This window comes from Bufo bufo, chromosome 9, assembly GCF_905171765.1.
Source record: "Bufo bufo chromosome 9, aBufBuf1.1, whole genome shotgun sequence".
Taxonomy (NCBI): domain Eukaryota; kingdom Metazoa; phylum Chordata; class Amphibia; order Anura; family Bufonidae; genus Bufo; species Bufo bufo.
In genome coordinates, this window is record NC_053397.1 from 18,607,837 (window position 1) to 18,679,925 (window position 72,089).

Here is a 72,089-nt window from a genome sequence, read left to right on the forward strand (position 1 = left end):
TAACTTTTTTGACCCAATTTTAGCAGTGTCATGAAGTACAATATGTGACGAAAAAACAATCTCAGAACAGCCTGGGTAAGTCAAAGCGTTTTAAAGTTATGAGCACTTAAAGTGACACTGGTCAGATTTGCAAAAAATGGCCAAGTCCTTAAGGTGAAATAGGGCCGAGTCCTTAAGGGGTTAAAGGCCGAGTGCCCAAACTGCAACCCAAAACCCACTTATTTATTGCAAAGTGCCAACAAAGCAATTTAACCTGAATACTATAGTCCAATATACACTGCTCAAAAAATAAAGGGAACACAAAAATAACACATCCTAGATCTGAATTAATTAAATATTCTTCTGAAATACTTTGTTCTTTACATAGTTGAATGTGCTGACAACAAAATCACACAAAAATAAAAAAATGGAAATCAAATTTTTCAACCCATGGAGGTCTGGATTTGGAGTCACACTCAAAATTAAAGTGGAAAAACACACTACAGGCTGATCCAACTTTGATGTAATGTCCTTAAAACAAGTCAAAATGAGGCTCAGTAATGTGTGTGGCCTCCACGTGCCTGTATGACCTCCCTACAACGCCTGTGCATGCTCCTGATAAGGTGGCGGACGGTCTCCTGAGGGATCTCCTCCCAGACCTGGACTAAAGCATCTGCCAACTCCTGGACAGTCTGTGGTGCAACGTGACGTTGGTGGATAGAGCGAGACATTATGTCCTCAATTGGATTCAGGTCTGGGGAACGGGCGGGCCAGTCCATAGCATCAATGCCTTCGTCTTGCAGGAACTGCTGACACACTCCAGCCACATGAGGTCTAGCATTGTCTTGCATTAGGAGGAACCCAGGGCCAACCGCACCAGCATATGGTCTCACAAGGGGTCTGAGGATCTCATCTCGGTACCTAATGGCAGTCAGGCTACCTCTGGCGAGCACATGGAGGGCTGTGCGGCCCTCCAAAGAAATGCCACTCCACACCATTACTGACCCAATCCCAAATCGGTCATGCTGGTGGATGTTGCAGGCAGCAGAACGTTCTCCACGGCGTCTCCAGACTCTGTCACGTCTGTCACATGTGCTCAGTGTGAACCTGCTTTCATCTGTGAAGAGCACAGGGCGCCAGTGGCGAATTTGCCAATCTTGGTGTTCTCTGGCAAATGCCAAACGTCCTGCACAGTGTTGGGCTGTAAGCACAACCCCCACCTGTGGATATCGGGCCCTCATATCACCCTCATGGAGTCTGTTTCTGACCGTTTGAGCAGACACATGCACATTTGTGGCCTGCTGGAGGTCATTTTGCAGGGCTCTGTCAGTGCTCCTCCTGTTCCTCCTTGCACAAAGGCGGAGGTAGCGGTCCTGCTGCTGGGTTGTTGCCCTCCTACGGCCTCCTCCACGTCTCCTGATGTACTGGCCTGTCTCCTGGTAGCGCCTCCATGCTCTGGACACTACGCTGACAGACAAAGCAAACCTTCTTGCCACAGCTCGCATTGATGTGCCATCCTGGATAAGTTGCACTACCTGAGCCACTTGTGTGGGTTGTAGACTCAGTCTCATGCTACCACTAGAGTGAAAGCACCGCCAGCATTCAAAAGTGACCAAAACATCAGCCAGGAAGCATAGGAACTGAGAAGTGGTCTGTGGTCACCACCTGCAGAACCACTCCTTTATTGGGGGTGTCTTGCTAATTGCCTATAATTTCCACTTGTTGTCTATCCCATTTGCACAACAGCATGTGAAATTGATTGTCACTCAGTGTTGCTTCCTAAGTGGACAGTTTGATTTCACAGAAGTGTGATTGACTTGGAGTTACATTGTGTTGTTTAAGTGTTCCCTTTATTTTTTTGAGCAGTGTATATCCTCTATGTACTTTATTATTTAGCTACAATAGCCTGGCTACATTCAGTGCGCTGCCTGTGCTGTTCATAGTGCGCCTGCGCTGATGAATGGCAGGAAAAGTCTAAGGCATATTGTACACCATAGACTTTTTCCAGGGTGCGGGTGCCCACACAGAGGGCTCTGAGTGCCTCCTCTGGCACCCGTGCCATAGGTTCGCCATCACTGCTCTAGGACATAGGGTCCGACCACTTTTTGTACCTATTCGTATTCCATGTAGAAAAGCCATTTGTGGTGATCCATCTCCACCATTCATTGTTTTATTTTATTATTATTATTTATTTATTTTATGCCCTTATATAGCGCTACTATATACACTGCGCTTTACAGACATTAGCATCAAGCTGTCCCCAATGGGGCTCACAAGTAGGTTTGCAATTGGACCAACTTGATCTGGATGTTCCCTCTCCATGGGGTTGGTAGTCGTTACACCAGCTTCCTTAGAAAGGTACTGTATGTCCTTTTAAAAAATATGCAATTTCCATTTAAAACGGTTTTCATTCCCAGCAGTGTATTAGAGATGTTCTGTATTGCCTTGAAGTATATATAAGGTCAGAGGAAGACTGAGGAGCTGTACGGCCGCCAAGTTTGACAAGAGGAAGCGATTAAAAAGCAAACCTTAAAACATCCCCGAGGGATCTCATTCGGCTGTGCATAAAGGCTCCTCTGCTCCGCGGGATTTCTGAAGTCGAGCTGAGTGTTTCGAATGTCACTAATGTTCTTGATCAAGAAGTCAGATGGAGGGGGAAAGGTAAGGAAGATCTGCCTCTTACAGATGGTCTCCACAAACACTGGCTGTGGAAGCATTTCTGTCAGAGCAGCAGGCATTATATAATCCTAACAATGGAGGTGTTTCTCCTCCTTCTATGAGAATTAAAGAGGACCCCTCCCCGCTCCTGACATGCCTGCTTTAATAGCTTCATGCATTCCCAATGTAATAACAATTCTGGAGCATCTACTGTGTGGGGGGCAGTGTGGGGTACACTACTGTGTGGGGGACACTACTGTGTGGGGGGCAGTGTGGGGGACACTACTGTGTGGGGGACACTACTGTGTGGGAGGCAGTGTGGGGGACACTACTGTGTGGGGGACACGGCAGTGTGGGGGACACGGCAGTGTGGGGGACACTGCAGTGTGGGGGACACTACTGTGTGGGGGACACTACTGTGTGGGGGGCAGTGTGGGGGACACTACTGTGTGGGGGACACTACTGTGTGGGGGGCAGTGTGGGGGACACTGCAGTGTGGGGGACACTACTGTGTGGGGGGCAGCGTGGGGGACACTACTGTGTGAGGGGCTGTGTGGGGGACACTACTGTATGGGGGGGCAGTGTGGGGGACACTACTGTGTGGGGGGCAGCGTGGGGGACACTATTGTGTGGGGGGCAGTGTGGGGGACACTGCAGTGTGGGGGACACTACTGTGTGGGGGGCAGCGTGGGGGACACTACTGTGTGGGAGGCAGTGTGGGGGACACTACTGTGTGGGGGACACGGCAGTGTGGGGGACACTGCAGTGTGGGGGACACTACTGTGTGGGGGGCAGCGTGGGGGACACTACTGTGTGGGGGGGCAGTGTGGGGTACACTACTGTGTGGGGGACACTACTGTGTGGGGGGCAGTGTGGGGGACACTACTGTGTGGGGGACACTACTGTGTGGGGGGCAGTGTGGGGGACACTACTGTGTGGGGGGCAGCGTGGGGGACACTACTGTGTGGGGGGCAGTGTGGGGGACACTGCAGTGTGGGGGGCAGCGTGGGGGACACTACTGTGTGAGGGGCTGTGTGGGGGACACTACTGTATGGGGGGCAGTGTGGGGGACACTACTGTCTGGGGGGCAGCGTGGGGGACACTACTGTGTGAGGGGCAGTGTGGGGTACACTACTGTGTGGGGGACACTACTGTGTGGGGGGCAGTGTGGGGGACACTACTGTGTGGGGGACACTACTGTGTGGGGGGCAGTGTGAGGGACACTACTGTGTGGGGGACACTACTGTGTGGGGGGCAGTGTGGGGGACACTGCAGCGTGGGGGACACTACTGTGTGGGGGGGCAGTGTGGGGTACACTACTGTGTGGGGGACACTACTGTGTGGGGGGCAGTGTGGGGGACACTACTGTGTGGGGGACACTACTGTGTGGGGGACACTACTGTGTGGGGGGCAGCGTGGGGGACACTACTGTGTGGGGGACACTACTGTATGGGGGGCAGTGTGGGGGACACTACTGTGTGGGGGGCAGCGTGGGGGACACTACTGTGTGAGGGGCAGTGTGGGGTACACTACTGTGTGGGGGACACTACTGTGTGGGGGGCAGTGTGGGGGACACTACTGTGTGGGGGACACTACTGTGTGGGGGGCAGTGTGAGGGACACTACTGTGTGGGGGACACTACTGTGTGGGGGGCAGTGTGGGGGACACTGCAGCGTGGGGGACACTACTGTGTGGGGGGGCAGTGTGGGGTACACTACTGTGTGGGGGACACTACTGTGTGGGGGGCAGTGTGGGGGACACTACTGTGTGGGGGACACTACTGTGTGGGGGGCAGCGTGGGGGACACTACTGTGTGGGGGACACTACTGTGTGAGGGGCTGTGTGGGGGACACTACTGTATGGGGGCAGTGGAGGGGACACTACTGTGGGGGGCAGTGTGGGGGAAATTACTGTGTGGGGGCAGCATGGGGGCCTTTCTATTGGGGAGGCACTGTAGGGACCATTCTATTATTTCTCGGGACACTCTACAGGGATTATTACCTGGAGCACAATATAGGGTGTTATTATTACTGGGGGTCTCTAGGGGACATTATAGCTGCTGTGGACACTATAGGGACCTTTGGGGTAATTTCTCAAACTGGTGTAAAGCAGAACTGGCTTAGTTGCCCATAGCAACCAATCAGATTCCACCTTTCATATTTGACAGCTCCTTTGGAAATCCAGTTCTACTTTACACCAGTTTGATAAATGACCCCCAATTATGTCTATTAGGGTCACTATTTTTTCAGCAGTATAGTACCTGGGGCATTGGGGGGCACAACGGGCACAGTATTGGGGGTGACAGCAGGATGACACTGTGGGGACACCAGGATGGGGAGGTTGATGGAAAAATTTAGAAATCTAACGTGTCTGTGTTACAAACTCTGTAGAGACGAGATGCGGCTGAAAGAATTTCTCATGGCGGTCTAACGGAGGAGAAGAGGAAAGAGAAGGTCTACATGACAGGAGATGTCCCTGGATGTAAGAGGTATGTGGTCAAGTATTGGGGGGGGTGCCAGAGAAATGACCCGCCCGGGGTGCCAAACACCCTGGGCACGCCACTGGACAGATGCCCTTTAAGTTTATTACTCCTGAATAAGGGGATCTGTTTGTATCCCGAAAAGCATTGAGTGAATAAATTTACACCCACATCAGTGGAGTCTGCAGTGTCCAGACGGATGAGGGTTTTCCATCAGATGGCCTTCCTTGGCACGAGAAGAGAGGGAAAAAAGTATCAAGTTTATTTTGTATTCCCCCTTCATAATAAGGTGAATATAAATAATAATAATAATGATGAAACGGTAAATAATAATATGTCTGATTTCTATAGATCCATTATGAGAATACAGCTATAGGCTGAGCGCCTCTGCTCACACTGTGCTGCCCTTTCCGTTTGCCTGATCTCCTTTATACCGTGATGTTGGTTGAGTGTTCACATTGTGTTTATGTACAGAATGGAGAAGGTGATGAGACAACTGCAGCGAGTGCATCACCGGTGCGTACGAGCGGGCGAGCAGGTGCCGGATATTTTTAGTGCTTTTGACAGTAATGAAAAATGCTTTTCAGTTTTCCATTTGCGACATACAATAGGCCCCTCACGGTGACTGGCTTCCTGCGTGTTTTGCGCCTGATGAGCCATAGCTTCCATCATGTAATATTATACCAAGGATCAGATCTTGATAAAAATAACAATTGGCTCCATTCATGCGAACTTTATATGTGACGCATACGTCAAAAATGTCAGTGGAAATTTTTTTATGTACATTAAAAGAAAAACTGCAGAAGCTAAAAAAAAAATCCATTGATCCAATCAACAAACAAGAAAATAACCTTCCTCAATCAGCATTTGGGTCCAAGAGTCCAGGGGTCCTTCGGCTTCTCATCAGAGCACCGGAGCTGTCATTTGTAGTATCTTAGTAGTATATGTGACCCATACAGACAAGTGGATAGGGCAACCACTGCTGGCATTAGGGACTATGCAGAGCTGGGTTTTGGAGGGAAAAGCTAGACACAGTGAACTTTTGACCATCTGGTTTAGCTCTATCAGACTGTTGTTTACAACTTAAAACTGCTTGGTCATTCCCATTGACTTGTTTTGAGGCCCAATACAAGTCTATGGCTGTTGTGAACTGCAACATTGTTTCTATTAGGCTGTGCTTCTCCAGCTTCATGCCTCCCACTAGAAGGTTTTGAATCAGTTAGAACCTGTATAAAAGGAGAGCAGTCAGAGACCCTAGTCTCTAATTTTGTAGAAAAGACTCTGCCAGACTGCACAAGTGACCAGGGGAAGATGGTGAAATGGTGATACTCTACCTAAGACCCTTGGTCACCTGTACTTTGACCAGGATGCCAGCCAGATGACTGAGCCGCAGACCCTGAGTTACCAGCTCTTTGGTTAGGATACCAGCCTTTTAAGAAAGAGATGGATAGCTAGCTCAGCCCTTTCCTCAGCACAGAACCTTCTGCTACCAGAGTAGAGACTGGAGAAGCCACTCTGACTCTCTGAACTTATTTCACATTGTGGTGCACCACACCTTACCATCCCCTCTGAGAGCAGCAACATGTGGTGACACATTGACGGTGCCCGGGGGTCACGGCGTAGTATTGGGGGTCACCTTAAACCCGGCCACTGTACTATCCCTTAAACAAAAGAAAAGCAGTGTGATGCTTGGGCCAGCAGAGGGCGCCCATAAGGATGATTAGTGATGCTTCATGAGCTACTAGCAGGTGGGGCATAGTTTTATCCCTGTTCCTCATGGGTGGTGTCTTGCCTTAAAAGGGGAGATGCTAGGTTGGAAACAAGCACAGATATCTAGAAACATATTTATACTCTTTCTGAACATTTCATAAAGTTCTAGAAAAACTGTCACAGTGAAGATAAAGACAAAGCAAATGCATGTCATCCTGTGGGGGAAAAAAAAGCACATTTTATTTTAATAGTTTTGCATTTCCATCTTAAAAAAACATGATTTTTTTATGACTTATAAAAATGAGCATAATAACATTGTAATATATTGTATAGCTGTATATCGTATAAATAAGACCCAGGTCCGGTTCAGTACATATGCAGAGTATAAATTCATTATAAAAAGATCACTGAATAGAAAATATAGACATTTACATTATTTTGCATAGATTTTTATCATGAAATTCAGTTGCTGAACTAAAATAATTTCCAATGGCATCACTGCTGTATACATGAGCCTGTAAATCGCCTGCCTTAGATTTAATCCATGAACATCTGCTCATCTAATTACATTATGAACACCTACCGGTAATACTTGCAATGGGTATTGATATACGTATCAATGTGCAAATCACCCCACTGACAACGGGACACTGTTATTATGTACTGAACAAGAAAAACAGATCCGTCAATGGCTGCCTGCTGATCGATTTGAGTAAATAATTGTAGATTTTCTACTCATTGCAAAAAAAAAATTGAAAACAACAACAAAAATTGAACAAGCTGTTTTACAAATGTGGATTTTATGTTTGGTGGCCCTTAGTTGTTGGAGTTTTACTCTAAAATCTAGCTGTGATAGACTCCCTAAAAGGAATCTTTCCTTCCAAGACATTTTTTACATATTGATTGGTTATGCTATAAAAATCTATTCCATGAAATTTAAATTTCAATAACAAGGGTGCTGTGGTCCTAAGAGTTGGAGAGGTGACCAAAGAACCCCTGTTTGTGGGATGGGTGGAGGTCCCAGAGAGCAAACCTGCCACAGATATGCCATAAATGTCAGTGATTGGAAAAAATGTATTGCTTGGGTATTTCTTTGATGCTGCTGTGGTATTGTTTTTGAATGTGCTTGTGCTTACAGTATGTGACTGTTCACTTTTTTGGCCAGGTTTTTTGGCTGCCTTCTTCAGGTCTTAGAACCTGTTAGTGGCAATTATAAAGTTTTGGAGATGAAAACTCTTCTTTGCCTCCCCCGTGATATTCTGGAGCCAGCTCCCCCCACCTTTCTTTCACATCACCTATAGGGGAGAAGAATGGAGAAAACTTGGAACTAGGTCCCTTTGTCCCAATGGACCCAAAGCAGCCGTAGTGAACTCTTGCACCTTACCTCTTCCTCAGTCATTGTACCCCAGTTATACTATTAGGATATTATCCAAGTTCCTACCTCTTAAGCTGGCCAAGCACATTAGATTCATGTTGGTCGAACCCACAGATTTCAGCAGGACGGGCCAACAATAAAATGTTTTTGGAGGCCTCTAGACAAGAAGGATCAGGAAGTTTAAAGAGGTTGTGCCATGAAAAACATTCTAGATTTTTTTTTTCAAACCAACACATGGCTATAAATACTTTTGGAGTGGCATGTGAATTTAAATTTAGAATAGCCACTGAGCTATCCAATAAAATGCATCTATATAGCGCCACCTGCTGTTTGTTTTTTTTTCCTTATTTCTCCGTCCACCTTACTGAGGTGGTCGCACACGCTCAGTTTAAATCTTCAATTGTCACCAGCCATATATTTTGTTAGGAGCTGTGGCAGTTACAGGGAAAGATCTACAGCAAAAAGGACACGCTCCCTGAGCTGCTCGCCTAAAATAAATCTAGCAGAGCAATTGGAGCCATGAATGTGGAGATCTCTGGATCCATGTGAGGTGCAGGGCTGGTTCTAGCTTTGTTAAAAAGAGATTGTCATGTACTATATGATGTCTGACTTTTTATCAATCATGGTATAACCCCTTTAAGTTTTTAACATGCATGATCCTCTAGTTCTCAGGGAGGTAATCATCCTTCAGAGGTGTCTGGCATGGTCTCTCCCCATTCGGAGTACTTGCATGCTCGGCTTGAAGGTATAGGGGAGTATTTGGAAAATATTGCTTTGGCCAGCTTGGTTCTATCCCTCCAGCTGCTATGGGGTCATGAAGGGACCTAGTTTAGGTTTGTTCCATCCTCCTTCCCCATAAGTTTTGTGAAGATCAGGAAGTTAATGCACGCTTCTTTACACTCATTGGATTTTATGAATAAATGTATATGGTGGGGGTTTCAGAGAGGGATATACACTGCTAAGGCGCCTCGATAGTTTGGTTGCTTTCTTTTTTTACACTGTCTGGAGTATGCCAAATGAGGCAGTCAGACACGGTCAGGCTCTTATACGGAGCAGACTTCGCCCTCTGCAGTGATAGTCCCGCTGCCCCTGTTCTGCCGCTGTTAGAAATCAGGGTAATGTCTGTTGTGATTACATTCTGTGAGGCCGGTAGATTACCATGGCTTCCCAACATGTGTCTGTAGGTCGTTGTCAACCCGGAACACGAAGCTGAGGTTGCTCTGTTGAACCTGGGAACCAGGATCTGAGGCGCTACTTTTCCGGTCTCCTCATCCTTTCTCCAGAAGTCCGTTCGGTAGGTGCTGGTGAGCGGTCTTTGCCTCTTCAGTTCCTCCTCCAGAGGGGTCCAGTGTGTAAAGTTATAGGACTCTCTGTATCTGAGAAGTTTCTTCTTCCCCAATCCCTTGACAAAAGAAAAGTTGGATGTGTAAATCTGTTAAGATTGTCATAATAGAACAACTTATTTAGTATAAGGTCACTGCCTCCAACAAAATCAACACACTCATATCCTAAGCATCCTTTGTTCCGCTGGGGTAATCTTGCTTGTTCCACTAGCTAACTATCTATGTCCTCACACTGACTCCAATCTACTCAACTTCTTCCCTAACACGTCATTCACATGAAAGGAGAGGTCACTGCCTCCCACAGGATCAACACATTCACCTTCTGCTGCTGTGAATATCATAATCTGATTGGCCATGGTTCACCCACAAATAATACTGTTCCACCTTCCTCACTCACAAATAATATTGCTCCTCCATAAACTCCCAGAATGCAGACACCCCACTCCATATACCCGTTATCTCTGTATACATCCCTTAAAAAGTAACAACACTGAGGATGAAAAGAAATGGTCTTTATAATTGCGCTTTCTCTAACTTAAAGGGTATGTAGACTTTCTTTGCTCCAAAGTCTCTAAAATCAAAAGCAAAACCATTTAGCAAAACTGTTTTGATGAAAAATATACATATCTATATGTCTCTATGGTAACAGACTATAAACAAACCCAGTGTCTGATCTGATCATAGGTTAGGCTAGGGCTACATGGCGACTTGTGGCTGTCCTACATAGGTTACAGCTAATCATAGTGAAAGCTACTGCACAGAAATCCAACAGGTTTGGATTTCTGCTGATCTTCTGGTTGTGGTCATGGCAAACGTGACTACATTGAAGACCTATGACGCACGAGTTACCATGCAGCCATAGTCTAAAGCTGAAATGTAGGGGATACAGTCAGCACAACCCTATATGCAGGTGCACATCGCTATGGCGAAATACATATACAAAGTTGTAAAGCTGGCCATACATTGAGATAATGATCGGCCACATTGTGTATGAATGATCCAACCAACTAACTGGCTGACCAGAGAGTCCGTTTTTTTCCATAAAAGCTAACTCCATGATGATTGAGCAGAACGGCATCGATTTGCTGAATTCAGCTGGTCATGCCATCAACATGCAGTTTCGGCCGATGAACGACTAAAGCTTTCCAGCACGGCAGATTACCGGCACATTTTTGAAGAGTCTGCCGTTGCCGATCGCGAAAGATTGTTCGCACTAGTTTTTCAAACGACAGTCGGCCGGAATGGCCAAAATCTGCCATTCTAGCCGACTTTAATCTTATGTGTATGGCCACATTTACTCCACTCTCAACATCTTCCTAATTTACACTCAGCAGTAACATACAGTGTTACTGTAGGATCAGACTACATAGGGTTTCTTTGTAGTCTGTAACCATGGAGACACATGGATCTGCCTAGGAGCTGGATACACAAAACTTTATAATATATTTTAATCAGGACTAATTGCAAAATTGTTTCATTTTTATTTGAATCGTGATGGTTGGAACAAGCGTTCACACCCCATGTTACCCATTAACCTCATTGAAGTTAACACATCAGTGTTGCCTTTGTAATCGCCATCCATAATTCAATCTCTTGCCGAGGCGTAGAAAAAAAAAAACGAAACAAAGCCACGCACAAAACAAAAACCAAGAGCCGCTCCCTAATCAGTGTGTGTGTATTGTTGTCTCTCGGTGGTTCTTTTATTCTTCCGCGCTGCCTTTGTGGTGAATAGGCTGGAGAATCTTTGTCTTTTTAGCACGTATTTCCGAGTAAAACAAGGCCTGATTACCGGGAAGATAAGGATAATTGGCTTCTCTGTTGCTGCGCGGAGTTTGTACTTCATTCCACAGAGTGAGAAGTCATGACGATGTGTATTTAGAGGAAGCCCGGTGAAAGGCGCGGGCACATTCATTACTGTTTAGACTCTCGAAAGTCGGGAACTGCTGCTTTGTTCCCTAGCATTAAATTTCCAATTTAGAGTTTAAACACACAAGCCTAATTAGGCAACGCCAGGGACGACTACCGGCAAGTGAATAGATTCCGAGAAGGGCACAGATGCTGTGGCAACCCGGTAGTCACTCTTCTGTGGACAGACTGTTCGTTGTGGATGCCAAGGAAGCTTGACAATTAACCAGCAGGAGTATGGCTGCTGCAATCAATCCTAGTATTGCTTTCACTGAAGTAGTCGGAGATTATCAGGGCATTAGGAAAAGGTATCTGCCTTTTGTCCAGTGGCGTAGCTAGAAATGACTGGGCCCCACAGCAAGTTTTTAAATGGGCCCCCTTCCCCCATCACCTTATTTGCAACTCCTGAGGCTCGTCAAGATCGTGCTCTAAGACGAGGCCCGGCAGCCGCTCCGTCAGTTTCCTACAGTGTCACTGTATATCCCAGAGAAGGCCAACCTGCGGCCCTCCAGCTGTTGTAAAACTACAATTCCCTCCATGCCCTGCTGTAGGCTGATAGCTGTAGGCAGTCTGAGCATGCTGGGGGTTGTCGTTTTGCAACAGCTGGGGAGCCACAGGTTGGCCATCCCTGGTATATACTGTCAATGTATAATACTGTTGAGGGGGCCCTGACAATAAAATCTTTTAGTCCTCCTCCTGGCTGGGCCCTTGATGAGTTCGGCCCCCAAAGCAATCGCTTCCCCTATGGCTATGCTCCTGCTTTTGTCCCTAGGGAAAGACCTTGTTTTGTAGGATTATCCCCATGCATTTCAATGGGGATGAGCTGCAATACCAGACACAGCCCATGCACAAGAGGGGCCGTTGGGCTGTTGTGGGTCTCTTCCCTACTGGGTCCTAGAGGCAATGACTACTGTTTAATGCTTATATTATTAGATGGCCATGCTTTTAAAGGGGTTGACTAGTTTAGGAAATATAAATATCCTCTGTTCAAAATCCTCATGTTTTGAGAGTGGCTGAAAAGAGCATCTTTCACTCTGGAGGACCTGTCCTGTCCTGTATTACAAAGACAACCCATTGACTTGGATGGACACTGTGTAATGCTTTATTTCCCCTGTGGCGGCGCTGCAGGGAAATTACTGCCAAGTTTAATCATAAATTACAGCTGGAGATTCCAGAAGAAGGAAACTTTGTGACCAACTAATTCTCAAGTAAGGTTTGTCCGACGCGGAGATCATTTGATTGTGCCCTGTGGCATTGATGACGGTATTTTTAGTACTTACATTTTCAAAAGAGAACACAGAGCTTGGGAATATGTGGCGGTTGTCGTGCCTGGAGAATATATGTTTTGTTGGATGTTCCTGGAGAAAGAAGAAACAACCACTGAGATTAATTATATGGCGGGCATTAGATTACCATCCCGGGCAGGTTATAGCATTAAGATGGAAAGCCAAATATTATCTCGGCATGATAATAACTGTAATGTGATTAGCGCCAAAGCATTCATTATACAAATGACATTAATGAGCAGCATACATCCACCAGCGAGATTTGGAGGGGTCAGAGGGTAATATTGTTATTATCAGCAGCACTAATTTATGCAGGAGAAATTAAAAGTAGAATGAGTTTCATCTTATCTGATGCTAAAAATATTCACAGACACCATAGAGGAATTAATCTTCCCCGTGTATCAAGGTAGATCCAATTACATAACAATTACTAAAGCCTTAAAGTGAATGTCCAACATTTATCATTTTAGATCCCAGATTCTGTGCTGATTAATTTCTTAATAAACCTTTATATAGGTCAGTGGTTTGTTTTTCTTATACAGAGCTCCAAATCCCCTGTATCGCCAGAGACTTGAGTTATAATCTTCTGGCTGCCTGCAGCCACCACTAGGGGGAGCTGAGGAGATTACTGCATACTGTTCTATGAACATTGTATGCAGTGAGCTCTAAAGCTCCCTCTATTGGTGGCTGCAAGCAGGCACACATTAAGCATTTAACAAAGGATTTGGAATTCCTTATCAGCTCTGCTCCCTGGAAAGATATTTGACGCTATCCAATGAGTTATTTTATACAACGCAAGCATGGAAGTTTTCTATGTTCTCTTTTCCATCCTCCTAGTCGATAACTTTAGCTCTTCCTGTTTGATATACATCAGCTGTGACTCCTCCATTATTTGGCTTGCTGGAAGTCTCCATTCACCTCTGATTCTCTTCAATGACAGCCAAAACCCCACCTGCCCTAAACAAGCTTTAATGTAACATGAAGTGGATCTCTTCGCTCACAAAAGGCAAAGGGGGTGACCAAGTATACAGCGGAAGAACTGTGGGAACATCTGTGCCATGGACAATAATACACAGAGCACTATAGGCCATGGCTTACCAGCAAGGGTGCACCTGGCCTTTCTGCTGCCTGAGGTGAAAACTGAAACGGCGCCAACTCCCCAAAGCCAATTTCTTAACCTAACCCCTTTCCTCCAGCCCTACTGTCAAAGACTTGGAAAACATTACATATAGCTCTACAAAACATACAGCGCCACATACTGTTCCCGCTGTGCTTCCCAATACTATACTGCAGAAACAGATAATCGCCCTTCTGCTGCCCCCATCTTGCCTGTACCTGGTGCTCCCTGAGGCAATCGCCTCACCTCGCCTCATTGATGGTGCACCGCTGCTTACCAGTGGAAACTAAAGATGGTGAAGTGACATGTACAGAGCTTGGTCCGGTGGTTGGAACATACCTTTCCATAGGGTAGAATTACCAGATAAACCTGAACATGAAGCAATTAATTTTTTACTTCTTGCTCCTTGGCCCGGCAGTCCAATCTGATCCAGATGCCTTAATTTAGGTCACAGAGCTTCAACAGGTTAGTATTGATGAGAGATTGCAGATGCAGAGGTGTAACTACAGGAGCCTGTTCTCATTATTACTGGAAAGCCGGCACAATCACAGCCTCTTGGAAAAGTGCTACTCTTAATGCTGTCTAATTAATGGAAGGGGGTGAAGGTGAGCGGAGTGGTGCCCCTGCCAACACCTCTGTGTGCGGAGAACCTGCTGGACAGAGACATTGCTTGTTAGTAGGTGCACAGACCGGTTATTAGGGCTTTTATATAGTCGGGGGCTGATCCCCAATAAAAGTCACACTGGATATGCTGCTGTGCTACCTTCTTTGAACCGTCTATATCCATGGGACGGCGTTGGATTGGCTGTCCCTCCATGGCTGGTGCATTCCATACAGGCCAGAAGGTCCATTTTTGTGCTGCTCTACAACCACTTTTATTACTCCTTAAAGGGCCAGAGAGCATACCCAAATCTGCTCCAGCCTGTGACTGGTCACTTATTTTTATTTAAGGCTCTTTCCTCAAGGGGAAGGTAGCTGAGCTTTAGACAGATAGATAATAGATGGATGGTTAGACAGACAGATAGATTCCTTAATAATTGTGGCTAACTAATCAAATTGTAGTTTGTTTTCCAGCAGGTGGTGGTCCAGGCCGACTTAGAGGACTAGGCCGATGAATGCACTGTATGAGGGCTACAAAACTGATCACACAAGCATCAGTACGATGCCATGTAAAATGTTTTTCTATTAGAACTAAATAGTGATGGACGAACATCGCGTGTTCGCGATCAAATGTTCACGAACCGTGCGTTCGCCGCGGGCTCCATTTACTTTAATGGCAGGCGAACCTGAAAAACCTTCAGGTCATATTTTCAGCCACCAAATACTTACTAGAAGTGCACACATAGTCCCACAACATGGGCAGTGATATACCAGAGGGGGATCAATGGAAAAAATTCCCACCAAAAATATGTATTTTAATCAGGGGCAATTTTTATGCGTATTAAAGGGAAACTCTCAAAAATGTACCCTGCTGGAGCCTAGAAAATTTTTATTTTAGGCCACGGGAGTACGGGCCCAAAAATTAGGCATTCACCTGAAAGAATAGAACAAGTGATTATGTGGCTGGAGGTACATTAGATGGTCAGTGGATAACAATTTTACTGTAGGCCACTGGAGTACAGGCCCCAAAAATTAGGCATTCACCTGACAGAAAAGAACTTGTGATTATGTAGCTGGAGGTATATTAGGCAGTCACTGGATAAATTTTTTACTGTAGGCCACTGGAGTAGAGGCCCCAAAAATTAGGCATTCACCTGACAGAAAAGGCCTTATATGCTGTATATACAAAAGACAAGGACCATTCTTTGTTCTGGGTGGTGGTGGATATGTGTGGGCTGGCATGAGGAAATTCAATTACACGTGGTCGTCACAGGTGTTGAATTCCTCCGAGATCCATGTCTCATTCATTTTTAGAAATATGAGGTAGTCCACACTGTCGTGAGCTAGGCGAGTGCGCTTATCGGTCACGATCCCTCCTCCTGCGCTGAACGTCCTTTCGGACAGGACACTCGACGAGGGGCAAGCCAAAAGTGCAATGGCAAATTTTGCCAGCTGTGGCCACAGGTCAAGCCTGCACACCCAGCAGTCCAGGGGTTCCTTGCTTTTCAGAGCGTCTACATCTGCCGTTAACCCGATGTAGTCAGACACCTGTCGGTCTAAGCGTTCCCTGAGGCTGGATCCGGAGGGCGGCTGTCGATGGGTTGGCTGCAAGAATGATCTCATATCCGAAGTGACCAGGATTGGTACCCGCACCTGTTTTGCTGTGGGTGGAAATTCCTCTGCCAGCGCCCGCAACAGCAGATTGCAGCATCTCTCGCAGTAAGGCCTGGAAATGCTGCATTTGGACAGCCCTCTGTGATCCTGGTAACATGTCCGACAATTTTGTGTTTGTATCGGGCGTCTAAGTATGTTACCACCCAATACTGGTCCTTGGCCGTTATTCTTTTTATACGGGGGTCCCTCTTCAAACACTGGAGCATGAAGGCGACCATTTGCACTAAAATGGAAGCAGTGGAGCACCCTGGATCCTGCTCATCGCCCAGGAGAATTGCGTCTTCGGTCTCCTCCCCCCAGCCACGGACAACACCAGGGATTCCCGAAAAGTTTAAAGTCCCCCTCAAAGCCTGCTCTTCTTTCTCCTCCTCCTCCACCCAGCCATCAGCCTCCTCTGACTCCTCTTCCGACTCCTGCTGACTTGTCTCAGATGGAGTAGCCCCCCCCAGGGATTTAATTCAGCATTGCGACTTCCTCATCTTCCAGCTCCTGCTCCTCGACGGCTTGATCAATGACACGACGCAATGCACGCTTCAGAAAGAAGGCGTAAGGTATGATGTCACTGATGGTGCCCTGGGTGAGACTGACCAGTTTGGTGATCTCATCAAATGGCCGAGGAAGTCTGCATGCATCGCGCATGAGCAGCCACTGGCGCGGTGAAAAGAAGCCAAGCTCCCCAGAACCTGTCCTGCCGCAGAGTTCGTACAGGTAGTCGTTAACGGCACGTTTCTGCTGGAGCAGCCTATCAAGCATCTACAAGGTGGCGTTCCAGCACGTCGGGCTGTCACAAATCAGACATCTGGCGGGCAAGTGGTGTCGCCGCTGAACGTCTGCAAGGCGAGCCATGGCCGGGTAAGATCTTCTAAAATGGCCAGAGACTTTCCTGGCCTCTCGCAAGACGTCCTCGACCCCGGGGTATTTGGCAGCGAATCGCTGCACGACTAAGTTCAGGACATGTGCTATGCACGGCACGTGTGTCATTTTGCCCCGTTTCAGCGCGCTTAGCAGATTGGCACCGTTGTCGCACACCACTTTACTAACTGTCATATTGAGCGGGGTTAGCCACTGATCGGCCTGTGACCGCAGAGCTGAAAGCAGTGCAGGACCGGTGTGGCTCTTGGCTTCCTGGCACAGCATGGCAACGTCTCACCTGGCACGTCGAATAGGTTCTGGGGAGCTTGGGGGGTTGCAGCAGAAGAGGCGGTAGCAGTGGAAAAGGAGGAGTCGGCCGAGGAGGAGAGGGAGGATGGAGTAGGAGGAGGAGAGGAAGCGGCAGGCCTGCATGCAATCTGTGGCGGTAACACAAAATCCACACGGGTGCCACCGGTTACATGCTTGACGGCCGTCAGAAGGTTCAGCTAGTCGGCAGTAAAAGTTATGTACCTTCCCTGCCCGTGTTTGCTAGACCATGTGTCTGTGGTCTGATGTATCTTGGCACCGACACTGTGTGCCAGAGATATATTCACTTGCCGCTGAACGTGGCCATATAGCTCTGGGATGCCCTTCTGGGAGAAATATTTCCTTCCGGGGACCTTCCATTGCGGTGTGCCAATGGCCACACATTTTCTAAACGCCTCAGAGTCCACCAGTTTAAATGGCAGTAGTTGGTGGGCTAGTTCAAACAAGCCAGCGGTCAGCCATTGGGCAAGAGGGTTATCCGGCGTCATCAACTTTTTACACTCGATCATTTGGGCCACGGAAGTCTGCCTTCTGCCAGATGAACGCGACGACGGCACGCTGGAAAGTGGAGTGGAGGACAAATGGGAGGAGAAGAGGCAGGACGTGGAGCGCCGGGAGTTTAGCTTTGTGGGTTCTGACGACATTGCTCCCACTGGGCTCGGTGATGGGAGGCCAGGTGCCTTCTTAAGGCGGTCGTCCCTAGGTGAGTGTTGGGCTTACAGCGACTTATGCATTGATAGCACAGGCTGCAGGTGGCAACACTATTGTCAGCAGCTGACACGTAAAAAAAAAGCCCACACTGCGGAGCCATGTGTCAGCGTCCTGGGAGCACCAGATGTGACCGTGCATGGTGCATGGCTCGCTCCAGATACATTTGCAGTCTGCTTTTTGCCTCCTGTGCACTGCGGGTTCTGCCTGCTTCTCCTCCTTCTCCTCCCTATCTGCTGCTCCGTCTCTCCCTCTGAACTCCCCTCCTCTTCCTCTCTTGTGGGCACCCACATGACGTCCATGGACACGTCATCATCGCCACCTTCACCACCACTGACATTAGAGATCTCGGAGTAGGCAGCAACAGTGCCATCCTCCTTGGGCTGATCTGGGTACTGTCGTCAGACTGCTGGGTGGCGGCCATTGCTACCTCCTCTTCCTCATTCGATGCCAAGAATGGCTGCGCATCGGTAAGGTCTAGGAATGGATGGGAAAAAAAATCCTCTGACTCGAGTGGAGGGGCTATGGTGGTGGTGTCTTTGGGGGTGCACACAGCAGAGAGTGAGGAGGGTGCAGATACAGAGGATGAGAAGGGTGCGGAAGGATGAGTGAGCCACTCAACCAACTCTGGTGCGTTATTTGACGTAATGGCACGAACCTTCTCCAACTTCCCACTTAAGGCTCCGGCCTGGTGCACCTGCCCGACCCCTACCACCCCTGCGGAATGGCCTGCCTCTTCCTCTGCCTGTCATTTTTAAAATGACCCTGTGCCAAAGTCCCTAGAGAAGAGCAGTATTTGTGGAAGCAGGTATATCGCAGGCCTCAATCACAGGTATATAGAACACTTGAATCAATATTTTGTGGAAGCAGGTATATCGCACCTCTCAATCAGTATTTTGTGGAAGCAGGTATATCAAATCCCTCAATCAGTATTTTGTGGAAGCAGGTATATTGCACCCCTCAATCAGTATTTTGTGGAAGCAGGTATATAGAACCCATTAATCAGTATTTTGTAGAAGCAGGTATATCGCACCCCTCAATCAGTATTTTCCGGAAGCAGGTATATCGCACCCCTCAAACAGTATTTTGTGGAAGCAGATATATAAAACCCCTTAATCAGTATTTTGTAGAAGCAGGTATATCGCACCCCTCAATCAGTATTTTGTGGAAACAGGTAAATAGAACACCTGAATCAATATTTGGTGGAAGCAGGTATATCACACCCCCTAATCTGTATTTTGTGGAAGCAGGTATATCGAACCCCTGAATCAATATTTGGCTTAAGCAGGTATATCGCACCCCTCAATCAGTATTTTGCGGAAGCCGGTGTATCGCAGGCCTCAATCAATATTTGGTGGAAGCGGGTATATTGCACTCCTCAATCAGTATTTTGTGGAATCAGGTATATAGAACCCCTTAATCAGTATTTTGTAGAAGCAGGTATATCGCACCCCTGAATCAGTATTTTGTGGAAACAGGTATATCGCAGGCCTCAATCACAGGTATATAGAACACTTGAATCAATATTTTGTGGAAGCAGGTATATCGCACCTCTCAATCAGTATTTTGTGGAAGCAGGTATATCAAACCCCTCAATCAGTATTTTGTGGAAGCAGGTATATTGCACCCCTCAATCAGTATTTTGTGGAAGCAGGTATATAGAACCCCTTAATCAGTATTTTGTAGAAGCAGGTATATCGCACTCCTCAATCAGTATTTTGTGGAAGCAGGTATAAAGAACCCCTTAATCAGTATTTTCCGGAAGCAGGTATATCGCACCCCTCAAACAGTATTTTGTGGAAGCAGATATATAAAACCCCTTAATCAGTATTTTGTAGAAGCAGGTATATCGCACCCCTCAATCAGTATTTTGTGGAAACAGGTAAATAGAACACCTGAATCAATATTTGGTGGAAGCAGGTATATCACACCCCCTAATCTGTATTTTGTGGAAGCAGGTATATCGAACCCCTGAATCAATATTTGGCTTAAGCAGGTATATCGCACCCCTCAATCAGTATTTTGCGGAAGCCGGTGTATCGCAGGCCTCAATCAATATTTGGTGGAAGCGGGTATATTGCACTCCTCAATCAGTATTTTGTGGAATCAGGTATATAGAACCCCTTAATCAGTATTTTGTAGAAGCAGGTATATCGCACCCCTGAATCAGTATTTTGTGGAAACAGGTATATCGCAGGCCTCAATCACAGGTATATAGAACACTTGAATCAATATTTTGTGGAAGCAGGTATATCGCACCTCTCAATCAGTATTTTGTGGAAGCAGGTATATCAAACCCCTCAATCAGTATTTTGTGGAAGCAGGTATATTGCACCCCTCAATCAGTATTTTGTGGAAGCAGGTATATAGAACCCCTTAATCAGTATTTTGTAGAAGCAGGTATATCGCACCCCTCAATCAGTATTTTGTGGAAGCAGGTATAAAGAACCCCTTAATCAGTATTTTCCGGAAGCAGGTATATCGCACCCCTCAAACAGTATTTTGTGGAAGCAGATATATAAAACCCCTTAATCAGTATTTTGTAGAAGCAGGTATATCGCACCCCTCAATCAGTATTTTGTGGAAACAGGTAAATAGAACACCTGAATCAATATTTGGTGGAAGCAGGTATATCACACCCCCTAATCTGTATTTTGTGGAAGCAGGTATATCGAACCCCTGAATCAATATTTGGCTTAAGCAGGTATATCGCACCCCTCAATCAGTATTTTGCGGAAGCCGGTGTATCGCAGGCCTCAATCAATATTTGGTGGAAGCGGGTATATTGCACTCCTCAATCAGTATTTTGTGGAATCAGGTATATAGAACCCCTTAATCAGTATTTTGTAGAAGCAGGTATATCGCACCCCTGAATCAGTATTTTGTGGAAACAGGTATATCGCAGGCCTCAATCACAGGTATATAGAACACTTGAATCAATATTTTGTGGAAGCAGGTATATCGCACCTCTCAATCAGTATTTTGTGGAAGCAGGTATATCAAACCCCTCAATCAGTATTTTGTGGAAGCAGGTATATTGCACCCCTCAATCAGTATTTTGTGGAAGCAGGTATATAGAACCCCTTAATCAGTATTTTGTAGAAGCAGGTATATCGCACTCCTCAATCAGTATTTTGTGGAAGCAGGTATAAAGAACCCCTTAATCAGTATTTTCCGGAAGCAGGTATATCGCACCCCTCAAACAGTATTTTGTGGAAGCAGATATATAAAACCCCTTAATCAGTATTTTGTAGAAGCAGGTATATCGCACCCCTCAATCAGTATTTTGTGGAAACAGGTAAATAGAACACCTGAATCAATATTTGGTGGAAGCAGGTATATCACACCCCCTAATCTGTATTTTGTGGAAGCAGGTATATCGAACCCCTGAATCAATATTTGGCTTAAGCAGGTATATCGCACCCCTCAATCAGTATTTTGCGGAAGTCGGTGTATCGCAGGCCTCAATCAATATTTGGTGGAAGCGGGTATATTGCACTCCTCAATCAGTATTTTGTGGAATCAGGTATATAGAACCCCTTAATCAGTATTTTGTAGAAGCAGGTATATCGCACCCCTGAATCAGTATTTTGTGGAAACAGGTATATAGAACCCCTGAATCAATACTTGGTGGAAGCAGGTATATCGCACCCCTCAATCAGTTTTTTGGGGGCAACAGGTATTTCACACCATTTGCAATTAGTTATTCCAATAGTGTTTGTCCCTCTATATAGCTGTGGTATCGCAGCAAAAACCGCACACAACTGCTGCACAATACAATACAAATGCACTATAATATACTTTCTATGTTAGAAAGTATATTATAAGTATATCACACCCCTCAGTATATCACACCTATTGATAGCACACCTATACCAGTCCTTAAAAGGACTTTTCTGGCCCTATTAGCTAGCGTTTGGTGTCCCTAACAGTCTGTTCCTGCTTCCACAAAGCAACCTCTCCCTACACTGGCAAAACACAGAATGTAAAATGGCTGCCAGATCGGGTTCTGTTACAGGGTGGGTGGGGGGGGGTGTCCATGTGCTGAAACATCTCAACTGGCTGTCCTGTCCCACCTGATGGATGTGTCATGGGTCAAAGTTCGGCACAATGCAAAAGAATATGGAGCATGCGAACATCGCCATATGTTTGCATGTTTGGCGAATCGCGAGCTAGCAAAGTTCGCCGTGAAATGACCGCTGGGCGAACCGCAAGGCCATCTCTAGAAATAAATATCAGAAAGTTGTGAACAGTGAGGAGACATCAGGAGGTGTATAATCAAAGCTCACATCTGAGGGGTATGATTTATTATTTAATCCATAGAATGCTACAGGAAAGAAGAAACACTCCGCTCTACAACATGTAATCATATTGTTTAATAATTACAAGGTGCTAATTAACGTTAATCATATGACAACTAATTCTAACAATGCCGCCTAGCAGATGGAGAATTCAGAAAATGCTTCACACAAGAACAAATAGTTGCTGAATCCATAGAGATCATTGCATGTAAAAAAAACACCATAACTAAAGGGGTTTATCCCGTGACTCATTTTCATTTAAAAAGTTGTGCAGAGCTGGTAATAGGCTCTGACAGAATCAGTCTCCTTCTCCTTCTTGCAGCTGACAATATAGTCCCTTCTAACTTTCCCTGAAGAAGGAGTTTCCTCATCTATATTGCAATGTACTGCAGATACTCTGCTCCTCTTCTGACAAGCAGGACAGAAAGCGTTTTATTCTGCCACGATGTACGTGAGAGAAGTCTCTGAGAAGAGTGAGTGTCAATCTCTTGTAGAAGCAACTGGAGATAGTGAACTCGCTATACTCATTCCCCTAGTGACACCAGTTGTATGTAGAATTCCAGTGAGGGAGATGCAATGGACATGCCTTTAGCAAAGTGCAATAAGTATAGACGATAACAGATATAACATAATACAATTATGATAGATTCTGAATTAGAGCTATAGCTGGGACAGTACATCATCTCTCTTGGCTTCTGTGCAGTATACAGATGATCACTATGCAGAGACCTGACTGTAGTGAGTGTCTGAAGATGCGTTTCCACCAACACTCAGCTCAGTAGGTGGACTGTGAAAAAACAGATGGTACCATATTATGTAAGTGAATGAGCTCCAGGTAGTGCCATACTATGTAAGTGAATGAACTCAGGTGGCACCATACTATGTCAGTGAATAAATTCCAAATGGTTCCATACTATGTATGTGAATGAATTCCAGATGGCACCATAATATGTAAGTAAGGAACACGAGGTGGCGCCATGCTATGTAAGTGAATGAATTCCAGGTGGTGCCATACTATGCAAGTGAATGAACTTCAGATGGTGCCAAACTATGTAAGTGAATGAATTTGAGGTGGCACCATACTATGTAACTAAAGGAATACCAGGTGGCACCATATTATGCACGTGAATAAATTCCAGGTGGTGCCATATTATGTAACTGAATGAACTCCAGGTGGCGCCATACTATGTAAGTAAATGTCATAACTTCACCATATTGCTGTTTAATAGAAAATATGCTTTATTTTTATGATCTGAACAATAAATATGAGATTTAAAAGAGTTGGTCCATGGACAGTGTTGATCACCTATTCTATGTAAAAAAAATGATTGTTGGAGGTCCGACGTTCAACGGGTAAAGTGACAGAGATCAAAGGGTCCTTTAGGCCTCTTTCTTACACAGGCGAGAATTCCGTGCTGGTGCAATGCGTGAGGTGAACGCATTGCACCCGCACTGAATCCGGACCCATTCATTTCAATGGGGCTGTTCAGATGAGGGGTGATTTTAACGCATCACTTGTGCGTTGCGTAAAAATTGCAGCATGTTCTATAGTCTGCGGTTTTTTTTACGCAACGCAGGCCCCATAGAAATACATGGGTCTGCGTGAAAATCGCAAGCAAGTGCAGATGCGGTGCAATTTTCTCGCATGGTTTCTAGGAGATGATAATTGATAAAAGTCAATTTACTGTATTATTTTCCCTTATAACATGGTTATAAGGGAAAATAATAGCATTCTTAATACAGAATGCATAGTACAATAGGGCTGGAGGGGTTAAAAATAAAAAACATTAACTCACCTCATCCTGTTGTTCGCGCAGCCGGCATCGTCTTCTTCATGTTATAACCATGTTATAAGGGAAAATAATACAATCTACAGAACACCTAACCCAAACCCGAACTTCAGTGAAGAGGTCGGGGTTCGGGTCTGGGTACCACAGTCAGTTTTTTATCACGCGCGTGCAAAATGCATTGCACCCGCGCGATAAAAACTGACCATCGGAACGCAATCGCAGTCAAAACTGACTGCAATTGGGTACCTACTCGCACGATTTTCCCTGATCGCAGACGCAACGCATCTGGACACACCCGTCTGCAAGGAGCAAGTAAAAAAGAATGCAAACATCAAACAACAAAGCAAAACCATGAAAAAAGAATACAAACCTGCGAATTACCAGCGAGCAGCATGCGCTGTGTCTAGGCCGAGACTGCAGACAGAACAAACAGCATTTTATATAAGGAGCAGCGACTGAAATCTGTCAGGCTCTTCCATTAATGACCTCCCTGAATTGAATTTCTGTGTCTTTTCGGAGGCAGCTAAGCGCCTGAATAGCTGAATAGGAGCCGTTAGATTAAGAGTCAAGTAATTACCAAACTTCCAAGTTATGCAAAAGACTGGAGAGTGCATACAAATGTAAAAGAGAGAGCGCGAGCTGGGGGCCGCGAGCGAGAAAGAGACGTTACATAATTATCTCTGAAATCTTCACCTCGATGTGATGGAAAAAGTGGCCCTAATGGTGTCTGCTAACATGGAATAATCCAAGGAATGTATGGGGGGGGGGAGTTACAGAGTGCAAATCTCGTTCTGTAGGTGCACATGTCCTACAGCTATAGGTGATGTCTGCTGAGACGCTATACGTTTAAGGTTCAGTTTACTTTTTTAAAGGATTTGGCATGATTGTCATAATAATAATTTATTGTAATTTGCACAAACTCATGACAGAAGTCCTCATAGTTTCCAACAGTCCTGAATTTGCAGGGACTGACCCTAATTTTCAGAGACATGCTGCCTAATTTTGATTGTCCTGGGCCAAAAATGGGTGGGAATTTGTATGCTCCACCCAGAAGCGGGGCATACGCAGGGCCGGCGCTTCCATATAGGCAAGGGGGGCGATTGCCCCTGGGCCCCCGTGTCCTTAGGGGACCCCAAGCCCACCACCCGACACCGGCAGGTCACAGGGAGATGAACGCTTCCATTGTGGAAGCGCTTATCTCCATAGTCATCTGTATCGCCGTCCTCAGGACAGTGATACAGATGGAAGTGCTGTGGGGCAGGGAAGGGAGAGGCGTCTCCCTTCCCTGTTCCTCTGATAGGCTGCGGGCCTTGTGCTGGCAGCCTATCAGAGGCCGGTGCAGGCAGCGCTGTGTGATGGAGGTAAGTATAAGTGTTTTTTTTTTTTTATACTGGACTATCTGTTACTGCCACATGGGGGAGCGGGAGGCACTTGATATTGGCACATGGGGGGGTTTTGGCACTTGATACTGGCACATGGGGGGGGGGGTTGGCACTTGATACTGGCACATGGGGGGGGGTTGGCACTTGATACTGGCACATGGGGGGGTTAGGCACTTGATACTGGCACATGGGGGGGTTAGGCACTTGATACTGGCACATGGGGGGTTTGGCACTTGATACTGGCACATGGGGGGTTTGGCACTTGATACTGGCACATGGGGGGGGGTGGAGAGGCACTTGTTACTGGCACATGGGGGGGGGAAGAGAGGCACTTGTTACTGGCACATGGGGGGCATGGAGAGGCACTTGATACTGGCACATTATTATGGGGCACTATGGGGGCTTCTACTGAGGCCACAAAGAAGGGGTATTTTATATGGGGGGCTCTGTGTGGTACTAGTATTTTCTGTTTCTGCAGTAAAGTATTGGGGAGCACCGTGGTACAGTATTGGGGGTAGTAGGATGATTTCTCCAGAAGATGGGAGGATGATGGAAAAGTAGTAAACTAAGATTTTTTTTTTGTTGTCAAACTGCAGAGACGGAAAATGGCGACAAAATGGTGGTCTGGTCTGAAGGTCTGAAAGGAGAAGATGAGGACAGAGAACATCTACATCAACTGAGACATGATTGAATGTAAGAGGTATGGGGCGCTGTATTTCTGTAGTGATGGAGGGGGGACGTTAAAGTCAGCAAGTGTCGTGGGGGGGGGGGGCCTTATTGTTTTTCCCCCCAGGGCCCCATTTCACCTAGAACCGGCCCTGGGCATACGGTTTGGGATTTCCCAGCGGCGGTGCTTAAATGCCCCGAATTTATCAACAATGATGTTGGTAAGTATGGATTGTTAATATCTTAGGGGCCCCTTAATAACCAGACCCCCTTTAAATTATTGTGGACAAGTCTTTTTGCCCATAACACCATTTACAGGTAAAAGGATCCTCCCACTTTGCAGAAAAAGGGGTTTTGGGCCTATGCCGTTAGCCATGTGATTGGGGTACTGTTGCTTCTCCTGTAGGCCCCCCACCCCTTTATAAGTAGCTCCCCACAGACACACAGCCTTTCCTCTCTGGGTATGATAGTGACTGAGAAGTTGTCACATCCCCACCCAATACTAATGTCACTACAAATAGGGGAGAATTGAAAGCCAGATCAGGCAACTGCCTGACAAACTCTTCTGGCAGCTGCCACCAGGGGGAGCTCACATTGACTTCAGTGGAAATTGTATGGTGAGCTCCCCCTTGTGGCAGGTGCAGGCAGCCTGAATGTTTTTTTTTTAAAGTGGATGTGTCTGATTCCTGGGTGTCCTGTGTTCCCCATTCAGGTATGTGCACTGCTGCTCCATTCAGACTCTACTCGGCCTCTCTTTGTCAGTCCCACAGACTTTGAATGGAGGCAGCACTCATGCTCGACCACAATTCAATTTTAACGGAGAAATAAGAACCTTGTTCTTGTGATAAGTAGTAGGATCCCCAACGATCATGAACCTATCATCTATCTTGTGGATATCTGAAAAGTTTCAGTCCTTGGCCAACCCCTTAATTTCTTAGACTGTGTTAAGTATTGTTTTTTGGGGACACTCTGCTGACGCTATTTAAAGGGAACCGCTCATCAGGACGGTTACAGTCCTGGCTTCATTGACGTCTAGTAGGCTGGGTACATCATCATAAGCTCCAGTGCATCTGGCAAATGTGTACTGGTCTGTACATGGTCCTTGGCTTCATCTGCACACTGCGCATGCGCCACATGTCGCTGGAGGACTCAGAGTTCTTTTTCTAACTTATGTTGAGTCGCAAAGAAGATAAAAGGACATCACTGTTACTGTCCTGGATAACAGGTTGGTGGCAGATTTGAGGGTCTAAATCCTGATGACAGGTTTCCTTTAAGAGGTCAATTTGGTACCGCTTTTAACGAAGACACAGGTTGTTATGGGGGCATGACCTTCGCCCATGGCCCCGGTGGGGTTTACGTAGAAAAAAAATCTTGTAAATGATATTTAAAAGTTGAAAAGGAGAGATAACCCCTTCCCAGATTAGTAAGCCATTGTGGCTGCGGGACATATTTCATTTAGTATCTCGGAGGAGCGATCTTTACAGCAGATCCCACAAATCTTCTCAGCGAGGACAGGCTGTTATCCTGTGAGGCTAGAAACATGGATGTTATGATGGAGAGATAAAAAGAGTTTGGCCTGGAAGCCATGACATAAACACATCAGAATCTTTCCTAGTAAGGAGATCTGTGTCTTACTTCCAAACACTAATCTCAAGGTTGGAGAAGGAAGGAATGCGAGGTAAACATCTCCCGAAGAGACGGTAAACAAGCACGTCAACCACGAGACGGCCACGTGTGTGCAAACGGCTCCACGGAGCAGGACTATAAAGAGAAAGATTCCTCTGTAGCATGTGGCTTTAATCAGCAGAGCTGACATGGCTTCTGCGCGGCTGGCAGGTCCTTTACTGTCTTCATCTGCACAGAACGCAGGTGGCAATGTCAAAGCCCACTTCTGTGTCTCTATAATTCATGGCGGTGAGCTGTGATGACACCGGGCCTTTCTGCTTTTATCCTTTCATCTTTTACAGGTGGGATGCGCACCTTTCCCTGTATGCCGGTGCAGCTATATCCTACAAGATGGAGGGTGGATGAGATTGCCTTAGTTGCGTCCCTTAAAGGGGTTGCCCGAGTAAAACAAAAAGAAATCAACACCAGCGGCAAATGTAGTAGAATAATAAAAGTTGTCATAATGTCCACTTTTCTTCCCTATCACTTCCAGATTTTGTCGTCGCAAAATCTACGACACAACTTCTTCTTTTGTGTGGCTCCAAATCAGTTGGAATTATAAGTATGAGCTCATACAGCTTTCTCTAATGAGACCAATGCAGGCTGGTATCATGGAAAATATCTCCTCCTTTATTTCAGTTACATACACTTATATAGGCAACATGAGGTAGACAAATGGGTGGTCCTAGATGCAAGTTTATTGGCTCTGTGACAAAAAGGGAGTAGTTTACTAACTTTATTCCTGAGTTGATTGGCACATTTGAAAAATAGCAACTTAACTCCTCCTTTCTTTCACTAATTGATCTTAGAACAAAGAGAATGTACATGAGGCACCTAATTGACATTTGCCATCTAGTGGAGACAAATGTGTACTACAGGAGAAGGTAAAATCTTGACTCTCACAAGTCATGCTCTGGTCCTGCACCACTGACGTCACCTTCCTGGCTCCAGAGGTGATGTTACGTCCACACCTCGTCACCATGCAGCCAATTGTAGTGTACGGGAACTGTAATACCTGTCACTACCAAAGTGTCCCTTGGTGTGCTGTCGTCCCTCCTAATTATGGGGAAGTTGTTATACGTCAGTTTTATAAAATGTCATGTAATGTATGTATTTTCCTTTTACTGAAACTTGCATGTACAGGCTTGCAGGGGTGTCATTCCAGCTTCTAGTCGCTAGAGGGAGCTAGAGAGCCCTAGTTTATATAAAGCCCAGACAGGGAAGTAGAAGGCAGACGGAGTCTAGTGTCTGTAATCTACAGTTGGAGATTAGACAATGTCTGAGACAAGTCCAGGCCTGAAGCCTGCTGTCCAGGAGAAGATTCCCTCCTGAATTCCCATATGCAGAAACAGGAATATGTTAGATCAAGAACCTGAGGAAGTTTCCAGCAGCTGAGAGAGACAGAGGCAAAGATCAGGAAAGCCAGAGGTACTCAGAAAGACAGAGGAGGTACTTATAGAAGCCATAGCCAAGGATGTAAAGCCAGAATTAGGTTAATGGGCCTTGGTGAAGAATTGCTGTATTCCAGGATCAGACAGAATTAGAGTGCAAGCTCCTGTGCTGCAAGTCCTGTGTTCAACACTCTGTAATTACCCTGCTATAACTGAATTGCCTGCATCGACCGAATTGCAAAATCGATTGTATGCTTAGGAACTGCGATTCCAATATTGTCTCTGCTTGCAAAACTACTAAAGTTGGAGTTCTGTTTTAAGACTACGTTTCCTCAATTTATTCCTGCATCCGCAAACGGCGTGCCACCGTTTACTTGGCACTGGCGTCACGAACTATTTCTACCTATACCTGCCCTTGCAGAGAGTCAGCTGTACCAGGTTAGTGTATATTGCACTACATCACCCAGAAACACCTACTGCACACAACTTGAGTACGCTGCACAATCACTGGCATCAGAGTACGTCTTGTGACTGCTGTGGGCAGTGAATGGCTGCAGCGGTGATGTGGTGTGTGTGGGATATTGCCGCTGCAGCCAGGAAGATGCAATGGGCGGCCTCCCCCCAGGGCACTCTATAGATATATATATATTGCGTCCCAGGTGTAGGAATGCTGAGTGGTATAGTGCGGCCTAAAATGTCTCTTTATGTGTGTCATGGTGCTCCTACCTGGATACCGCTGGACCCCAGGCTTTGGCCCCGAAGCAATAAATAAGGGGAATAATTGAGGGATTTGAAGAAATAACTTGAGATGAGTTCAATGACAGCTTTACTTGAATAAACGTTTCTCCAAACAGTTTCAGGCTTTGTCTTGGTTCCAGCAGGCTTTAGCATTAAACTGGCAGTCAAACTCAACCCTGCTATATCTTTCTCTCTGGCTCTGCTGCACTGACAGGCTGGCTGTATAACTCAGCTTCTTCTGTATGCTGCACTTCTTCTCTGTAGTCTGACTCTAGATTAGGCCAGGGAACTTTCCTCCTGGCTCCTGAGGCTTTAAGCTTCGGCCTCCATGGCCAGCAGAACTTAGGGTTCTCTGGCTGGCGTGGGCACATCCAGCAGAGATGTGTCCCTGCACACCCTTCCCCTAGCTGGAGGTAAACTAGACTGGAACTAACTGGTCCCCACCCTTCCTGCAGGAAGTAGGACTAGCCCACTTCTCTCCAGAGGGGGGTTAGAATGGAATGGTAAGTTCCATTCTATCTAAGTACAGCTCTGCTGTGTTTGCTGCCACCTGCTGGTGAACCAGATACATTACATGAACATAAAAGTTGCAAACAAATTAGGAATGCACAGTGTGGAGGACCTGGAAAAAATACACAGATGGCATTAGTGTTAGCCCAATAAAGACAGTAGCAGGGTGCAGGAGTGGTAACACCACTCTGGGGCGTTAGAAAGACAAACACCAGCAGGGAGGACCAGAGCACAGCGCAAGAAGCGTCTGGGAGAAAAGTGGTAAGATTTACCATGATAAATTCTCGGCACTGTGCAAGACAAAAACAAAATGAATGCATGATATTTAAGGGGTTAATCACCGCTCCAAACAGGGGATACAGGGTGCCCTGATATTGTGATCAGTAGGAGTTCCTATCCTGGGACAACCCCTTTAAGGCTAGTCCTGTATATAACACTGAAAGCTGAGGAGCTGTTAACTCTTAGCACATACTTAAAGGGGTTCTGCACTTTGTTTTAACTGATGATCTATCCTCTGGATAGATCATCAGCTTCTGATCGGCGGGGGTCCGACACCCGGGACCCCCGCCGATCAGCTGTTTGAGAAGGCAGCGGCGCTCCAGCAGCGCCGCTGCCTTCTCACTGTTTACTGCCAGCCCAGTGACGTCACGACTAGTATCAACTAGGGCTAAGCTCCATTCAAGTGAACAGAGCTCGGACCCCCGCCGATCAGATGCTGATGGTCTATCCAGAGGATAGATCATCAGTTAAAACAAAGTGCAGAACCCCTTTAAAGCCCCTGGTCCCTTTTAAGGGGTATTTCCATGTAAGACACGTAGAGTTTATCCATAGGATATGCCATAAATGTCTGATAGATGTGGGACCCTTTTTGGATGATAAAGTGAACACCACCAGCTCCACGTCAAGGTGGAAAATGAATGTATGGCAGACAGAAAATGTATGGCTGCAGCTAAGGGTATGTTCAGAAGGAGTTTTTTCAGGGCGTGAATTCGGTGCTAAAAACCGGACAGAATCTGCGCTGAAACGGCCACCCACTGCTTTCAGTGGGAGTCCGCACTGCAGTTCATGCCAAGGGTTTTTACTGCTGGTTTTCAAGAATGTGCCAAGAGTGTAAAGGTCCATTCTTGGCGCAGTTACCAGGCGGACCTCTCGTAAAGCCACAGAAGGACCCTGCTCACGCTTTAGCTTGAAACCCACTGCAGAACCCACAGCACAGACACAGTGCAGCCGTTTTCTCTGCCGTGGGAAACGCAGGAGATTTTGTCACAGAAAGTACCCTTATGCTTATTTCCAGGCTGTTTAATCCTAAAAGTAATACAATCAATAAAAATCACATAGTCTTCACAAGGGGTTCCCTACTGTACATCTAAGACTTGCACACAAACTCTGTGTTTCGCTATGGGGAAAAAGCTGCAGAGATTTGTACATGAACATACTTTTTTTGGTTTTGTTTTTTTATTATTTTTTTGGTCGTCTTACTTTTATTCGTTGGGTGAAGGATTTCGGAGGTGGTGGCCTTGCTTCCATGCGATATTCCTGACATACATCATTGCGAATATGGCTTCTGAAGTGTCCATGAAAGCCAGAAGGGAACTAAAAAGAGAGCAAGAATAAAAATTAGCTGCGCCACCGTCTCCCTGGAGAATGCTATTTAAAGGGTCACTGAGCAGTCGCAAAACTTTTGATGCGTCGTAAGGACATATGAAAGGTTTATTTGGTGGGGGTCGGAGTGCTGAGAGCTCCACCGATCGTTAGAACAAGGAGAGAGAAGCGCTCTTTCCCTGCAGGAGAGGAAGTGAAACAAAAATCACAGAAAAAGAGAAAAAAACATCCTGCATGATATGATAAATAAATATGCGGATGGGCATGGCTACATTTATAAAAGAAAAATCACAGATAATAATCCACTATCACGATAGATGCAAACATTATATATGGACTGAGCCCTCACTCTGATATGATAAAATTACATGATTTTCCTAGTTTATGACGTAAAGTCATGATTTTATGAACGACACGGAGGCGAGTATTGCATTCTCAATCTTTACTGTAACCATAGCAGCAAAGAGAAAAAACCACAGAAATCATCCCACAAGGGTAACCCCTCCCATAGTCCAGTCCATAAATAGAACCTCCCACAGGAACTCTTCCTCTTTCTTTGTAGCGAAGAATCTTTAACTGTATCACCGGACCGGAAATAAAAACTCGCATCAACACGATCCAACAGGAAAACTCAACCAATCAGGATGGAACAAAAACTGGATCCGTCTGGAAAGTCATCCGAAACGAATACCACTGGAGGGCCTCGACCAGACCAGCCACCAGAATGCCACATGGAAAAACACGGCCGAGTAAGGTCTCAACCTACAGGAAGATATATAAAGGCACATGGTAATCTGCTAGAATATCAATTCTTTTTTGAGTAAATAAATAAATAATGAATACTGAGAGAAAAATACAAGATAGTTCAAAACATATAAATATATTGTAATGACAATAACTATAATTATAAATATAATAATGATATAACCATCAATGGAAGAACCACAGAAAACAAAAAGGGAGGGAACATTAAATTTTTATTAACAAGTAGTAAAAAATAGTAGCAAAGGGAGGGGCAATACTCGCCTCCGTGTCGTTCATAAAATCATGACTTTACGTCATAAACTAGGAAAATCATGTAATTTTATATCACGACCGGAGGCTCCTATTGCAAGTTCAAAGTGTGGAAATAACAGACTCGAAAGCATGTGGAGCCGGCCTAAAATAAAACTCCCGGAAGGTAGAGGATCTAGACCAGTCCGCCAATCTCATGATGTCCTCCAAGCGAGCGCCCGCTAATACCATAGAAGTAGCCGAAGCTCCTCTGACCGAATGGGCGGAAAAAACGGACGTGTTCACTCCGGACAAGGAAAGGATCCATTTCACCCAGCGGGAAAGGGTGACACTCGTAACCGGAGGGAATGGTTTCCGAAAAGAAATGAACAGGTTAGGAGAAGAACTCCGACGGAGGAGAGAAGTACGAGATAAGTATTCCCTAAGACAACCTACCGGACAAAGGGCCGGAGAATTAGGAAATTCCGGATACCAAACCGACTTGATGTTCGTTTTCGTACGGCGGGAGATGTTGAAGGAAACGCCATCCGGGGAAAAAGAGAGAGCATTAAAGTCTAGAGCTCTAACATCCGAAACTCTCTTGCATGAAACAAGGCATAGCAGAGACACTAGTTTCGCCGAAAGCTGCCGTAGAGAGAGATCAGAATTGGAAGGCCACTGAGAAAAGAAATCTAGAACCAATCTGACGTCCCAAGAAGAAGAGAAACGAGGTTGTGGGGGACGAGAGAGACGAGAACCCTTGAGGAGACGACAAACTAGAGGGTGTTGTCCAACTGGAACACCCGCAAACCCTTGGTGTCGTGAGGAGATTGCCGACCGGAAAACATTCATAGTCCTGTAAGCCTTACCTTCATCAAATAGAGATGATAAAAACTGAAGAATCTCGGTCACAGGGGCCGAAACGGGATCCACACCCCGTCCAACGCACCAACGAGACCAGATGCCCCAAGCTGATCCATATGCCCGTCTAGTACCGGGAGCCCAGGCGTTATCCAGGAGGAACCTAGCCGTTCCCGATATTCCAGCGATCTCGTACTGCATCCCGAAACTCTGCAACCTAGGAGTCGGAGGGATCCGTCTAGCAGGAGAGGATGTTGTTGGTCTAGAGGGCCCAGGAGAAGAGTCCGGGAAAACGGGAGGAGACGAGGGTCCTCTATCAGGAGATCCAGGAGTTGGGGAAACCAGACCTGAGTCCGCCAAAATGGGACTATTAGGACCAATTCCGCTGACTGGCGGCGAATTTGAGATAGCACTCGAGGAATCAGCATGAAAGGGGGAAAGGCATATGAAAGGTGTTCTGACCAGTTCTGAAGGAGAGCGTCCACGGCCTCTGACAGAGGGTCCGGCCTCCAGCTGTAGAATCTGGGAAGGTGGGAATTCCAACGTGAAGCAAAGAGGTCCAGGGCAAAAGGACCCCAAAGGGAATCGATAGAGGCAAACACCGCCGGATCCAATCTCCAATCGCTGAAGTCCGAGGTGTACCGAGAACTCCAATCCGCGAAGGTATTGTGAAGACCCGGGATATATTCCGCGATCACCTTGACTCCATTGTCCAGGCAGTAGTTCCAGAACTCTTTCGCTAAATGAGTCAACATAGCCGAGTGAGTCCCCCCCATGGAGTTGACGTATCGGACCGCCGACACGTTGTCCATCCTGAGCTTGATGCATGCCGAAACCCTGCTGTTGGCGAAACTGCGGATGGCAAACGAACCCGCCAGGAGTTCCAGTGCATTTATGTGGAGATGGGATTCGACTGCTGACCACGGACCCCCAGTGGAGACTCCCTCGCAGTGGGCACCCCAGCCCAGAAGACTGGCGTCCGCCTCTATGATGAGATCCGGTTGAGGACCTACAATGGCTCTGCCATTCCATGCATCGAGGTTGGAAATCCACCATGTCAGTTCGTCCCTCGTCTCCTGGTCCAGGATCACCAAATCTGCGTACGCCGCTCCCGTCTGAAGGTGAGCGATCTTCAGTCGTTGAAGAGCTCGATAATGCAATGGGGCAGGAAAAATTGCCTGGATGGAAGAGGATAAGAGGCCTATCACCCGAGCTAAATGACGTAAGGAAACTTGGCGGAGTTTCAGAGTATGGCGCAATTCTTTGCGGATGGATTTCACTTTGGTGCTTGGAAGACAAAGACTCTGAGTGGACGAGTCCACCACGAATCCCAAAAACTCTATGGACCTGGTGGGTTGAAGAAAGGATTTCTCCGTGTTGATAATAAACCCTAGATCCGTGAGAAGAGTAATTGACATCTGTAAGTGAGACAAGAGGATCTTGGGAGACTGCGCCAGGATCAGGATATCGTCTAAGTAAATTATTAAACGAATCCCCTGAAGACGGAGCCAAGCGACCACTGGTTTCATCAGCTTGGTGAAGCACCAAGGAGCTGACGAAAGGCCGAAGGGGAGGCAGGTGAACCGCCAGACCTGACCGTTCCACAGGAATTGAAGAAGATCCCTGGAAGGTGGAGCAATGGGAACCGTAAGGTACGCGTCCTTCAAATCCAACTTCACCATCCAGTCGTATGGAATCAGAAGGTCTCTGAGTAAGTGGATACCCTCCATCTTGAAATGGCGGTATCGTACAAAATGGTTGAGGCGTTTGAGGTTTATGACGGGTCGAAATTGACCCCCCTTTTTCTGTACTAAGAAAATGTCGCTGATGATTCCTCCTTCTGGAATCGGGGCGAGCTCTATGGCTCCTTTCGTATGGAGTGAATGAAGCTCCGTGTTCAAACAAAGGCGGGATTGCCTTGAAAGCACTCTCGGGTGTGGATAGGGGAGGAATAAAGGAGAGACCGTCAGTTCTATATGGAAACCTTGGACCGTGGAAAGGATCCAAGGGTCGGATGAGATGCGGGACCAAGCATCCAAAAAATGTAGGAGTCTGCCTCCTATGCAAAGGTTTGAAGAAGACATTAGATTCTGGCAACTTACCAAAAGGGCGTCTGGAACCAGCGAATCCTCTGAAGGACCGGGATCTTCCGGATGAACCTCTGGATGGAAAGAAAGAGGATTGAGGCCTCTGGTCCTGGAACACCTGTCGTTGGTTGAAGGAGCCTCGACCGCTGCCGCGGGTCTGGAAATGGGCACGGCCGGACAGACGGCCCCTGGAACTGCCGGCCCTGGAAGAGACTCTCCCCTGAAAGACCTTACGCATGGAGCTTTGGGCCTTATCTAATGCTGTGAACGCTCCTACAAATTTGCCTAGGTCTTTGATAAAAGTATCTCCGAATAGGAGCCCCTGCGCCTCCTTGCCCGACTCAGTGAGAGCCATGTTGGACAATTTAGGTTCTATCTTAATGAGGATTGCTTTCCTCCGTTCCATGGAAAGTGAAGCATTCACATTTCCCACCATACAGATGGCGCGCTGAGCCCAGCCACGCAATTCATCTGGGTCAATAGAAGTGCCCTCAGATTTGGCGGATTCTGCCAATTCAAAAATTCTGGTTAAAGGACCTAGGCTATCCAGCAATTTGTCCTGGCAAGCACGAAGTGCTGAATCGAGACCTCTACGGGGATTAAATCCGGACTTGGCCAAAAATTGGATCATTTTCGGATCCACATTGGGGGTATCACAGACTTTGTTTGGGACCAAGGGACGCGGACACTCAGCTTTCAGTTTGCTGCGCGTCTCCTTAGACAGGGGTTTTCTAACCCTATCTTCTAAATATCTGGCCACATGTGGGGATGGTACCCACTCAGCGGACCGTGGATGATGTAAATTATCCGGGTCGAATAATGGTTCACCCGCAGGGTCTAACAGGGTAGTAGATGCTCCGAGGGTCTCAGGGGCCGTACTAGTTGACGGACGAGACCGAGGGATTTCAGGGATAAAATCCTGATCTTCCTCTAGGACCTCTTCTAGGTCTAGGTCAGAGGCACTGTGGCCATCACTATAAGCCTCCTCCTCGGACTCCACATCTGAGTCTGAACTGGGGACGGGCTGAGCCCGAGCCGACTTCCATGGGCGCGCTTTTTCTGCCTGGCGCGTGCAGGCTCGCTTGCGTGAACTAAGCACGCGGTCTTGTGATAGAACTAAGCTATCTGACACATTAATTCTGGAGGCATTAGTAGGAGGAATAGGAGCAGGGTTCTGAACCTTCAGTGCTTGGGCAATGGACTGTGAGATGACAGTGGACATGGATCCCATAGCACTGTTAATGGCCTCAGTGATAGACTGCTGTAAATTTGCCTGGGGCAAAGCAGATGAGGCTGGGATAGGCACTAGAGAGGGGGTAGCTAAATCGGACTGTGCAGGAAGGGACATGGTGAGGAGTTAGTCACTCCTGTGAGAACTGTAACCTGAAGAGATGAAAGATGCAGCGGCGCTGAAGCAGACAGGGAGCTGGAGAGCAAGCTGAGGTAAGACTCCGCCCACCAGAAGCGCGGGACGGAGATAAACACGCCCCCAATCCGGCTCTAGAGAAGAGGGCTGGATGGGGACAGAGCGCGGGAAACTGTGAGGCTCCGCCCACCAGAAGCGCCGGAACACGCCCCCAATCCGGCTCAAGAATCAGCTCAGAGACCTGTGAGGATGAAATCTCGTCTCGCGAGATTACGGAAGTATCGCCGAAATGGAGCCGGTGTCAGGGAGAAAAACAGAGGTAAAAGAGAGGGGAAACGGCGCTGTAGTAACCCGCCGAGGCGGGTAAAGAAAGGAGGACAGTAGCGGTGGCTAAACCGGAGCTAGAGGGAGAAAATAACTCAAAAGGGAAGGAATCTATATATATATATATACGTTATCCAGAAGAAATCCAGTACATGGAGGAGATAACAATTCTAATACAACTAGTAATGACTAATACCATAAGTCAGCAAATACAAGAAAATATATCGCAATTCAGTAAAAAATAATAATATGTCAGTCAAAGGTACACTTATCTTGCCATGGAAGCAGCAAAGAAAGAGGAAGAGTTCCTGTGGGAGGTTCTATTTATGGACTGGACTATGGGAGGGGTTACCCTTGTGGGATGATTTCTGTGGTTTTTTCTCTTTGCTGCTATGGTTACAGTAAAGATTGAGAATGCAATAGGAGCCTCCGGTCGTGATATAAAATCAGAGATTTGTCAGCCTAAATGTTTTGATCAAAACACATCTGTGCCCGCCTACCAACACCAAGGTGGTCTCAGTCAGGCAGGTCCTACTCTAAACCTACCTATGCCATTGGGCATCTACATTCAGGAGAGCAGTCCCTGCACATATAGTGTGCTGCTCCTAGTTACCTCTGTGTGCATCAAGCAACCAATAGGAGGGGGAGCACACACAGCTATATGTACCACCTTCACCATCAAGGTCGCCTGTGGGCTTGGCAGGGCAAAAGTGCACAAAAATACTACTCCCAGGATAAAATAGAAGCGCATCCGGTTGTATTATCCATAACATAGCCAAGACGGATCCGTCATGAACTCCATTGAAAATCAATGGGGGACGGATCCGTTTTCTATTTTGTCAGACTGTCAGAATTAAACGATCCGTCCCCATTGACTTGCATTGTGGGTCATGACGGATCCATTTTGCTCCGCATCCCAGGACGGAAATCAAACCGCAGCATGCTGCAGTTTGCCCTCTGGTATGAGAATGCAACCAAACGGAACTGAATGCATTTTGGAGCGCTCCGTTCTGTTCAATTACGTTTTGTCCCCTATGACAATGAATGGGGAAAAAACGGAAAGCATTTTTTTCTGCTATTGAGACGGTACTAGTGTGAAAGTAGCCTTAGGCTGAGTTCACACGGGCGAGTATTCCGCGCGGGTGCAATGCGGGAGGTGAACGCATTACACCTGCGCTGAATCCGGACCCATTCATTTCTATGGGGCTGTTCACATGAGCGGTGATTTTCACGCGCCACTTCTGCGTTGCGTGTAAATCGCAGCATGCTCTATATTGTGCGTTTTCCACGCAACGCAGGCCCCATAGAAGTGAATGGGCTGCGTGAAAATCGCAAGCATCCGCAAGCAAGTGCGGATGCGGTGCGATTTTCACACACGGTTGCTAGGAGACGATCGGGATGGGGACCCGATCATTATTATTTTCCCTTATAACATGGTTATAAGGGAAAATAATAGCATTCTGAATACAGAATTTTATATATATTTTTTTAATATATTCTTTATATTTTATTCTTTATTTTTCATCCTTATATATTATATGTTTTCTATATTTTTATTGATTCTTTTATAGACAGCAAGGGCCCTGCTGATGTTGATATACCGATAAGTCATATATTTGTAATATTCATTTCTGGTATATGTAAAATAATAAATGCTGCGTACTGACAATATTCCAGGTGGGGAAAGAGTTGGGGTTCACACGGGCGTGGCGGATTTGTTCAGGATGCGTCCCGGGTGTATTGCGTCAAACCCGCGCGAGTAGGTACCCAATTGCAGTCAGTTTTGACTGAGATTGCGTTGCGTTTTTCAGTTTTTATCGCGCGGGTGCAATGTGTTTTGCACGCGCGTGATAAAAAAATGTATGTGGTACCCAGACCCGAACTTCTTCACAGAAGTTCAGGTTTGGGTTAGTTGTAGTGTAGATTGTATTATTTCCCTTTATAACACGGTTATAAGGGAAAATAATAGCATTCTTAATACAGAATGCATAGTACAATAGCGCTGGAGGGGTTAAAAAAAAATAAAAAATAATTTAACTCACCTTAATCCACTTGTTCGCGCAGCCGACATCTCTTCTGTCTTCATTTGTGAGGAAAAGGACCTGTCGTGACGTCACTGCGTTCATCACATGGTCTTTCACACGATCCATCTCCATGGTGATGGATCATGTGATGGACCATGTGATGAGTGCAGTGACGTCATCACAGGTCCTTTACCTCACAGATGAAGACAGAAGAGATGTAAGGTGAGTTAAATTATATATTTTTTTTTTTAACCCCTCCAGCGCTATTGTACTATGCATTCTGTATTAAGAATGCTATTATTTTCCCTTATAACCATGTTATAAGGGAAAATAATAATGATCGGGTCTTCATCCCGATCGTCTCCGAGCGATTTTCACGCAGCCCCTATTCACTTCTATGGGGCCTGCGTTGCGTGTAAAACGCACAATATAGCACATGCGGCGATTTTCACGCAACGCACAAGTGATGAGTGAAAATCACCGCTCATCTGCACAGCCCCGTTGAAGTGAATGGGCCCGGATTCAGTGTGGGTGCAATGCGTTCACCTCACGCATTGCACCCATGCGGAAATTTCGCCCGCGTGAAAGAGGCCTTATAGGCTATTCATGCCCCTCTGAAATTCTGCGAAGAAAGGGATGCAAATGAGCTCTAAACAACCTCTGCCCCTTTGTAACGCAGCTATCCTATAAGTTGATGTTCAGCTCTTTAAATAGGCCTTGAAACATGACTCAATATTAACTAAGCCAGCACCTCATCTGCAGACAGCTGTTTCAGGGTGATTGCCCCTCATAAGTGCAAAGTAGAGTACTCGCTTAACTGAGTGAGAGGCCTGTCAGGATTTGGGAGGTACTATCTCTCCTTGGTGGCAATGGCACACTGAATGGAGTGGCCCTGCCCCACAGTGCACCAAAAACCTTATAAAAAAAAACAAAAAACATTTCTCAGGATTAAGAAAATTAAATTTCACAAAAAAAGGTATGGTTATGTTTTGGGGGCACCTATCCTACATGTCGGTGTGCTTACTTTGATTTAGCAGGTGACAGACTCCTTTTAAGGGTCCATTCACACGTCCGTTGTTTCTTTCCTGATCTGTTCCGTTTTTTGCGGAACAGATCTGGACCAGTTCTGTACCCATTCATTTTCAATGGGTCCTGAAAAAAATCGGACAGCTCAATGTCTGATTTTTTTCAGGACCCATTGAAAATGAATGGGTACAGATCTGGTCCAGATCTGTTCCGCAAAAAACGGAACAGATCAGGAAAGAAACAACGGACGTGTGAATGGACCCTTAGACATATTCCATATATTTATTTATTTATTCATTTATTATTTTATGCACCTTTATAGCTTTACTATATTCCGCAGCGCTTTACAGTCATTAGCATCGAGCTGTCCCTAGGACCCCAGGTGCCAGAGCTAACCACTGAGCCAAAGTTATTGGCATAAATGTGAATATTTTCCAGAAAATTTAATTTTTGGGCAAAAAAAGCAACACTAATAAAATGCATGGCACCGTTACTTTTAATGTGTTCATTTACGTTACGGATGACACACTGGATAAACTGTGTAAACTGCGGATCAGTTATGTAATCTATTCCTTCCGAATCAGAATGACTAAGAATCACACTGGTGCGGAGATTAATTGCATCCATCTAAATCCCGTATTCTTCCTCTTGGCATCAAGACAATGACATAGTTTTGTAACCGCGATGTGAACAGTCCGCTCGTGTCTGCCACCGAAGCAAACAGCTTGAAGCCTTTGGGCAAACGGCGTTTATGAATGTTTTTCAAAATTATTATTAGAAGCTCCGTTATCGCGCAGTTCATTGTTCTAATTCCCAAAGAAGATTACGATTTATAATTCATGGAGTCATTCCGATGGTTCAGGGTTAACTGGAGTGTGATGCATGATGCGTGAAAAATTACCATTTCGGGATGTAGATGCCTGAGGCTTTCTAAACGTTAAATTTATTTAAAAAAGCATTAGGTAAAAGTGTCTGGGGTCTTTGATGAGCGCGTCGCTGTAATATGCGTAATATTTCTTTCTTTCTCTATCAGGGCTCATGCACACGGCTGTCGCTATTTTTTGCGGTCCCCAAATTGCAAATCCGCAAAACATGGATATTGGCCACAGAATGGAGCGCCCTGCCCTCCGTAGAACTGTCCTATACTTTCCCTACAAAATAGACAAGAATAGGACACGTTCTATTTTTTTTGCAGGTGCTGTGGAAAGGACAATACAGATACGGACGGCACACGGTGTGATGTCCTCATCTTTTGCGACCCCATTGAAGTGAATGGGTCCGCATCCGATCCACAAAAAATCAGATGCGGACAAAAAACCACAGTCGTGTACGTGAGTACTAATTCCGTTATTCCACAATCTGATTATCTAGAACTGACTGATTGCAGGAACAAAAAGTTCAATTTCTTGGATTAAAGGGGTTTCACTGGGTTTTAGGATAGGCTATCATTTCATATCTTTGGGATCTGAGGCTTGGCACCCCTGCAGTAGCTGGCGCAGAAGGTAGGTGCTGAGGCTACAGCCGTCTATTGTGCTGGACAATGGACAGAACTGGTGCCAGAGCTACTGCAGAACTGGGCGCGTGCCGTGTTCGAACTGAGCTGATCAGATATTGATGGCCTGTCATGAGCATATAACAGAATCAGAGAGCCCTGTAATGGAATCTTACTGTATGTATTCTGTATGTATGCTCTCTCAGGTCTATAATATGGCGCTCATAGTAGTAATCTATGGGTCCGTGCTGTGCCATATAAATAAGTTTTATTTCATAGATTCATAAAAAATAGGTCCGGTAAGTTTTTTTGGTATATGGTACAGCCCTTTCGGTTATGGTGTTATGTATGGAGGCCCCATATGACAACATACTCTGTGGCTCTGTAATATGGACCGATAGGTCTATTGTTAACTGTAGGTGCCGCAGCGCAGCAAGATCAGCACTGCAGGCCCCTTCATCCTCTGAAGTCAGACCCCCACTGATGATGGCCTAGCCCAGGGATGGCCAACCTGAGGCCCTCCAGCTGTTGCAAAACTACAACTCCCAGAATGCTCAGACTGCCTACAGCTATCAGTCTACAGCAGGGCATGGTGGGAGTTGTAGTTTTACAACAGCTGGAGAGCCGCAGGTTGGCCATGCCTGTGACCTAGCCCTTTAATGAGATCAATAATTTTACTTTTTTTATTTTAATAAAATTGAATTTTCTGATTGTTATATTTCCATCTAGTTTATTCAAATTAGCGCTATTTATTGATCATATGACTTACATGATATTAGTCCGGGATGCGTGTACACAATGCTCGGCTGTATATACCAGCGGGAAATACATAGTGATGTCCCGAACTATTCGCCGGCGAACAGTTCACGGCGAACATAGCTTGTTCGCGTTCGCCGCGGCGGGCGAACATATGCGATGTTTGGTCCGCCCCCTATACATCATCATTGAGCAAACTTTGACCCTGTACCTCACAGTCAGCAGACACATTCCAGCCAATCAGCAGCAGACCCTCCCTCCCAGACCCTCCCACCTCCTGGACAGCATCCATTTTAGATTCATTCGGAAGCTGCATTCTTAGTGAGAGGAGGGACAGTGCTGCTGCTGATTCAATAGGGAAAGCGTTAGCTAGGGCAGTGTTCTGTGTCCACAGACTCATCTGCTGTAAGGACAGCGTCCTGACAGCACCCCAAAAAGCCCTTTTTAGGGCTGGTACATCAGTCTGCTTTTTTTTTAATTATATATATATATATATATATATATATATATATATTGCAGTTGCCTGCCCATGTGTGAGAGGCTGCAGGCCCACAGGCTGTACTGTGTGCACACCACTCATATAGGGTGTCACAGTACCTTGCAGATAAAAAAAAGTAAATTTATTATTATTTTTTAAATATAATCGCAGTTGCCAGACAGTGAGAGGCTGCAGGCTCACAGACTGTACTGTGTGCACACCATGTGTTGCAAGCCAGTGAGTGTCTGGCCCACAGACTGTACTGTGGCCACTGGCCAGGCCACCACTCATACCGTTACAGGGTGTCACAATACCTTGCAGATAAAACTAAAGTCAATTTATTTTTTCTCTGTAATAAATATAATCGCAGTTGCAAGGCAGTGAGTGTCTGGCCCAAACAGACTGTACTGTGGCCACTGGCCAGGCCACCACTCATACCGTGTGGCAGAGTACATTGCACGGCGCACGCGCAGTGCCCCAAATTAGAAGTAACAAGAAGGACGCACACACATAAATCACATTTCTGCAAGGAGTTTGTCAACTTTTGACAACTGTTTGCGGTTGTCTAAAATCCATTCAATACACGTCCTGATAGGGGACGTAACAGGGATTAAACTGATGAGAAGAGAACTACAGAAAATACCACTCATATCGGGTTTGACAGTAAATTGAACGGCGCAGACGCAGTGAACGTGGATTAAAACAAAGGAGAGGGAGCCAGCGTTTTTTTTAACCATCTCCCCGTTTGAAAAATCAATTCAATAAATGGACCCCAGATTGGGGACGTAACAGGGATTAAACTGATGAGAATAGTACTACAGAAAATACCACTCATATCGGGTGTGACAGTAAATTGCACAGCGCAGGCGCAGTGACCGTGGATTCAAACAAAGGGGAGGGAGCCAGCGTTTTTTTAACCATCTCCCCGTTCGAAAAATCAATTCAATTCACCTTTCGGGGACCCTTGGTGTTGTACGTGGTTGGGTGGAGGAAGAAACCTTCAATGACATCAACGGGACATGGCTAGCTTGGTATCTAACCTTGTGCAAATGGGGAGTTTGCAGTTGGGCAAATGGACTGTTTGCGGTTGTTTGCGGTGCATTAAAAGGGGAGTTTGGTCTGTCAATGTCTGTGAAGCGGCCGTAACCCTTACACTACCTGATCGATACATCATACCTGATCGTATACACACATTGGATGTTTTAAACCACGTTGTTCAAAAAAAATTTGGATTGTTAGGTGATTAATGCCCTTTATGGATTAAAACCCAACTCTGCGTCAACTATGTAATTTTCCATGGGAGTTTTGCCATGGATCCCCCTCCGGCATGCCACAGTCCAGGTGTTAGTCCCCTTGAAACAACTTTTCCATCACTACTGTGGCTAGAAAGAGTCCCTGTGGGTTTTAAAATTCGAATGCCTATTGAAGTCTATTGTGGTTCGCCCGATTCGCCCGTTCGCGAACATTTGAGGAAATTCACGTTCGCCGTTCGCAAACTGAAAATTTTATGTTCGCGACATCTCTAGAAATACATTGACAGTGATTATACTGATGCTAAATGGAAATGGAAAGAAACCTCTGGGATGCTTGTAACTTCACTGCCCAGTTCTATATGGCATCGTGTTTCCGGATCAGCTACTAAACAGTTTTCCATTGCTCTGATTTGTATCATAAATCTCTGCCGGATTTGCTGCATATACACAGAACTGTACATAATTTAGATTTAGAAACACAATCATGCAAATAAATGGATGGAATGGCAAATAAAAAACAAACAAAACAAAAAGCAATATTAGGATGGCTAAAACTGACCATAGACATGTAACAATGGTGAAGATGAGGACTGGCAGCTCAGACCCAATCTAATTGTGATCTAGTGATCTATAAACTACAACTCCCATAATGCCCTGACAGCCAGCTGTACAGCTATAGTGTAGTCATCTGTAAACTACAACTCACATCATGCCCTGACGGCCAGTGGCATAACTATTGGGTAGTCATCTGTAAACTACAACCCCCTGACGGCCAGTGGCATCGCTATAGGGTTGTCATCTGTAAACTAGAACTCTCATCATGCGCTAACAATCAGTGGCATAACTATAGTGTAGCCATCTGTAAACTACAACTCTCATCATGCCCTGACAGCCAGTGGCTGTCATTAGGTGGGGTACTAAGCTTTAGGTTTTGCAGCAGGAGATCAGAGACATTCGCTATAGCATAAAAAGGGTTAAAAAAAAAAAGATAAAAAGAAGAAAACAAGTATCTTATTCTTTACCCAGGATCCAGTGATTGCCTCAGGCATCGCCCCCTGTCCACGGCCCACATACAAATCCTTATTTTCAGATGTTCTTCTTGACACAGGGATGGCTCCTGTCTATTTTGTTTCTTATACTGTTAATACGTTACCACGGCGCTGTTGACATGGTTGCTAAGCAACGAGAACAGTAGGGAGTGATCAAATATAGAGCTCTTCTTTGCAACATAGTAGCTGCTGTAATGGGAAGAAAATAGGATCAGAATCCAGAGGACAAACAATGTATCCCGCGATTTACTTGTGGTGCGTGCTGTATTTGGGCCTGTGGTTTACATGGGACTGCAGTCTGAAATTAAGCAAATAAATGAATGTGATTCAGTTCAGTTGTCCACCCTATTCTAGGATAGGGGACGTGGTCTGGGGGAGGTTGGGGGATTGGTTAGAAGCCCGCAGCCTCCTATCGAACTTCAGCTTGTGGTGAATGTGTAAGTATCAATAAAAAGCAGGATTGTTTAACTGGGGTTTGCACATACATATACCGCCGAACAGCCATGATACTACCCACCATGACAGACTGTGGGGGCAGAGCTGCAAGTCCTGGGACAGAGATACAAGGCATGTCTGCCACCTAGGGGGGTATTTAGAGGCGGCCTCAGAGCAAAGATTAAAGAGGTTTTCTGGGACCCAGTGGATCCAGCAAATCCCCCTAATTTCACGTAATATGCTTACCTCCCCAAAGTTGCAAGGATCATGTGACATTCCTTTTCTAAAGTCCTGCTTCCGCCATCATCATGTCTTTTACCAGGTTCCCGGCCTGGGTTATGGACGGGACGTCACCTCTTTCACCGCTAGGTCCCAGAAAACCGCTTTAAAATGGAGCCACCATCTAGTGCTGGTTAATGCTACCAAACTCCTAAAGCTGCGTTCACAGTTGCGTTAAGAAATCCGGTAGCCTGATCCACCAGAGGATCAGGCTCCCGGAGCTCACCGTATCTGGCATTGCCACAGACACGACAGTTTACCACTAGTGATGAGCAGCATAGGCAATATTCGTATTCGCAATATATCCCGAATTTTTTTAGCCTAATATTCGCCATAAATTTGTAAATTCTAGAATTTGTGATCTCCAGTCATTATTTTCTTGATTGCAAAAATCGGCAATCGGAAATTTCGTGATATGAAAATCCGCGATCAAAACTACTCCTAAAGTCAATGATATTGCAGCCTTCTCATTGGCCCACAAGCAAGAAGCAGTGAGGGATCATGGGTACTGATGAAAAAAAATCTAGAATATTCGCGATTACGAAGATATAGCACTATATTTTAGATATTCGCGAATTCTCGAAGTGCCAATATTCGCGATAAAAATTTGCAATTAGAATATTCGCGATCAACACTATTTACCACTGGAGCCCCATTCACTATAATCTGATCCGGCGATGATCTGGCTGGTTTTCAGCATAAATGCAGCATTTTTTGTCTGGCCGGCATTTATGGAATAGCCTGCAGGATTCCCAAGGCAACCGGGAACGCAGCCTACAACAGCTGAGACAGGAGGATTTGTTGCTTGTGTAGCCTACAGAAGAGGGCGCAGTAATTGGAGAGTTTGTTTCCATGGAAGGAGATACCGGCCGGACAAGAAGAGCAAATGCAGTGCGGTTGGCACATTGTTGTGTCAGAGAAGAGCTCAGGTGAAGAGAGATAGTATTCACCTGAGTAGCCCGATAATGAGACCGGAGCCACTGGCAGGTTTGGACTGGCCCACCAGGGTACCAGAGGATCTTCCTTTGGGCCTAAGCTCTCACAATGATGGACCTCTAATAAAACAGGGCCCGTAAAGTCCTATATAGTGGTGAGCGAAGAGAAGCATTCGAAGCAGAATTCGGTCCAAATTTCCTTGCTTTCCATGGTAACGAATCAGTTTTCCCCAAAATGGCGGCTGCACGTGTTATAAACTGAAAGTTAGAAGCCTTGGAACGCGAGATCACCCATAATACCGTGCAACCAGGCAATCCGCAAATGTCACAGCCTATAAAACCCTTATCCTGCACGGTCTCCGCCATTGTCCTGTGAGCTGAGTATAGGCAGAAACGTGGCTGAAAATAATAGAAGAATCCAATACCAATAAGATAGTGCCAGCATGCCAACCAATACCATCCAGTCTACTTAGGGGGGCCAGGTCTTAATGATGATCATCCTCATCTTATGCTGGCTTTAATTCTTTCAAATCATCCTTCAAAATCTCTATGTCCTAGAAAAGTCAGAGAGAAGAGGAGCTGGATGTTCTCATCGACATTAGATGATGTGGAAAAGGAGGAAAAGCAGATGGCAGAAGAAGGGCTCCCACCTGTAGGGCAGGAGAGCGCTGCGGTTGGAGAAGTGGGTATGCCAGAGCTGATTAATATTCTGTGTTTACCTTCAAATAACCGGCGGTCCTTTCTATCTTGGCACCCTTATCATATAATGTGTCTGATCTGCAGCTAGTTTGTATCAACAAAACGCTGTCCCCTGATGAACCATTTGGAAATCTCCACTTGGGGAAACGCGTCGGGAAGAAGATCATCTTTTCAGCAGGGACATTTAAGGTGTGTCTGAGGGTTTAGCCACCGAGAAGTGGGGTCGCCCTTTTCGGGGCAGTTGCTCTGCTTTTAGGCAGGGAGAGCCAGCAGGGACTACTTTCCCACCCCATGGTCCTGGCTGCTGACCCACAGACAACCCGATGATGTGTTTACCTGGATTCTCTCTTAATCATGAGATTACCTGTATGCAAGTAACCGTGAGTCTTTATCAGATAGATCGCTGGTTAATATGCAACTAACCGCGAGTCTTTATTAGATAACTTCACTAATGTGTGTAGATTTTCTAGAGTCCACCAAAATACGGATGTGAGACTGGTTACCGCTCTTTCCTTGCTGTTATTGTGTGTTTTTTTTACTGTGCTGATATAGGTCATCATACCTGTGTTTATTTAGACATAAGTTGGGGTTTATCCATTTATTTTTATTTCGTATATCATTAAAAGATATATTTTAGGGGTTTATTTTGCTCAGTGATATTTCTATTGTCTCCCCTACGCAAATACATTTGCATGCCAGTGATATTATCCATCTTTTAAAGGGTTTGAAATAAATTAATTTTTTTTGCTGAATTTTTCCAAAAAAATGACATTGAATGGGGAGAGATTATATGAATATTAGCCCAAAAAATGATATTTCTGGAAAAATCCTCCTAGGCATTCCTGGGTGGATTGAGGGTTGGGCATAAAAGTCCCTGCAACTGGAGAGTCAAATGTTGAGAGGGTATATAATGTATTTGTCATATGTACATGTAAATGTATGAAACGTTGTATTATTACCGTAAAGTGACATCCTTCTCACCTTGCAGCTGCCTGATAGGAGAACCTATTTTTCAGCCCCTAATGGACACTATGGGGGGCCATATAATGAGTGGAATCGCACCATCCAGTTTAGGATTACAGAATGTAAATGACTCTTTTAAACTACTTTATACAACTTGTAAAGAATACATTTTTTGACAATTTTCTATAAATCTGAGCCTTCCTGAGTATAAATGTCTCCAGACAGTGCTGTAATTTGAAGGCTATAGTCCAGGAAGTGAAAAAGACTTTTAAGCTTTATGAAATGGGAAAGTTCTGATATACGAGTAGTCACTAAAACCACAGTGGGGAGAACAAATGACAAAGATACCACTCGGATTTCTGTAAAATTGCTGTATATGAAGAAATATCCCAGAGTATCTGCTCTAATGTAACAGGGCACTCCAGACACACTGCCTGCGGCGGCCGAGGAGACCTCCCGAGAGTGTCATTACCGGGCTTCTTATTGTGTTCTTATTACACCGCGCACAGAATGCACCTGTCTGTTAGAAGTGTTACTGATACGCAGGAATGGATAGAAAAAGGAAAGAGAGAAAGAAAGAGAGAGAGAGAGACAGAGAGAAAAAGAAATAGAGGGAAGGATCAATTATTGACAAAAATAGCCTAACTCTGACTGCTATGCCTGCCATCCATGAGGGCCCGGGTGTCATTCCCCGCCATGTTCTCTCCAGCAAGCATGATGCCTGCCATCCATGAGGGCCCGGGTGTCATTCCCCGCCATGTTCTCTCCAGCATGATGCAGTGATGTCATCACGCCTGTTGGGCTGAGTAGAAGTGCCCTCGGGCTGAGGATCATTCCACAGCTTGTCCCCAGGATATGCACTCCTCTGCTCAGCTCAGCAGGTGCAATGACATCACCTCTTTGTGCCTGCTGCTGGGGAGAGCAGGATGTACTCTGGGGAACTGGGCTGGGTGAGTATTGCTTTTTAAAATTTTATTAACGCTACAGGGCAGCAATACTGTAAGGGAGGGCACTAAGGGGGTTAAAACTACTGCGTGGGGGCACAAAGGAAGCACGACTACTGTGTGGGGGCACTAAGGGACATTCTACTGTGAAGGGAGCACTAAGGGGGCATTTTACTGTTTGGGGGGCACCGAGGAGGCGTTCTATTGTTAAGGAGGCATTCAGGGGACATTCTGCAGTGTCCCACTAGGTGCTATATGTGGGCACTTTAAACTTTTTATATATGTATATTTAATGTATTGTGGTATCAAGCTGTAATTCCTGTTACTAGGCTGTTACAGTGTCTTTACATCTATTCGCCCCTAGGTGGTGCTGGCATCACTTATATATATAGTCTGGGGTTTTGCTAATTAGGGCCCTTTCACACTTGCGTTGTTTTGTTCCGGCATAGAGTTCCGTCGTCGGGGCTCTATACCGGAAGAATCCTGATCAGGATTATCCCCATGCATTCTGAATGGAGAGAAATCCGTTCAGGATGCATCAGGATGTCTTCAGTTCAGGACCGGAACGTTTTTTGGCCGGAGAAAATACAGCAGCATGCTGCGCTTTTTGCTCCGGCCAAAAATCCTGAACACTTGCCGCAAGGCTGGATCCGGAATTAATGCCCATTGAAAGGCATTAATCCGGATCTGGCCTTAAGCTAAACGTCGTTTCGGCGCATTACCGGATCTGACGTTTAGCTTTTTTTGAATGGTTACCATGGCTGCCAGGACGCTAAAGTCCTGTTTGCCATGGTAAAGTGTAGTGGGGAGCGGGGGAGCAGTATACTTACCGTCCGTGCGGCTCCCGGGGCGCTCCAGAGTGACGTCAGGGCGCCCCACGCGCATGGATGACGTGATCGCATGGGGCGCTCTGACGTCACTCTGGAGCGCCCCGGGAGCCGCACGGACGGTAAGTATACTGCTCCCCCGCTCCCCACTACTACTACGGCAACCAGGACTTTAATAGCGTCCTGGCTGCCATAGTAACACTGAACGCATTTTGAAGACGGATCCGTCTTCAAATGCTTTCAGTTCACTTGCGGTGTTACGGATCCGGCGGGCACCTCCGGCAAATGGAGTACACAACGGATCCAGACAACGCAAGTGTGAAAGAGGCCTAAAAAGAGTTAGAAGAGAGAGTTGAGTTGTTGAGAGTGTAGAGATGAGGAAGAAAGTTAATGGAGGAGCAGAAGAAGCCACAATGTAGCTGCCTCTTTAACCTCTTGGCCCTGATCAAGCCAAGGGAGCACAGAGAACAGTATTACGGCAGCACAGCATGGACCAGTGAGTCTATATGACTGGATATGGAGAAAGTCTAGTGGAGTTTGGAGCTAAATTAGCCAATGGACTTCACAAGCAACAGTGACCGGGAGAAGCCTAAAATTACCTGGGCACAGCCGGATGATTAACCCCTTCAGGACACAGCCTTATTTCACCTTAACCCCTTAAGGACTCAGTCCTATTTCACCTTAAGGACCAGGCCATTTTTTGCAAATCTGATCAGTGTCACTTTAAGTGCTGATAACATTAAAACGCTTTGACTTTTCCAGGCCATTCTGAGATTGTTTTTTTTGTCACATATTGCACTTCATGACACTGGTAAAATGAAGTAAAAAAAAAAATCATTTTTATTTATAAAAAATACCAAATTTACCAAAAATTTGTAAAAAAATTGCAAATTTCCAAGTTTCAATTTCTCTACTTCTATAATACTTAGTAATACCTCCAAAAATAGTTATTACTTTACAGTCCCCATATGTATATTTCATGTTTGGATCATTTTGGGAATGATATTTTATTTTTTGGGGATGTTACAAAGCTTAGAAGTTTAGAAGCAAATCTTGAAATTTTTCAGAAATTTTCAAAAACCCAATTTTTAGGGACCAGTTTAGGTCTGAAGTCACTTTGCGAGGCTTACATAATAGAAACCACCCAAAAATTACCCCATTCTATAAACTACACCCCTCAAGGTATTCAAAACTGATTTTACAAACTTTGTTAACCCTTTAGGTGTTCCACAAGAATTAATGGAAAATAGAGATACAATTTCAAAATTTAACTTTTTTGGCAGATTTTCCATTTTAATATTTTTTTTCCGGTTACAAAGCAAGGGTTAACAGCCAAACCAAACTCAATATTTATGGCCCTGATTCTGTAGTTTACAGAAACACTCCATATGTGGTCGTAAACCGCTGTACGGGCACACGGCAGGGCACAGAAGGAACGGAATGCCATACGGTTTTTGGAAGGTAGATTTTGCTGGACTGTTTTTTTTGACACCATGTCCCATTTGAAGCCCCCCTGATGCACCCCTAGAGTAGAAACTCCATAAAAGTGACCCCATATAAGAAACTACACCCCTCAAGGTATTCAAAACAGATTTTACAAACGTCGTTAACCCTTTAGTTGTTCCACAAGAGTTATTGGCAAATGGAGATGAAATTTCAGAATTTATATTTTTGGGCAAATTTTCCATTTTAATCCATTTTTCCCAGTAATAAAGCAAGGGTTAACAGTCAAACAAAACTCAATATTTATGGCCCTGATTCTGTAGTTTACAGAAACACCCCATATGTGGTTGTAAACTGCTGTACGGGCACACAGCAGGGCGCAGAAGGAAAGGAATGCCATACGGTTTTTGAAAGTCAGATTTTGCCGGACTGTTTTTTTTTACACCATGTCCCATTTGAAGCCCCCCTGATGCACCCCTAGAGTAGAAACCCCCAAAAAGTGACCCCATTTTAGAAACTACGGGATAGGGTGGCAGTATTGTTGGTACTAGTTTAGGGTACATATGATTTTTGGTTGCTCTATATTACACTTTTTGTGAGGCAAGGTAACAAGAAATAGCTGTTTTGGCACCGTTTTTATTTTTTGTTATTTACAACATTCATCTGACAGGTTAGATCATGTGATATTTTTATAGACCAGGTTGTCACGGATGCGGCGATACCTAATATGTATACTTTTTTTTATTTATGTAAGTTTTACACAATGATTTCATTTTTGAAGCAAAAAAAATAATGTTTTAGTGTTTCCATAGTCTGAGAGCCATAATTTTTTCAGTTTTTGGGCGATTACCTTGGGTAGGGTATGATTTTTGCGGGATGAGAGGACGGTTTCATTGGCACTATTTTGAGGTGCGTGTAACTTTTTGATCGCTTGCTATTACACTTTTTGTGATGTAAGGTGACAAAAAATTGTTTATTTAGCACAGTTTTTATTTAAATTTTTTTACGGTGTTCATCTGAGGGGTTAGGTCATGTGATATTTTTATAGAGCCGGTCGATACGGACGCGGCGATACCTAATATGTATACTTTTTTTTATTTATGTACGTTTTACACAATAATATCATTTTTGAAACAAAAAAATCATGTTTTAGTGTCTCCATATTCTGAGAGCCATAGTTTTTTCAGTTTTTGGGCGATTATCTTAGGTAGGGTCTAATTTTTTGCGGGATGAGATGACGGTTTGATTGGCACTATTTTGGGGTGCATATGACTTTTTGATCGCTTGCTTTTTTTACGGTGTTTATATATCCGGTCGATATGGACGCGGCGATACCTACTATGTATACTCCCCCCCCCCCCTATTTTTTACCAATTTTTTTTTACTTTAGTTGGGGAAAATGACATTTTTGTTTATTTTTACTTGAAACTTTTAATTTTTTGGGGGGGGAAACCTTTTTTTTAAACTTTTTTTTTCACTTTATTTTTTGTCCCACTTTGGGACTTGAACTTTTGGGGGTCTAATACTTTACAATGCATTCCCATACTTCTGTATTGGAATGCATTGGCTGTATGAGTAATACTGTGTGTATTAGGCCTCATGCACATGACCGTTGTGTGCATTCGTGTCCGTTGTTCCGTTTTCCGTGATTTTCTGCGGACCCATTGACTTTCAATGGGTCCGTTGAAAACTCGGAAAATGCACCGTTGTTCATCCGCGTCCGTGATCCGTGTTTCCTGTCCGTCAAAAAAAATTACCTGTCTTTTTTTTTTGACAGACAACGTTTCGCCGACCCATTCAAGTCAATGGGTCCGTGAAAAAACACGGATGCACACAAGATTGTCATCCGCGTCTGTGATCCGTGTCCGTAGACTACTTTCACACCTACGGATCGCAGATCCGTCTGCATAAAAGCTTTTTCAGAGCTGAGTTTTCACTTCATGAAAACTCAGATCCGACAGTATATTCTAACACAGAGGCGTTCCCATAGTGATGGGTACGCTTCAAGGTAGAATATACTAAGAACTGTGTACATGACTGCCCCCTGCTGCCTGGCAGCACCCGATCTCTTACAGGGGGCTGTGATCCGCACAATTAACCAATTGTGCATATCATAGCCCCCTGTAAGAGATCAGGTGCTGCCAGGCAGTAGGGGGCAGACCCCCCTCCCTCCCTCCCCAGTTTTAAATTCATTGGTGGCCAGTGCTGCCCCCTCCCTCCCCTGTATTACATTCATTGGTGGACAGTGCGGCCTCCCCTCTCCCCCCCTCCTAATTAAAATCCCCCCCCCCCCCCGTATACTATGGCCCCAGTTGTGCCCCATCTTTATATTATGGCCCCAGTTGTGCCCTCATACATATACTATATGACCCCAGATGTGTCCCTATACATATATTATGGCCCCAGTTGTGCCCGCATACATATATTACGGTCCCAGTTTCGCCCCCATACATATACGATGGCCCCAGTTGTGCCCCCATAGATATATTATGGCCCCAGTTGGTGGCAGCGGAGAGTTCCGATCGGAGTCCCAGTTTAATCGCTCGGGCTCCGATCGGTAACCATGGCAACAAGGACGCTACTGCAGTCCTGGCTGCCATGGTTACTTAGCAATTTTAGAAGCATTATACTTACCTGCGCTGTCTGTGACCGGCCGGGCGCTCCTCCTACTGGTAAGTGACAGGTCTGTGCTATAAGCAATGTGCCGCAAAGACCTTTCACTTACCAGTAGGAGGAGCGCCCAGCCGGCCACAGACAGCAAGGTAAGTATAATGCTTCTAAAATTGCTAAGTAACCATGGCAGCCAGGACTGCAGTAGCGTCCTGGTTGCCATGGTTACCGATCGGAGCCCCAGCGATTAAACTGGGACTCCGATCGGAACTCTCCGCTGCCACCAACTGGGGCCATAATATATCTATGGGGGCACAACTGGGGCCATCGTATATGTATGGGGGCACAACTGGGATCGTAATATATGTATGGGGGCACAACTGGGGCCATAATATATGTATAGGGAAATATCTGGGGTTATAGTATATGTATGAGGGCACAACTGGGGCCATAATATAAAGATGGGGGCACAACTGGGCCATAGTATATGGGGGGGGGGGGGTAATTAGGAGGGGGGGGAGAGGGAAGGCCCCACTGGCCACCAATGAATGTAATACATGGGAGGGAGGGAGGGAGGGGGGCCGCACTGGCCACCAATGAATGTAATACAGGGGAGGGAGGGAGGGGGGTCCGCACTGGCCACCAATGAATTTAAAACTGGGGAGGGAGGGGGGTCTGCCCCCTCCTGCCTGGCAGCACCTGATCTCTTACAGGTGGCTATGATACGCACAATTAACCCCTCAGGTGCGGCACCTGAGGGGTTAATTGTGCTGATCACAGTCCCCTGTAAGAGATCGGGTGCTGCCAGGCAGCAGGGGGCAGTCATGTACACAGTTCTTAGTATATTCTAACTTGAAGCGTCCCCATCACTATGGGAACGCCTCTGTGTTAGAATATACTGTCGGATCAGAGTTTTCACGATATAACTCAAATCCGATGGTATATTTTAACATAGAGGCGTTCCCATGGTGATGGGGACACTTCAAGTTAAAATATACCATCGGATTGGAGAAAACTCAGATCCGATGGTATAATAGGGACTCCTGATTTTACATTGAAAGTCAATGGGGGACGGATCCGTTTGCAATTGCACCATATTGTGTCAACGTCAAACGGATCCGTCCCCATTGACTTGCATTGTAAGTCAGGACGGATCCGTTTGGTTCCGCACGGCCAGGCGGACACCAAAATTACTTTTTCCTTCATGTCCGTGGATCCTCCAAAAATCAAGGAAGACCCATGGAAGAAAAAACGGATCACGGAACTACGGAACCCGTTTTTGCGGACAGCAAAAAAAAACGGTCGTGTGCATGAGGCCTTACTCATATAGCTTCCGGCCTGTGAGATCCAGGGAGCTGGATCTCACAGGCTCGTCACCGGAAGGCAGCGCGATGCCTTCCTTAGGCATTGCACTGCCTTCCATACCATCGGGTCCCCCCTACAGCCGCATGGGGCCCGATGGCACCGCCGCCAGCAGCCGAAAACCACAGGTAAAGCCGCAAACCGCAGGTCTGAATGGACCCCCCCCCCCCGCGCATTTAGCCAAGGTGCCTGCTCAATGACTTGAGCAGGCACCAGGTTCCGATCATCGCCCACCGGGTTCCGATCATCGCCCATCGGGCGGCGGTGATCGGAAATACACAGGACGTACCCATACGCCCTGTGTCCTTAAGTACCAGGACATCAGGGTGTACCGGTACGCCCTGTGTCCTGAAGAGGTTAATGCGCAAAATTATCCTTTACCACATGCCTCTATGGACATAGTGGTCAGTGGACCGTAAATCTTCAGTGAGCATCCTTTCCAAAGAATGGAGCAGAAGACTGATGCCTGCCATTAGGGAGCCACCCTGTGGATTGCTACTGACCAGTAAGAAGTTTATTATATTCAGTAGTGATATTTTGCGAATATTTTGTAGAATATTCGTCGAATAGTTGCAAAAATCAGGCAAGGTAATGATCGCGTAATTTTCGAATATTACGCGATCAATACAGGCGTGGGTCAAAAACTAATATATAGCACTATAGAATATTTGGCCCACAAGCAAGAAGCAGGGAGGAATCATGAAGCAGGGAGGAATTCTCGAAGTTGCGATATTCAAGATAAAAATTTGCTTTTCAAATATTCACTCTCAACACTAATATTCAGTACCTGAGTGCTAGAGTGTGGACCTAGTATAGAAAGAAGGAAAACTCCTCAAATGACAATTGCCAAGCCTGTTATAAGGATTACAGCTGAACCACTATTTGGGTGATTGCTTTGCCATGAACTGTACTGACTACCTGGAGACAAGTGATTTAAGTAAAAGTTCAACTGTTTTACTACAGCCGACTTCTCATCTTTTCCACCACGAAGGCACCTAAAAACCCATTCCTCCAAGGGCACCTCAACCACCATCTGGCGAGATTCCCTGGATAAACAGAGTGTGCCCGAAGGAACTGGTGCTGTCCTTCCCCTCACTGCACGCCGAGCCAGGGAGGCTCTGCTAACCGTGAGTACAAACTACTACTACCCCATCGGCCCACCGTAGCTCACGTGTTGCCCCTGCGGACCCGGTCGCTGCAATTCTACTGTGTGCGGGGCACTGAGGGGGCATTCTACTGTGTGGGGCACTGAGGGGGCATTTTACTGTGAAAGGGGCACTAAGGGGACATTCTACTATGAAGGGGGCACTGAAAGGGCATTCTACTGTGAAGGGGGCACTGAAAGGGCATTCTACTGTGAAGGGGGCATTAAGGGCACATTCTACTGTGTGGGGCACTGTGGGGACATTCTACTGTTTGGGGGCACTGAGCAGGCATTCTACTGTGAAGGGGGCACTAAGGGGACATTCTACTGTGTGGGGGCACTGAAGGGGAATTCTACTGTGTGGGGGCACTGAGGGGCATTCTACTGTGTGGAGGTACTGAGGGGGCATTCTACTGTGTGGAGGTACTGAGGCGGGGGCATTCTATTGTGAAGGAGGCACTAAGGGGACATTCCACTGGGTGGGGCCACTGAGGGAGCATTTTGCTGTGTGGGGGTGCTTTATTCCACTGCTACAGAAATTGTCCTCTGCAAATGGGTTTGACATGTAATTTATATATGTACAGTGAGGAACAGAAGTATTTGAACACCCTGCGTTTTTGCAAGTTCTCCCACTTAGAAATCATGGAGGGGTCTGAAATTTACATTGTAGGTGCATTCCCACTCTGAGAGACAGAATAAAAAAAAAATTCAGGAAATCACATTTGAACCACCACGAGATGAAAATAGCAAAATCTCGTGGTGGATTATATTCTGTTGACAGTGTATTATAGCAGGTACCACTATCCCGGTTTACACAGAGGATTTATATATGCTTATTACAGCGATTTTTCAGTAGTGCCGCCTGAATTTTTCTTTTTGGTTATTGATAAGTATTTGAACACCTGAGAAACAGCAAGAATTCTGGCTCTCAAAGACCTGTTACTGTGCCTTTAAAAAGTCCACCTCTACTCCACTCATTAATCTAACTTAGTAGCACCTGTCTGAGCTCTTTAAAGACACCTGTCCACCCCACAGTCAGTCAGACGCCAACTACTACCATGGGCAAGACCAAAGAGCTGTCAAAAGACACCAGAGACAAAATTGTGGACCTCCACAAGGCTGGAAAGGGCTACGGGGCAATTGCCAAGCAGCTCGGTGAAAATAGATCAACTGTTGGAGCAATTGTTAGAAAATGGAAGAGGCTAAAGACGACTGTCAGTCTCCCTCGGACTGGGGCTCCATGCAGGATCTCACCTCGTGGGTTATCACTGATGATAAGAAAGGTGAGGAATCAGCCCAGAACTACAAGGGAGGAGCTGATCAATGACATGAAGAGAGCTGGGACCACAGTTTCAAAGGTCACTGTCGGTAGAACACTACGCCGTCATGGTTTCAAATCATGCATTGCACGGAAGGTTCCCCGGCTCAAGCCATCACATGTCCAGGCCCATCTGAAGTCTGCCAATGACCATCTGAATGATCCAAAGGAGGCATGGGAGAAAGTCATGTGGTCAGATGAGACCAAAGTAAAACTTTTTGGTCTAAACTTCACTCGTCATGTTTGGAGGAAAAAGAAGGATGAGTTGCATCCCAAGAACACCATCCCTACTGTGAAGCATGGGGGTGGTAACATCATTCTTTGGGGGTGCTTTTCTGCGAAGGAGACAGGACGACTGCACTGTATTAAGGAGAGGATGAATGGGGACATCTATTGTGAGATTTTGAGTAACAACCTCCTTCCCTCAGTCATAGCATTGAAGATGGGTCGTGGCTGGGTCTTCCAACATGACAACGACCTGCCACACAGCCAGGATAACCAAGGAGCGGCTCCGTAAGAAGCATATCAAGGTTCTGGAGTGGCCTAGCCAGTCTCCAGACCTGAATCCAAAAGAACATCTTTGGAGGGAGCTGAAACTCCATGTTGCTCAGCGACAGCCCTGAAACCTGACAGATCTAGAGGAGATCTGTGTGAAGGAGTGGGACAACATCCCTGCTGCCGTGTGTGCAAACCTGGTCAAGAACTGCAGGAGACGTTTGACCAAACAAAGGCTTCTGTACCAAATATTAACACTGATTTTCTAAGGTGATAGAGATGTGGACTACATTCTTTGATTCAGCTAAGAAAGCTCCCACATACTGTAGCTCTCAGACAACACCTCATCTTCTCCAGAGCACAAAGGTTCCATCCTACCGAAGAGAACACGCTTCCTTGCTACATCATATCTGCTTTTTCTGCTGTTAGTGAAAACTCCATTACAAGATGGCGCTTACAGCTAGATATTTACATAGTTCACATATCACAGTTAGTAAAACAATGCACAATGGGCAGATACCAAGTGTTACCTCTTTTCATATTTTCATATGTTAGCCAATGTAACAATGCCACATGCCTCAGGGGGAATGCCCCTCTGATGACTTTATAAACTGCTGTACTTCCTGTAATAAATTAGAATTTACTTTGACCCCAGTTTGTGTGTCACAGTTATTTTCTTCCGTGCACGTAAAACCCTCGGGTTACTATTAATTTGGAGCAGTAGAGCAAACCTGTTCAGCCCCGATTGAGGGCATCTGTATCAAAGGTGTTCAAATACTTCTGTTCAGCAGTGCAAGACAAATACATTCTTTAAAAATCATACAATGTGATTTCCTGAATTTTTTTATTTTCATTCTGTCTCTCAGAGTGGGAAAGCACCTACAATGTGAATTTCAGACCCCTCCATGATTTCTAAGTGGGAGAACTTGCAAAATCGCAGGGTGTTCAAATACTTCTGTTCCTCACTGTATGCTGCTGGAAGAATAAAATGTGAATTTATGTTATTTTATTTATGTTATATAATTTTCCTGGAAAGAGCAGATTTGAGTTAACAGGCCGTAAAGTCTGGGCCCTAGGTGGTGCTGTATCCCCTCCCCTAGTGAATAGTTTAGAGCAGTGTTTCTTAACTCCAGTCCTCACCCCCCCCCCCCCCCCCCCCCCCCCGGTCGTATTTTCAGGATTTATTTAGTATTAATCAGGTGATATTATTGTCAATGCACCAGAACTTACCGCAGGTATTCATTCTGTGGGATGTTCTAAACTAGGCATCCTCAAACTGCGGCCCTCCAGCTGTTGCAAAACTACAACTCCCAGCATGCCTGAACAGCCTACAGGTTTTAGCCTACAGCAGAGCATTGTGGGAGTTGTAGTTTTACAACAGCTGGAGGGCCGCAGTTTGAGGATGCCTGCTCTAAACTAAAGTCATGACCGGCAGGTGGGTCCTGAGGACTAGAAATTCTGCAACAAACCATTATTTACGCTTCGGAATGTTAATAGAACATATTGCAGGGACTGACCAATTTTTAGAGGAGCGATACCTGGCTGCAACATAAAGACTTCCCACATGGTATCCTATGGGGTTGAAAATGTTCAATTGCGTTGTGTTCTGCTGCTCATCGATAGATAGATTGATGGATGGATAGATAGATAGATATGAGATAGATAGATTATAGATAGATAATAGATATATAGATTTGATAGATGATAGATAGATAGATAGATAGATAGATAGATAGATAGATAGATAGATAGATAGATAGATAGATAATAGAAGGAATAGATAGACAGATAGATAGATAGATAATAAATAGATAAATAATAATGATAGATAGAATTGATATGAGATAGATATATAGATATTTTTCTGCAACATATTTATTTTTTTGCTGTACACTAGGTTTGATTTGCTGGCACCCACGTTATTCCTAAGGCTACTGTCACACTTTCCCTTTCCGCTATTGAGACTCCGTTTTGTCCCCATTCATTGTCAATAGGGACAAAACTGAACTGAATGAAACGGAATGCAGCAGAATGCATTCCGTTCCGTTTGGTTGCGTCCCCATCGCTGATAGCATAGCGCTGCAAAGAGCGTTTTTCTCTCTGCGATGTGGTGTGGAGCAAGACGGATCCGTCATGACTCACAATGTAAGTCAATGGTGGCCGATTCCTTTTCCCTGACACAATAGAAAACAAATCCGTCCCCCGTTGACTGCCAAATGGTGTTTATGACGGATCCGTCTTGGCTATGTTAAAGATAGTACAACCGGATCCGTTCAGAACGGATGCAGATGGTTGTATTATCGTGATGGAAGCGTTTTTGCACTCTGGTGTGAAAGTCGCCTTACTTCATATTCATGTCATAGGGGCGCGTTTATATCATTGTTGTCTGGATTCTGAGACGCTGTGGAGGTCCACACGCTGCACATTGTTTCCAGCAAACCTGCAATGAATGTGTGCCAACGTCAACGTGTGACCCGTGCAGGTATTGATGCAGAAATCACTGGATTCATTGAAAGGCTGAAATCCACAGCAACCCGGAACAGAAGTGACATTATACGGTTCTCCCCTAGGGGTATATTCGCATGTCGCAGATTTATTGCAGAGATTTCATCTGGATGTCGCAACGAGTTCATGTAGATTTCTGAAGAAAATTCAGATGATTAAGATTGTTGTTACAATGGATCCGTGAAAAACGGATGCAAAAAGGATGTCACACAGATGTCATCCGTTTTTTTTTTTTTGCAGATCCGCAAAATACATACGGTCGTGTGCATGAGCCCTAACAATAATACTTTCTGCTACGAGTGTGGATGGATGTAAGCATCTAGCATCAGATAGATAGATAGATTCTTTATTTTCTTGCTGTACACCAGGTTTGATTTAATGGCACCCACTACCTGATTGGCGCCGAGTGCTGCGTCCTTTGCATAGATGTAGGTGATTGCTAACATTCAGCTTTTAAGTGCAAAAGCAGTGAGAGAGAAAAGACTGATTTTGCAATTTGAGATCTTACACCGGAGGAAAGGGGTTTATTATCCAGAGCCAAGAAACATCAGCTGCTAGTCTAGAGCGTATGAAGGATTCCTCCATCTACAGGGCACATTGCTGAGACTGAGCTGCTCTCGTCGCCATAACTGATCCCTGTGATAAGAGCTACAGATCAGTCACACCTTAGATAATGTCAGTGATCCTTACAAGCCGCCTGGGACCAGCGGTTGTCACAACACAGATCAATGCCTCCTCTGTCAGACATGTTTTGTTCAGGATGAAGTCATACACCACGGGGAATCTAAATTCTGTCTGACCGGAGGGACACAACTATACAGTGACATGTTACAACACGACAGACCGGGTTTACACGAGGCAATGTTTGCTGTGATCTGACTGAATATGGATATACGTGTGTAAATGCAGAGCCTGATGATAGGCGTGATACGGCTGTGTGTTTTTATGTATGATGGAGCGTGTAAAATAGAAAATAAAGCAATTTCGTGTACACTATGGATTATAAATGTCTTACTGCTTTGTGTATACAGCTCCTATACAAATCAATACACTGCCTGTCCAAAAAAAAAAAAGTCGCCACCAAAAATAAAAGTTCTCACACTCTAATATTTCGTTGGACCGCCTTTAGCTTTGATTACGGCACGCATTCGCTGTGGCATTGATTCGATAAGCTTCTGCAAGGTCACAAGATTTATTTCCATCCAGTGTTGCATTAATTTTTCACCAAGATCTTGCATTGATGATGGTAAAGTCTGACCGCTGCGCAAAGCCTTCTCCAGCACATCCCAAAGATTCTCAATGGGGTTAAGGTCTGGACTCTGTGGTGGCCAATCCATGTGTGACAATGATGTCTCGTGCTCCCTGAACCACTCTTTCACAATTTGAGCCCGATGAAACCTGGCATTGTCATCTTGGAATATGCCCGTGCCATCAGGGAACAACAAATCCATTGATGGAATAACCTGGTCCTTCAGTATGTTCAGGTAGTCGCTGACCTCATTCTTGGAGCACATACTGTTGCTGAACCTAGACCTGACCAACTGCAGCAACCCCAGATCCTAGCACTGCCCCCACAGGCTTGTACAGGAGGCACTAGGCATGATGGGGGCATCACTTCATCTGCCTCTCGTCTTACCCGGATGCACCCATCACTCTGTAACAGGGTAAATCTGGACTCATCAGGCTACATCACCTTCTTCCATTGCTCCAGAGTCCAATCTTTATGCTCCCTAACAAATTGAAGCCTTTTTTTCTGGTTTGCCTCACTGATTAGTGGTTTTCTTACGGCTACACAGCTGTTCAGTCCCAATCCCTTGAGTTCCCTTCGCATTGTGCGTGTGGAAATGCTCTTACTTTCACTATTAAACATAGCCCTGAGTTTTACGGTTGTTTTTCTTCGATTTGATTTCACCAAACGTTTAAGTGATCGCCGATCGCGATCATTCAGGATTTTTTCCCCGCCACATTTCTTCCTCGAGTACGATGGGTCCCCACTATCCTTCCAGTTTTTAATAATGCATTGTTAACCACGAGATGTGTCTTTCGACATGAATGTTCAAAAAATGAGAAGCAACTCATTGCACCAGTTGGGGTTTAATAACTTATTGCCAGCTGAAAGATAATCGCCCATGCAGTAATTATCCAATAGGAGGCTCATAACTATTTGCTTAGTTAAATCCAGGTGGAAACCTTTTTTTTTGGACAGGCAGTGTATGTCTCTATGGTAACAGATTAAAAACACCTGTGTAGTCTGATCCTGCAGGCATGTGTTAAGGCTGTATTACACCTGTATGAATGCACGTTAGCGATCATCTTGCAGTGTAATACTGCCGCCGATTGCCTGATAAAAGAGCAAACACTCGTTCATTGGGCAATTCAGATTTTGAAGGCCCCTTTCAGACGATCGAGTTCCATGCATTGGACTTGCAGTGTGAGTATGCGGTAGCTCCCGTCCTGACCTCCCAGCACTGACGGGGTCGCATTGCATTATATTGATTTATGATGCTATGTAACCCTTAGAGCTCTAGAATGTATTGGATAACACTGACATAATGCTGTCAGTGTTATCCAATACATTCTAGAATTGTAAGGGTTAGGCCTCATGCACACGTTTACGTTCCGTTTACGGAACCATTCATATCAATGGGTCCACAAAAAAATGGAATGTACTCTGTATGCATTCCGTTTCCGAATTTCCGTTTCTAAGTTCCGTTCAAAGATAGAACATGTCCTATTATTGTCTGCACAATGGACAAGGATAGTACTGTTCTATCAGGGGCCAGCTGTTCCGTTCCGTAAAAAACGGAATGCACACGGACATCATCCATATTTTTTGCGGATCCATTTTTTGCGAACCGCAAAATACTGAAAAAGCCATACAGTCGTGTGCAATAGGCCTTACATAGCATCATAAATCACTATAATGCTATGCGACTCCGTCAGTGCTGGGAGGTCAGGACGGGAGCTGCCGCATACTCACGCTGCGAGTCCGATGCATGGAACTCGGTCGTCTGAAAGGGGCCTAAGCATGCTTAAAAATAATCATTTGCCGGCAGTAATTCGTGCTGTCTAATTACGATCGGCTGCCAGAAAACCACTAGACAGCATGGGGACAAGCAATGGGATAGCAATCACTCCTCCCCATGTTGCTAAGGAGATCGCTGCATGTAATAGCAGCGGTCTACTCTGCTAGCGAGCACGCGCTTGCTCAATCGGCCTATGTAATACAGGCTTTCGGATGCAATTTTTTATGACTGCATCTTACTCATTTTTCGCTAAAAATCATATTTTCAATTGGCCTTTATTAAAAATATTGAGCTGTGCTGTCACAAAGGGTTAACTGTTTTTCTAACTGTGTGACTGGTACTTTCACTTTATGCTGGTCTTTTAATAAACCTTATCTCTGAACTACTAAAAGGTCATAAAAACTTATTTAAGCCACATTCTTATCATTAAGATAAAAATTTAGCTATAATGAGTGTTTATAAGGTCAGAGGTCATAGATACGGAGCCCATCAGATCCCCAACTGACGGAAAAGCGAGAAAATCCAGAGATTGCTTCTAGAGCATCTTAGCTCTGTACAGAAAAAAGGGCTCCATATTTTTAATAAAGACCAATTGAAAAAAAAAAATTTAGTTCAAAATGAGTACAATGGAATAATAATTTAAAAAAAATGCCCGCAAAGGTGTACATAGACTTTAAGTCTATTTCTTCTGCCTCCCATTGACAAACAGTCAGGGCCTACAAGCTCCAACTTATGTCCATCGATTTGATTGGAATTTGGGCACAGTGACCCACTGATTGAAATCAGCCTTGGAAGCCCAAGCCATATAATGGGTCTATGGAAGAGGGGAACAGCAGAGGTGTAACTGGAAGCTCCTAGGGCCCAATGTAAAATCGGTAACAGCTCCCCACCCTCCATGTCTGATTTATTATACTGGTGTCCTTGGTCACCCCACAGGCACTGAGGCCCAGGTGCGACTACTACCTCAGCACCCCTAATAGATTTGCCCATGGGGGAACAAAATATTAGTTGGACCCTGTGCACTCCTATAAAGGGTACCATCTTGGGAACGATTTTTGCACATCACTGTCTTTGTAGCTCATAAGTAGTAACTGGTGAGTAACTGTTGAGTGGCAGCCCATAAGTGAGTTTGGGTCACTCATTTGGCTGGGCCCCTGACAGCAGCACCACCTTTATTGTCCAGCTGAAGCCAGGGTCGTCAGCTGGACAATAAAGGTGTCAGGGGCCCAGCCAAATGAGGGACCCAAACTCACCTATGTGCTGCCATTCAACAGTTATTCACCAGTTACTACTTACTCTGTCCAAGAATAATGTGCAATATTTTGTTTTTATTAGCAAATTAAATACCTGGCAAATGGCATTTATCCTTTACTGGCTGGATTCGTCATGTTATACACTTTGTTTCCATGGTAACGACCACCCTGCAATCCAGCAGGAGTGGTCTTGCTTGCACCTAACCTTTTGACAATTTTATTAAAAAAGCTATTATAAATTGAATATAATATATTTTTGTAAAATATTTTTTTTTTCATTTTACCTACAAAATAGGCACCTGAAGTTCAGGCGCCTATAGCACTTTGGAATCCATACATTCGTACACAGCAGAGTACAGGTGTACGGATTCCACTATGGGGTCGCAGTAAGCGCACATATCGCTGCTCCTGCCTCTGCCAGGCCAGCAACTCTCTGCTAAAGTCTGGCATAGCACATCCAATATTCTGTGCCAAGCTTTAGCAGAGCGGGCACAGGCAGGAGCAGCGATGTGCTACGCAGAGCACCTTCCAGTGCTCACTTTGATCTGCTAAATCCTTGCATAGCACATTTGCAATGAGCCGGACCGTGGTACGGTTACACGGGCGCCAAATTATGCAGTGGGTCAGGATATGGGTATAATAGTCTATAGTTTTGTTCGTGACGCCAATTGCAGCGTGCGCAGGGTACTAACACAGGGCCCTTTAAGGTGTTGTAACTCACGTACCAGGTTAGGAATGCCAGAGTGGTGTAATGTCTCTGTATGATAGTAGTAATGGTGTCAGCGATGTCTCCTACCTGGGTACGGCTGGACTCCTGGATCCTGGCTCACTTGCAATAAAATGAGTGTAGTGCTAGTAGGAATAATAGAGGAATTTGCAGCAGTAATTGAGATCCAGACCTTTGGTAAAGTTCAAACTTGTCTTTACTGGTTGTAGCTTTCATCTAAGCAAGATACAGCATTAGTCTTTGTTCCCAGCAGGTATTGGCAATGTGTGGCAGGAATATATCTTCAGAGCTTTGCAGGAAAGGGCGTCTGCTTGTTAGCTCTAAACTGTGGCAGGAATTTGGCTTCTGCACTTTCTATCTTCTGCTGTCTGGGGACTGACTATCTGAGGAGGAATATGGTTTCTCCTGGGTCTCTGGACTTTGACTCACAGTTAGCTTCACAGGGTATGCTTCTTCCTGAAATTCTGGAGTTGTCTGCTTGCTTCTTCCAGCTGAGACTGCAAGGCTCAGGCTGGGGATGATGATCAATGTCTCAGCCGAGACAAGATCCTGGCTTGATTCCCTATATCTGGGAGCTCCTACACGCACAGCCTGCCCTTAGCAGGGGTCGCTGGCACACTAACTTAACTTCCTTCCCTCCCCATGAGACAGGAAATGGTCGCAGCCCACTTTGCTCACAGAAGGTGGGAGCTAAACTGGAATGTACTATTCCAGCCTAGGAACACTAAACTGGCTCTAACTCCTTGCTAACACATTGCTGCCGCCTGCTGGTGAACATAGAAATTACAGCAATATACATGTAACAAGGGTTTGAATGCACATTTGTGAGGATATGATGTAAAATTACATTAGATGACAATATAAATGCTCTTAACAGGTTGTAGCGGGGTAGAAGAGTTTAGTAACACAACTCTGGGGTGTTACACATTGGTATTGGGTCTCCTGCACCGGTGTGCCATGCAGAGGTTTTAGAGGGGAAAGTGGGCGTGGGCAGGAGCTCTGCATAGCACATAGCTGTTCCTGCCTGTGCCTGCTCTACTAAAGCCTGGCATAGTATATTGGATGTGCTATGCCAGAGTTTAGCAGAGCGGATATGTGCACCTGCCAGTACAGCGCTCACTCCAGCCCCTTAGTGGAATCCGGACACCTGTACACAGCTGACGTGTATGAATTCCAAAGGGCTACAGACGCCATAACGTCCGGTACCTATTTCATGAGTAAAACAGGAAAAACTAATAAAGTAAATTACAAAAATCAATTACATGGCATTTAGAATAGTAATTGTGCAAAATGTTCGCTACACTTTAAGAATGTTGCTGAGGACATGCAGTAATGGCACAGGCACAGACAATCACTTCTCTGTTATAATAATCATATCGCCATCATCAGATAAATAATAGGCGAACTTTGGCAATCACGTCCTTGGCTGATGAGGTTTCCTCACATCCAGAAAGCCGGGAACAGTAATCATTGTCTATCACAGGTCACATCAGGACACTCTCAGAAGCTAGAAAAATGATTAAAAAAGATTAATCTACATAAATCATATTATAAAGCCGCTGTTCACAAAATGCAACACCAATAAGGTGCACGGGACAAGAAAAGACGCTTCCGAATGGTAACGGCAGAGCTTGTTCATATGGGATGATTGGTTATCAGGGTCTTCCTATCAACACTCACGGAGAAACTCTTTCCATGCACCCTATTAGGGGGCATGGTGCATGGACATCAGCGGGGTCCGCTAACTATAGGGGCATATGGATGTACCTGGGCCTTGGAGCCTAATAGAGCTCATATGGTCCCTTGTGAGAACAGTTTTTAATGTGATGATAATAGTCTCTATTACAGATTTGGCACAGATTTTGGGACCAATAAGACTTAAGGTACCCCTCTGTGGAGAGCCACAAAGTAACAGTGTTTACAGTATTACATAGTTGCACATTTGTATGAATGGGCGCCATGTAAAACTATGCTTCCCCTGAAGCAGCAAAATAATCTGCTGACTGCTGGGGTTTCCAGAAGAAGGACCGTAGGACGCATTCTGAATCCTGATGAAGGATCCTTGGTTCCTTTGTTCTCAGAATCAGTAGAGAGGTTTTCCCTCAATGATCATATAACATTGATAAGGGCATGCAATGTGTTCTGCATGGAGTGACTATAGTATATCAAAGACCTCCGGCAGCTGCTTGACATCCCTGACTTCATTTGTTGGGGAGATTCGGGAGGCCCGAATATAGAGCACCCCAGACCTGGGGGTATCTGCAATTGTTGTTTTGTTATGTATTTTAGAGGTATGGATGACAAGCAGTTGGTAGGAACAGAACTAACCACCCTGTTCCTCCCCTCTTGGTAGGAGTGGGCCGGCTCTGCTTCCTGCCAGGAAGGGAGGAGACAGAGAGGAGAGGAGGCACACGCCAGAGCTCCTGCTCCTGGGAAGGATATAAGAAAGCACCTGAGATACCAGACAGAGATACCAGACAGCAGAGTGATCAGTCGAAAATTGCATTAATTTACAGACACTGCTGCAAGGTGAGGGATTACGGCTCAGACACCCAGCACCCAAACCACCACTAGGCCAGATAAAATTCAAGTCTGAACCTGACAGTGGACACCTATACCCACCAGTGCCCATCTGCAGTCATCCAATCTGCCTTCCATACCCCCTTAACTGGTGGCAGAAACTGCACTTTGAATTTGCTGCTACTGGATGTACCAAAAGTTATGTTTGCACCTAGTAAAAAGAGATTGTTATACGGTCACTTCTGCCTTCATTCTACAAATTACATTTCAACTGCACCGATCCCCATGGAGCTACGGCCTGAGGGAGCACACAGTGACACTGCATCTCATCAGCGCCACTACTACTCCCATCCTCTTCACCCATTCCTCAGGGCTCGCCGCACATACATATAACCAGCAGGTCCCTTCAAAATCAGCAGGCCAACTTTGCTCTAACGTATATGAGGACCTAAAAGTGAGCCGGCCATAAGGAAACTCACTGGTACACCAGTCACAGTGCCTTGTAGGGCTAGCTCAACTAAATGTAATTACACCTTTCAATTATATACCGAAACAAAAAAAGACAAAAAACAGCGGCAATATGTCTGGACTAAAAATAATAGGAAATGGTGCGTATTGCGCTTACCGGATCCTGTTGTGAGGAGTCACAACAGCTATAGAAGCCTTGTTGCTGCCAGACACCTTTTTATTACCTTACAATTCCCTAATAGGTAGTGTAAAAATTGACAGCCCCATAAATGATAACCTTTGCTTTTTCTGAACTCACTCGCTGAGGATAATTATGGCAGAGTGGGGCCCCATTCTAAATGTAGCCATGGGGCCCCCATACTTATTATATCCCTGAGTCTAATACATGTTGGCCTTATTATAAACCTCTATTTGGAGCTTCTTTGAATTTGATACAGTGTATATTTAATGCTTTTGTCGGCTCGGAGCATTGATATGATGATTACAGCGGGAAGATAAGTGCATTAAATATTCCTTGTAATTATCTAAAGGAGCTTTGAGGAATATATGACATTTGAATTTTGAACATAGAAAAGTGAGACAGGGTGAAGCGCATCGCGTGTGTAGACTGAGATTTATATTTGATGTCTTCTTTGTCACATTGGGAACGTATGTGCAGAAGATTTATTTTGTGTGAACTAATTTGTCACCCAACTTCTTAAAGGGTTTTTCTAGAACTAAGATATTGATGACCTAGCCCTGTGATGGCTAACCTCCGGCACTCCCGCTGGAGTAAAACTACAACTCCCAAGATGCACACTTGAATGGAGCATGCTGGGAGTCGTAGTTTTACCACAGCTGGAGTGCCGGAGGTTAGCCATCACTAGCCTCAAGAATATGAGATCGGTGGAGATCTGACACCCAGGGCCGCGCCAACCTGCTGTTTCTGGCAGGCTCCGATGGGGGAAACTACACTGTGTCCAGAGGGCTCTGTTCACTGTGTAGTTTCCTGCGCAGGTGTTCAGCGCAGCCGCTACTCACTAGACCAGGGATCAGCAACCTCTGACACTCCAGATGTTCTGAAACTACAACTCCCAGAATCCTCCTTTCACTTCTTTGGGAGTTACGAGAACAGCCGAGTAAGTTTGCATGCTGGGAGTTGTAGTTTCACAGCAGCTGGAGTGCCGAAGGGTTCTGATCTCTGCAGTAGACAGAACCTTATACTTCCGGCTCCATCCACAGTAAAATTTCTGCCCAGAACTGTTGATTGGTGGGGGTGCCAGATATCAGACCCCCCCCACCGATCTGATTTTAAAGACCTGCCTGAGAATATCTGTAAGTCCTGGAAAATCCCTTTAAAGAGGAGCTTTCTGTTTTTGTTCTGTTCTGTATTTGCATTCGCCATGTAATAACAATTCTGGAACATCTTTTTTGGAGTCTATGTTGAGGCATTCATTTATTATTCCTGCTAGAAGTTATAAATGAATTCCCAGCAGTTTGCAATGAAAGTCTAGCTGGATGCTACCAGTTGGGGGGGGGGGGTGTCTCTGCACAGTCTGACACCAGCATCACTGCTTGGATAATGTCAGACTGTGCAGGGACACTTCCCCAACTGGTAACACTTATCTGGATCTTCGATGAAAACTGCTAGCAATTGATTCATAACTTCTAGCAGGAATAATTAAGGAATGACACAACATAGAGTTATAAGAATAGATGCTGCAGAATTGTTATTACACGAGGGATGCATGAAGCTATTATCAGTAAAGGTGACACCTAAATGGCTAAATTATTGTCATTTTTCAGAGAGATCTGACGTGAGATGGAAACGTGCATTGGTAATTATTTACCTACCAGCTGTGGTGCAGTTGTGGGTCCTAACATCTGAAATCCAAATTGCTGGATTAAAGGGCATCTGTCAGCAGTTTTGTACCTATGACACTGGCTGACCTGTTACATGTGCACTTGGCAGCTGAAGACATCTGTGTTGGTCCCATGTTCATATGTGCCCGCATTGCTGAGAAAAATGATGTTTTAATATATACAGTCAGGTCCATAAATATTGGGACATCAACACAATTCTAACATTTTTGCCTCTATACACCACCACAATGGATTTGAAATGAAACGAACAAGATGTGCTTTACCTGCAGACTGTCAGCTTTAATTTGAGGGGATTTACATCCAAATCAGGTGAACGGTGCAGGAATTACAGCAGTTTGCATATGTGCCTCCCACTTGTTAAGGGGTCAAAAGTAATGGGACAGAATAATAATCATAAATCAAACTGTCACTTTTTAATACTTGGTTGCAAATCCTTTGCAGTCAATTACAGCCTGAAGTCTGGAACGCATAGACATCACCAGACGCTGGGTTTCATCCCCGGTGAT

The 72,089-nt window shown here is 45.5% G+C and overlaps 1 protein-coding gene across 1 annotated transcript; it reads right to left on the minus strand.

The window, feature by feature from the left end:
- Positions 1-8,750: 8,750 nt before the first annotated feature.
- Positions 8,751-45,836, minus strand: C9H3orf84 (chromosome 9 C3orf84 homolog). Its single transcript, XM_040407713.1, has 4 exons — positions 45,741-45,836; positions 31,936-32,049; positions 12,730-12,807; positions 8,751-9,603 (listed from the first exon to the last, which is right to left on the minus strand). Exons 1-4 carry the CDS (start codon positions 45,765-45,767, stop codon positions 9,160-9,162), a joined length of 663 nt encoding a protein of 220 aa, XP_040263647.1. The 5' UTR covers positions 45,768-45,836; the 3' UTR covers positions 8,751-9,159.
- Positions 45,837-72,089: the final 26,253 nt, after the last annotated feature.

What these genes read in the sequence shown, in the direction of transcription:
- C9H3orf84 (XM_040407713.1), bottom strand. Translation starts at nt 45,767, where the DNA reads ATGCCTGAGGCAATCACTGGATCCTGG. An exon ending in CCTTCACCCAACGAATAAAA is followed by an intron (nt 12,808 to 31,935) that starts GTAAGACGACCA and finishes TTCTTTCTCCAG; the next exon opens with GAACATCCAACAAAACATAT. An exon ending in CTGTGTTCTCTTTTGAAAAT is followed by an intron (nt 9,604 to 12,729) that starts GTAAGTACTAAA and finishes TCTTTTGTCAAG; the next exon opens with GGATTGGGGAAGAAGAAACT.